The sequence below is a fragment of the Anthonomus grandis genome, unplaced genomic scaffold (assembly GCF_022605725.1).
Source record: "Anthonomus grandis grandis unplaced genomic scaffold, icAntGran1.3 ctg00000289.1, whole genome shotgun sequence".
Taxonomy (NCBI): Eukaryota; Metazoa; Arthropoda; class Insecta; order Coleoptera; family Curculionidae; genus Anthonomus; species Anthonomus grandis.
Genome location: NW_026088446.1, coordinates 248,197 through 320,285, shown reverse-complemented (window position 1 = coordinate 320,285; position 72,089 = coordinate 248,197). Strand labels below are relative to the sequence as shown.

The following is a 72,089-nucleotide window of genomic DNA, read 5'->3' as shown; positions in this document are numbered from 1 at the left end:
GTTAAGGGTTCCAGAACTTTCAAGGCAACATAAAATTGACCGTTTAAATTGGTGTTTGGAGTATGAAAATTGGAAAAATGTCTTATGTTCGGATGAAACCAGAATAGGACTACGATCCGATGACCGGCGGATTCGCATTTTAAGAGGTAGAGGGATACAAGCTAGACTTCGTGCTGCCAAACCTATCCCGAAATACGAAGGAGGTACTGTAATGTTTTGGGGTGGAATTATGATTGGTAAAAGAACTCCTTTAATTCCAATTCGACAAACCCTAACAGGTCAAAGGTATGTAGATTTGGTATTGCAACCTGTAGTTAGGCTCTGGCGAGGTGGTTTTGGCAATTTGTTGTAATGCCCCTCCACATACCAGCAGAGTTGCAAAATGTTTCTTAGAAACGGAAGGTATTGCCGTTTTAGAGTGGCCTTCTTGCTCACCGGATCTTAATCCTATAGAGCACTTATGGGATAAGATAAAAAGAAAGATTAGAGCTCGCCAGAATGCTCCTGGTAACACTGAGCAACTTATTCAAGCGGTTTTAGAGGAATGGACAAATGTTCCCCAAGAAGACATTGACAATTTGATAAATAGCATGCCTCGTCGAATTCGTGCTTGCATTGATGCTAGAGGTGGCAATACTGATTATTAACATTTAATTTTAAATTAACTTTCTTGTTAAATTGTCATATTCAGAAAAATCATTTTTATAGAAATCTACACTTTTTGTTTTTTGTTCTATTATTGTGAAAATTGTAATCAGTTTTATTATTTTTTTTAATAAACTTGGTTTTGAAAAAGTGCCCTTTAATCCTCAATGACTATTTTTTTAAATAAATTCCATTTTGCGAAATTACTGGGTGATTCCATATAAGTTTGGTTGGACAGTATCATAAATACAGAATATATATATTCATACGAGTATAGTCATTCAGATTCGAAGATAACTATATTATATTCAGACACCAACAATATGCCAGAGAACAGAGATACAAATATGCTATCTTTGATAAAATATACTCATTGACACAAGAAACGTTACACCAGGAACTATATATATATATTAAATATATATATAATAATTTCTTCAACCTAATTTTTTGACATTTCTTTTTGGTTTTGTCTTTTATTTGACGATTCACAATATATGACGGCATAAATTATTATTTTTAGTTTCCTGCCTTTTCTTACATTGCGGATCAGGCGAGAACGAGCAGATCAGTTCGACTGGGTGGTGTTTTGTCTTTTAGCGAGGTAATAAAGAAAATTAACATTTATTGCATTATATCTAAAAAATATGAAACTCCTAGTTTTTGTTCGTGTAAATATAAAATATGAAATATTTTAATGCTATTTTTCTTAAAATGTAGTAGACTTTCAAATACCAATGAAAACTGTTGACGCGAGTACGAATAGATTCGTTAATAACATTATTAAACAGTTACGTTTAAGGTGTTCTGGAAAAAGGCAGTAAATAAAACGATTTCCTTTTCAAAATAAGTTACAAATTTTTTAAATGATAAATTAAGTTTTATTTGAATTAAAATATAATAAAGAAATATGTAAATTGTTTTAATAATTTGCTATGACACCATATCTTATGTATGGATATTGTAGATGCTTTTACATCAAGAAAAATATTAGTTGAAATAATATAAATACTAAAAATAGTAAAAAAACTTCCTGTAAGTATAGGGCGGAAAATGCATATTAAGGGAGCTACAGTCACTAAAAGTAAATCCAAAAAACGGCTTTTTTTTTAAATTGTAGGCTTAAAAACGACATAAAATTTCGGAAAAAAATCCTCTGCCATAAATGTTGACCCTAAATCAAATGGTAATATTGAAAAATTCTTTGGAAAAGAGGTAAGGTAGTTTTTGCAAGGATATGGGGTTGTTTCATTAATAATTTTTTTGATGTTATTTTTTTTTGCAACATCGATTCATTTTTCTAAGCTACATACTTTTTCCTATAAAAAAAGTACTCTTGTTGCACATTGCCTAGAGCGATGGCTGGCAAAGAGTTTGCTCTGATGGCTTGATGTCAAATTAGATATACAGGGGGACGTTTAATTATGCATTTACTGAAGTTCTGTCAATCACCTCCTCACCTCCAGCTAACCTCACTTTAATATGTCAAATGGGAACCCCCATCGTGTGATACATTATTTTAAAGGGCATTCATTATGCTATCAATGGTTGTAAAAAAAAATAAAATTGATTGACCAAGAAGCAATTAAAGTGTAAATCGGTAGGGTAGAAAAACAAATTTAATTAGTTTAACAAATTTATTTTATTAAATGTTCAAAATGCGCGCCGTTATTAGCAAGACAATAAAAAAGCCTATTTTCAAACTCCTTACGAACATTGGCAAGGGTCTGCCCGCTAATTTCTCTGCATTCTTGAAATATTCTATTTTTTAAATTCTCAATACTTTCAGGTGGGGTTTTATAAATTTGCTTTTTAAGTAGCCCCAAAGAAAAAAGTTTAGTGGGGTTAGGTCCGGAGACCGCGCAGGCCATTCGATTGCACCACGTCTGTCAATCCACTTTTTTCGAAAATTTTCATCAAGCCACTCTCGAACTACCAAAGTGTAGTGCGCGGGAGCTCCATCCTGCTGAAAATGTATATTATTTTCATTCAATAATATAGCACCATGTTGATCTACTTCACTTCCCGAAAAACATGCGGATTTTCATTATCCCAGTATCTAGAGTTGTCTGTTCACCAGGCCATTTAAAAAAAGGTCGATTCGTCACTGAAGCAAAATAATGTTCTCCAATAAATGGGGATCGTCGTCAATTCGCTGGCACATCACTTCACAAAATTGAATTCTCCTATCAAAATCATCTTCTCCGAGTTCATGAAGAATATGAATTTTATAAGGAAAGAACTTATTTTTACGGAACCAGTGGAAATATTTGTTAGTTTTGCGGCCTTTGGTATAGACAAAGTTGGATCCGTAGCAAATTGTCGTAGTACTTCAACTTGGTATGCTTCATCGACAACTCTATTTTCATATTTTTTCTCATTGCAAATCGATCCCGTCGTATTTATGGCTCACGTTTTTATCTTACCTTTCATTAAACGCTCCCGCGGCTCTGCGAGCACACCGATCTTGAGCTCCATAAAGGAAAATTATTTCTATTCTTTCGACTAGCGGATACACCATTTTATTAACTCACTGTTTTAACTAAAATTGAAAAATTGCACGCGTCAAACTGACAATTTTAATAATAATAAATCGCCTGCTTTTTAAACGCCCTCAAAATGTATTGCAGTGTTTTCTTGTACCTATTAGGTAGGTTTCGCAAAAAATATAAGTGAAATAAATACACATACAAAGTTATCAGACTGCAATATTTTTGCAAAAAATTTGAAGACACTCTTTTTTCTCGCAAATAACGGTACACATTCTTTACTTAAAAAAATAAATAATTTGCTTGAACTAAATGTACTGTTTGTTACCACATATTTTAACTTCTAAATTGCTTGTTTTTTTTTTGATGATCTGTTATAAAAAATTTAAGAATTTTAAAATGATATAGGTACCACACTAAAAGTATTCATTTAAAATACCAAAGTTTGGCGTAAATAAAATATTAATTATTTCTAGACATTTTCGCTAACTATTCGCTTACACATTTACCGATTTCATTTTTTTGGTACCGTTGAATAGAGAATTTTATGCTGCTTACTATGATGTATCACACGATGGGGGTTCCCATTTGACAAATTAAAGTGAGGTTAGCTGGAGGTGAGGGGGTGATTGACAGAACTTCAGTAAATGCATAATTAAACGACCCCCTGTATATCTAATTTGACGTGTTTTTTTTTTTTTTTTTTTTTTTTTTTTTTTTTTTTTTTTTGTAATAAAGTTAAGGGTGGATCGTTTTGAAATGAAAGCACTGTATATATGTTTTATATACAGGGTAAGTGGACAACAGGTAAGTGACAAAGAGCAAGTGTGACTGGTAAGTGGACGTATTCCTTTAAGATAATAAAAGTACATAATGACTTTCGAGATATTTCGTTTTTTTCTCTTATTTTTCACAATTTCTTTGCTTCGCAGGCCAAATATTTAAAATGAGAAAAAGAATAAGAATAAGCACACAAATATTAATAGTGAAAATTAAGTTTAATATTATTGTTAACCAAAAATTATTCCAACTTTAAACTTACTTTTCTTATCAAGCATCTAACTAATGTTCCAATTATGCTCAAAAATATCGAATATTTCATAGTACATAAAACGTACAAATGATTGTAAAAAGTTCTTCATTCTGTTGTCTTTAAAACAAGGTAGAACACTTTTTTAAACTACAACAGCATTTATTAAATTAAACGTTTAATTTATTCCCAAATATTCGAGAGCAGTCTCTTTAAAATTTGTACCTTATTTTTTCGTTTCGATTAAAAAAAAACAATAATTACCATTAAAAAAGAATGCTTATTTCTCAGCTTATAATAAAATAAATAGCATTCTTACAGTTAAATAAAAAAAAACTTGTAAATAGATCATGTAAGATTAGTTAACGTATTCATTTTCAAAATGGCTACGTCCGTTCCTTATACAAGCACGAGCTCGTTTTCTTAATTCTGTCTTAGTAATTTGATTAGAAAACTTCTATCGCAATATATCGGATCCGTTTTGTATCCTCCCAATTAGTTCTTCGCACGTATTTACTTCCATTGCATATACAATTCACATACGTAAAAATCTAACGGTGTTAAATCAGGACTACTACTACACAGTATTGGCCCACCCCGTCCAATCCACCTGTTTGGTCTAAGAATTTCCTCATTTAAGAATATACAGGGTGACTGGTAGACGATAGTGTGCGGGACAGCAGACGTACTGGAAGATCATTTGTTGTCTGTTAGCTAAAGGGACCTTTTCTAGTAACTCTTGTAGGCTGTTACGTAAAAGTGCTTCATAATTTTCGCCGTTAAGGTTATCTGGTAAAATCTTAGGACCAATTAAATTTTTTCCATACGTTCTATCCATACGTTTACACTAAATTTTCTTTGGAAATTCACTTGTTTTTTTTCTGATGAGGATTATCTTCGTGCAAATTGTAAAAATTTGAAATTTCTTCACTAGAAAATTTTGATTCCATAAAATTCTTATTAAAAATGCATTATCAATATCCGCATTCAAAATTATTCTACAGAATTCAACTCTGCGCACCGGATCACCCTCATCCAGACCTTGCACGGGCGTGTAATGGAACAGGCGAAGACCATTTTGGTGAACCACTCACCAAACTTTCTACTGTGACACACCCACCTGTTGGGAAATTTTTCTCGTACTTGTGGTTGGATCTTCTTCGACTAGTCACCTAGACATCTTAAAATTTCACCATCAATATTGGCGTTTGCAGGAGATGCTCCTACACGTTCTATGTGCTTAACGCTGCCAAATTTAGCAATGCGGCGGTAGGTTGTACCAAACATGTGGAATGCGTCTTGGAAAGCGTCGTACATATTCACGTTGAGCTTCAGCTGCATTCCCATCCCATTGCAAAAACCATAAATAAAAAATAAAATATCATATATTCACCATTAGTAAACGTTGCCATTATTACAAATAAACTAAATATTTTGCTAATAGTAAAATATTAGAACGTCAGATTCATATTTTATTGCTTACATAATTTATATATATTAATTGAGGCTACATTTTCTTGATACTTAAATTGAACTACCTACATTTTTTTCTCGACCTGCCTTTGTATTCCATTACCTATTTTTTACTTCGAAGTTCTTTAATTTCGAAGTAAAGCTTGTTAAAGTTGTTAGCAGGTTGAAATGAACAGCCAGCAGTTGAAATTTGAATTGAACTCTGATAGTCAGTCCTCTTGCCAAAACATCTACTATAGGTATGCTCCTTAATGATCACGAAGTTTTACTCTCTATAGCTTTACTTAAAATTAAAGATTCTTTTAACAACTGGCACACTGTAAAAGCCATTTTTGACAATGGAGCACAGTCTTCTTTTATTACTAAATCTTGTGCTAATAAGTTATGTTTACTCAAATTCAAAATGTCTGTGTCTCTTCAAGATTTGGACTCAATGTGTGCAACTGCCAATTTAGGGATTCACTGTGTAATAGCACCTACCAATAATTTGAATAATACATTTAGTTTGAATGCTTTGATATTAAATAAAATCTGTAAAGATGTACCAGCTGTATCATTTTCAACAGAAAGGTTTTCATTTGTTTCTAACTTATCTTTAGCTGATCCGAATTTTGCAGAGAGGTCCAAAATATATCTTTTACTAGGAAAGGATGTATTTTGTTATATATTACGACATGGTAGATTGTTTAACAGTCCAGACATGCCTGTTTGTATAAATACTATATTTGGCTGGACTTTAATGGGTAAAACTAACTATAATCCAACATGCAAACAAATTAAATAATTTTTTACTACATTTTCAAATTTTCGTTTTGCTTACGTAAAATGTATGAGCTGTTAATTTGTTTAAAAATTTAAAAAATAAATCAAGTCTAAATTATTCTCAAAATTTGACAATTTTAAAATTAACCCATGCATAACTACATAACTACTCTTATACAAGCAGTATACTTTTCTAATGAAATGTTTTTAATAAAAACGAGAGACGACTTCCTAGATACTTACAAAATAACTGGATATACATGTTACATCTAATACTTGGATATACCTGTTTCTAATTTACATTGTGGAATTCAAACAACTCATTCTATATCTGCTAAAAGACTGAATACGTTTTTCTCCGTCAAATAAGATAGGGGATAAGCAATGTTTCGGTTTATAATTCTCTTCTAATTCGGAGACTGCGGAGATGTCGTCACTATCGAAGAACCGAGTCGGTGCGTGAAATTATATTTGAAAAGAGAGGAATTCCGTGAATTTCATCATATTATGGAAGTTATCTAATGACCAATTACTGTATCATGGTTATAGACGTATGAAGAAAGAAACTTTTGAATATATTCTGAACATTATCAGACCTAAGGTGACTAAATACAGTAACTTTCGCGACACAATATCACCTGAAGAACGATTGATTGTAACTTTGAGGTAAGGAAGTAAAATATAGTTCTTTTATTCATACTTCTTTATTCAAAACATAACTTACATATTATATTAATTACTGGTGTTTGGATTCAATTTCATACTGAGGGAGAGCACCTGTTGAGAATTGTAGACAAATATATTCTTGCGATAGTCCTTGCTGAATTATTTTGTGATATACTGAGATCAACATTAAACTGGGTCAAGTCACTAGATTGATCAAGCATTACCACATGAGGTACAGCATTTTGTTCGTCTATAAGAACTTGTTGCAATTTTGATCTTACCTTTAATTTGCGATGATTGGGGATATCTTTTAAAAACGGCAGAAGGCTCATTAGAAATTGGGCATCAGGATCATTTGCAGTCTCTTGAAAGCACTTTAACTTTTCCTCTTCAATCTGTAATAGTCTTGTATCGATTTCATCTGCCTGACTGTTTTAATTTTTTTTCTAATTGGAGATTTAAAAGTCTGCTTTGTAATTTGTTCGCTACTTGGTTCCGAAGATTGACCGGGGGACTGCGAAAGCATATAACTGCTACTTGTATTTGAACTATTTTCTCCCTCAGAACTGTTACAAGTCTCTGGCACGCTACTTTTAAGCTCCCTTTTACACATTGTACTCCGAAGAAATAGCAGAAGCTGAAATTATGGCCATTTGGATTCGGGATGCTGTTGCTGACTTTTTTTGAGGTTCTTCCCAAAAGTATCTCATAGACCTCTGGATATTCTATTCTATATACTGGATATTCATTTAGAATTTCAGACAATACTGTTGGTTGTGTTGTACATGAAACTTAACGTTATTTGGGAAAATCTTTCCGAAATTCATATGAAGTTTACATCAAATAAAAATATGATTAATATATCTAATGATTTTTGGACAAAAAGGAGGTTTCCTAATTGTTCTGGGAGCATTGACGGCATATACAGATAAACGCTCCAGCGCACTCTGGCAGCATGTTTCGTAATTATAAATCATTTTTCTCAATTGTATTGCAAGCTGTTGTAGATGCAAACTACAGATTTATTACTATAGATGTGGGAGCCTATGGCAAAGAGAGTGACGGTGGAATATTCTCTCATTCAAATCTCTCAAGACAATTGGAAAATGGTGCTCTCAACGCAAGCCAGGAAAAAGTATTACCAGGCACTAACATAGCTTTGCCTCACTTCTTAGTTGGTGATGAAGCTTACCCGTTAAAGACATATCTCATGCGTCCCTATCCCCAAAGAAATTTGGGACCGGAAAAAGAAATATTTAACAAATACAAGGCAAGTTGTTGAGTGTGCCTTTGGTATTCTGAGCAGCAAATGGAGATTATTATTAAAAGCAATTGAAGTAAATCCCGATCGTGCTGATGTCATAATAAAATGTATATGTTTACTTCATAACGTTATAATTGATAAGGAAGGTTTTTATGATTTGCCTATGGAAACACCACTGCCACAAAATAAAATTAAAAACAGATTCATGACTGCAGGAGAGAATAGAACCACAACGAGAGCCCACAACATCAGGGATACACATAAAAATTATTTTGCTCGTAGCACTTAAAGAAATAATTATAATATAAATAACTAAACTAATATAATTAACTTAATCATTAAAACTGTTAATTATTAATAGCCGTATTAATAAATTTACTTACCACATATTTTCATTTTTGTGGATATTTCTAGCCATGCCTTGCGCTGAAGATCTCGTAAGTGATAACTTGAATCTTTCTGATCCCACAGACATTTGTAAACCAAGTTAATTAGTTTTTCTACATCCATGTCTATATTTTTTATTTAATTAATGTAATAAACGCACGAAAAATCCCAACAAGTTTGGATTGACTTCGGACGTCGGAATTAGACGTACGGATACGTACGATCAATTCGGATCTAGTCTGCGCGCTGTCATAATACTTGAAAGGTTGGGATCGTTCGGGCGTGTACGTACGTATTCGCACGAGTAAACTTCGTGCGAAAACGCGTGCAGTGTGGTTATACGGAAAATCATACATAATTGCCCTACCTGGTGGAAGATTAATCCTAAACCTTATCAACCCCCTATGGAAGATTTGCCGAAATTCAGAGTCTCTGAAGTGCCTAAAGCCTTTACAAATTCCGGTCTTGATATATGTGGATCATTTCCTATCACTATAGGTAAAATAAGAGGTGCGAGGGTACACAAATCCTACATACACCTTGAGTTGGACATGTTTTAAATCTTTATTCGGATTGTGGTGTAACTAATTTTATCGGCGGCGATAATTACTTACGGGAAATTTTTGAGAAATCTGTGGAAATTGCAGCCGTTATTTGGCATTTTAATCCTCCATCTGCACCTCATATGGGAGGTTAATATTAAATCCGTGAAGTCCCATTTAGTAAGAGTAATTAGAAATCTTGACCTATGAAAAGCTTAATACAGTTATTATAAAAATAGATCATCTATGTTAAATTCACGTCCTTTATGTCCTATCAGTACCGATCCATCCGATTTAAATGCTTTGACTCCAGCTCATTTTTTAACGATCAAACCTCTTCCTGCTTTACCAGATTTTGATATTAAAAATGAAAATATTAATCGCCTCACTAGATGGCAACTTTTACAAAAAAATACACCAAGATTTTTGGGCCCGGTGGCACGCCGGAGTATTTCCATACCCTACAGCAGAGGGCCAAATAGCATTAATCTCTCGATACTATTTTACCGAATGCTCTAATACTAATCAAGGAAGATAATGATCTACCATTAAATTGGACTTTAGGTAGGATAGTGGAGTTGATCGGCGGTCATGATCAAGTTCCGAGAGTAGCTGTAGTAAAGGCATCCAAAGGTATTAGATTTAATTGAATAATTCAAGATTCGCTAATTAAAATTTTTTGAAACTTTGCACGACGGTTTGCCAGATTGGTCTCTTCAAAAAGTTATCTTACATTTTTTCTGTAATATGTAGAGGGAACCAATAATTGACCCCCTTAAAATTTACATGGGATTTGCTATGCTCCGCTCGGCGACGCACCGCCCGGTATATATTATATGAACTGGAGCAGATGCTGAATCTTACCATGTGCATTTTCTTGTATATATTTCTGTGTGCCTGACCTTTGTTTGGTACTTCGTTAGGTTCAATTATGGCTTTCACACATTTTCTGCGTTCCCTGTAGAGTATTGGTATTTCAGGTATGGTCTTAAATAAATAAAGTCTTAAAATAAATTTTAATCCCTTATAGGGGATAAAAATGATCCAATTTTATCTGAAATTTCGGTAAAGTTTACTTACAAACTACTTTTGGAAACCGTAGTTTCGCCTGAAAGAGGAATTTATAACAGGTGTTTAGTTAAAATCAACTGTTATATTCCTTAGTGGCACGTTTTTGGTTACCCTTGGTTTGCGACCTAAGACTTATGATTTCTACTTGATTTTTTAATTTTTCTTGTCTTGGTTTTGGATTTATCCTGGACTCCGATTTACCCTTTGAGTAAACCGTTTGCCTTTTCGAATTCCGCGGTACCTGGTTTGACTGGTGGTTGAGTTGACCCAATACAATGAGGGCTGTTCGTTATTTACTAAGACTAAGAGTAGTACTCCCTGTCCAGAAATCTTTAAAAAATATAAAATATTAACTGTTTCATACTCCCTTTTTCCACTTAGGAACGGAAAGTATGATCTTTATCATCCAACTCACGTCAGAGTTAGTCAAAACCACTATAATGTACAAAGCCAAGAAAAATGCTTAATTCGCCATCACTTCTATTTTATGTTTGTATGTGTTATTTCTTAGGCTATAATCATGAATCTTTCTATTAAACACTATTGTAGAATTGATCTTTTATTATTTATTTTATAAATTAAATCTGATTGTTCTAATTTTAGGATTCGATCTCTCGGCATAAGATTAAGTCTCTCATAATGTGTTTCTGCGCGAGTTAGTTAAAAATGATAGTTGAAATTAAAATATTTTTTAGAGCTTTCTCGTCGACAATTCTTATTTTTTTAAATTTGCACTATGCGAACACTAAACTGGTATTAGATATACTGGTACTCTTACATACTCTGCTTGGCGCTTGAATAGTTCCATTTAAGCACATTATGAGATTGTTCGTTTCTTTTTTAATCAGTAAACGTTTTAAACCTTGGATGAACCGAAAACGCTTCAGCTCAAGAACATGTGATAAAAATAAATAAAATAGATTGCAAATATTAAAAATCCGAAGGTGTTTTATTTTTTTCTTTTTTGACTAAATATCTACATATTCTTAGACCTAACAAAATAATGTTTAAATACGATACGAGGCGCGAGTCGTCAAATCGATCAAACAAGATACGTTGTTAAGTATTTTAAGTAACACTCTAATAACTTATACTGTACACTGACAGCACTGTTTATTACGCCATAAACTCCCTGCTACACCAATTGATAGCCAGTGGGGGTGCGCGAGGGCTGGCTGAAAATTATGGGCTCTAAGTCACCGATTTAAAAATATCACTCCTCATTGACATGCACACCAAAATAATATGGAGTATTACAGGAAATCTCTTAGTAGTTAGACAAAATTTACAAAATTGGATAAGTGCCCCTTCAACGTACCTATCACGTACTATAAATGCGCCTACATTTAAATACAAGGCTTTTATTCCGCAAAACTAATGAACCTTTTGTTGTTAATAAAGCATGGACGTACTTTGTCAATATTTGAGACTACCAGAAAATCTAAAAAAACTACCAGAATCTAAAACGTTTATTGTTCACACGTTTTCACCATCTTTGTGTTTTTGCTATTCGTTTGAATGAATGCGTTTCCACCAGTTCAAAGTGGTAGAAAATACCAAATAGTGCAAAAAAACCTTAAACGTCAGAAAATGTTGTTTACATATACATACCTGAAAGTTTTCGGGATCGATGAATTGGAAAATGTTAATTTTAAAAAATGAAATGGCTTCCGACTTTTGTAAAAAATCGTGTTTTGTGTAAATTGAACTCTGAAACATTTTCAGATTCTCCAAATTTGAAAATGATGTTCATTTAAAAAAATTCAAAATGGCTAATTAATTTTGTATGTAAGTCATGTTTTGAGGTAAACTAATATTGTTCTAAATAACAAGGTGGCAGAATACGGCAGCTGATCTCAACGCTATTTTATTCTAGACACTTTTCCGCTTACAAAACACTAACGTCCCGTCCTACGTGAGCGGTAGAAGCGTGCAGTGAGGGCGACGCGATCGAAGAGTATTTATCAAAACACTAGCTAATGAAACTGTCCTACGTCAGCGACTTCGAGTGGAGCGCGCGACTGATAAGGATTTTGAGGCGGCGGGCGAGATCAAATTATTTGATTTTGTACGCGTTAGTCGCGCGAACGTTGCCAACGACTTGGGATTCTTTTGTGTATCATTTTAAGACAACGCACTCCTCCACTGATATAGGATGTTGAAAATTAGTTACAGAATGTCTTATTACTAGTCAATAGCTTCTGCAATGTAATCAAAAGTACTGGGCAACATTCTTTCATATCCATAGAATAAAGAATTATTCCTGGTTGCCTGAGCTCACTGTACATGTAATGAAATTCGCCCAATCCGTGCTCTTTCTAAATAAATTAGATTCACTGGCTTCGTCTTCCTTTTAGCCTTCGAATAGTGGATAATTTCAAAAAGATATCATCCAACAATAGTATTTACACTAATTAGTACACAACATATTGTTCTCGTTTGCACCATCAACTGGCAACTGACCAAACTGGACTGATAAAACGCTCTCTTTCAACGCTTTCTTTGCTTATGCCTACGCAGGACAAGCAAACGCTCTGACCGTGCGCATCGTCCGAACCGCGGTTGCCGGCCGCATGTCACGCTTCTTTTGATCGCTCACCTAGGACGGAGCGTAAGTCTCTAGGCGGTACACGTCAACTAGTTCTCCACTGAATAATAAAATTTTCAAAATCACAAAAGGAAAAAAGAACGCTTTTGACACCTCTGATGAACGCAAATATTAATATAATCAGTTCAAATTTATACAGAAGTAATCTACATACTATGCCGATGAAAATCCATCGGGCCCGGTATCCTTAGAAACATTTCACTCTCTTTACAACTAGTACTTGCACGCGAAAGAAAATATTGCAGCGTCGAGCGCATTCGGCGAAACGTTAGTCATTGAGCGGCTACCTGCTAGAAAATAATGAATAGAAACATCCGCCCTTTTGAATTTCTTGAGAGTAACGCACCCTGACCACGATACAACGAATTTTATTCCGATAGATAACTACGAAATTTATATGTTTTGATGCGATATTTGGGATATTCGACCACTGTGCAGTTTTCACATCGCTTAAGTTGAGTACTTCCTCTAACTAATTTTCAGGCTATCGAAGGAGACAAACTGAGCTAAAAAGTTGATTGTTGACATGTTTGCGATTCAAGGGCTCATTATCCAGGCCTATATTTTAACGTCCGACCGCATACTGCAGCGGTTGTATTAGCTTCTTCAAGAAATCAATATTTTCTGACGGCCAGCATGCGGCGAAACATATTTGGGATTTGATGGGTAGGAATGCTGCTGTACCCTCCAATAAGCTTAAAACAAGTTTATGATGGTCTACTGTTTGCCTAGTTATTTACTAACACACAAATAACATAAAAGTACCAATACACCAATATTTTATTTTATGCAAATTATAATACCTCACGGATGTTTTCCGTAAAGGGAGTAAAAAAAGAAAAATATTAAAAACGCTTTTACATTATTAATATTAATTTATTTTTTTTAATTGAAAATTAAATTGAAAAAAATGAATTAACCAATTAAATCTAAATAGTTCAATCATCGATTGAAATAAATACAGGCATTTAAAAAAAATCCCCCGATAATGTTTCTAACTGTATAGGTCATCCTCCGGATCGTCAAAGTTAGCCTGATCGCCGGGAGCTACTGGAGGTGGGGCTTGACCTCCTTGGGCTGGCTGACCTTGACTTGAAGGGAATCTATAAAAAATTGTAGTATGACAATTTTATACGCGGGGCGAAATGTTATTGCTATTAAATACATCGCTCTTATGCAACGTATCCAAGATAAGGAGCAACCGTAACCATGAGAGATAGAATGTTGGTTAAATGGGAAGAATTTAGCGGCTTTGAGTGTTCAATAATATACCGTATTAAAATCTAAAAGATTCCGAATACTTCCGAAAAAAAAAAACAATTTTCCGAGAAAAATATAATATTTTCTGCTGAGTTTATTACAAAGGATTTTTGAAAATAAATGACACTCTCTTACAGCCACTTTTTTCCTCATTAAGATGCCATTATTAAATTTTAGATCCGACGTTTTGACTTCGGGTTAGCATGATCAACTTTTTTTTTTCTCAAATACGGACTCGGTTTTTTGATATCAAAAGTGCTTTTAACTCCGAATTCAATGATATATCACAAGTTGTAGTTCAATCATGTTTAAGACTTTTTAAGTATTACCAAATATTTTTGATGCCTTGAAAAAGCAGAGAGGCGTCGAACATTTTACGAGTCATACACGAGAAAATGTCAAGGTAATAAAGATGAGACCATGGTAACGAAAAATAGTATTTTTAATTGAAAAAATCACCATTATGGGGCCACAGAAAATCCTAATTTGAAGTACGACATCAGGTGCGTTTTGACATGTGGGCTGCTGGTTTTGTGGGAAGAATTCATTTCATTTACCACCAAAATTTGAATTCTGAGCGTTATCTTGAATTACTGCCAAACAATTGAGAGGAAACTTTCGATTTTCTTAAAATTTTCCTCTCGCAGAAACCATCGGTTTCAACAAGATGGAGCACCGGAGCAGCCAGAGTACTTAGGGAATATCTATCAACTAGATTTCCAAGAAGACCTATCAGCACATATTTCAGAACGCCATGGCCAGCACGTTTCTCCGACATTACTACCTTAGATTTTTTTCTTTCATTTACGTTTCTTTCAAAACAAATTTGACACTGAAGAAGAACTTCGAGGCTTTTGAAAGTATGATACCAATGGTGCTCAATAATGTGTTGGAATCCACGATAAAGAGATGCTTTATCGGCTTAGAAAACTTCTTTATCGACGTAGATTCTTGTATTTTGTAATTTTTTAATAGCTTTTTATTGGTAATTTATTGTATGGAGTGTTAGTGTTTGTTAACATTGTTGAATTGATTATTATTCAATTAAATTAGTTGTATTGAATAGATTGATTTTTTTCCAATATTATTCTAAATATTTTAGGCACGAAAACATGAATAGGCATGTCTCTATGACGATCATTTTATTTCCAAAGCCTACTTTCTTCTGAGGCATCGAAGATCAGCAGAAAATATTAAATTATTTCGTATATTCGATATTTTCGGATATCTACGGAACTACTAGGAATTTTTTAGATTTCAAAGCGGAATGTTATTGAGCACCCAAAGCCGCTAAATTCTTCTCATTTAAACAACTTTCTATCTCTCATGTTTACGGAGATCCTAGTACGAGCCCTCCCTATTTTGAGCACGTTGTATCTCACTTTCGACGTCACTTGTGTTTAAAACTTGCGTCACAAATGCGATTTTTTTTCACTCAATTTAGTATTGCATTTTTGGATTATATGATCAATTATGGAGATTTTCAAATCCTGCAAGCTAGATATATGATTGGCTAGCATACCCGGTAGCCCCGAATAAAGGGAACAGTATAAATTCTTTGCTTTTTAAGCAAAATAAGTGAAATAAGATATGTAGCTTTGGTACGTAAACGCGCATCCTTTAATATATTAAATGGTTTTCTGTAAGTTCCGGTCTGTCCAAAAACTACCTTAATATTCTAATTTTAAATAGATAATGATATTCTATAAACAATGATATAGTGTTCATTGTATCAAAAAACCCTCTAAAACTTGTTTTTCATTATGGAAAAACAACTAGTTGAGTGTTTTCCTTATTCTGGGCCACCTGGTATATTTTAAAGTTAAAAATATTTTCATACATTTTATATAATTATCAAGACCAAGAACATTAAAATGTAAATATCCTAAAATTAAAAATTTTGTACCTGAAGTTAGTTCCAAATCCTCTAGATTGCTGCAAAGTTTGTGCAAACATTTCGTATTTTCGAATATCATTGTCGGAGACTGAACGACGGGCGAAACGCATTGCTTCCTCAAAGTGTGCTCTAGTGATTTCAGGAACTGGATCATCTTCATCCAGCTAAAAAAAAATATGTAGAATCCACATTTTTAGAACGAATACATGTTGAGTTATCTTTATACAGCGCGGCTCATTATTGCCCCCCCCCCATCTCTTATATTTTGAATGCGTTTATATAAAAATTGGACTAAAAGTTTGAATATACCACTCTGGGTTTTGCAAAACTGCAAAATAGCGGCGGGATGATATTTTGACAAATAAAATTAAATAGAAATGCTAATGATGTGTGCCAAATTTCAAACTTTTTATATAAACGCATTCAAAAGATAGAGAGGGCAAGACAATTAAGAGCCGCACTGTCAAATCAAATCAAATCAAACTTCTTTATTTGTCCAATATATACACAATCAATTTTACAACTATAGTCAAAATCGCTCTTATCGTGCGGGTGTATCGGATTATCAACGACAAACTTTTGTAGTTATGTTTCATTTCAATTTGCGCAACGACGTTTTTTAACTATAACGCGTCAGATAAACGAAACAGATATATGCAGCGTTAATGTATCAAAAGAAGATAAAATGATAAATGTCAGTGGTTCTAAAACAATTACTTTCATAATAAACATGCCTGTCTCGTTTCTATTGACGGATGACATTATTTGTCACAAGATAATTTAAATTTCAAATTATGGAAAAGAAAAAGCCTTTTTGTGGATTTCTAAATGCTCAAGCCAAAAAAATGGTACTTAATGTTATTAATTACTTCGAGAACGAAAAGAAAATAAAGGGTTGCCTAAGAATGTACAAGAAGAAGTAGCTAAAGCGCTTGGAATTAGTTTAAGAATGGTGCAAAAGGTTGTATATGAAAACAAGAACAATCTTATTCCCAAGAGGGAAAAAAAGTGTAAAAGGAAGAAGCCGAAGACTGAAGATTTAAGTGAATGTGTAAAAATTGAAGTAAGGGATAGGATTTATGAACTATATAGGCTAAAAACAAATATAACGCTGCCATTTCTGAGGGATGTTTTAAAGCAACGCAACACTTTGGAAATTGAACTTTCTGCTTTATCAAAATTAATTAAAAGCATAGGTTTTCGCTATAAAAAAGACTGCAATATAAGATATTTGTGTGAACTATCAAATATTGTGAGCCAACGAATAAGATTTTTAAGACAATATACACAAAATGAAAAATCAAAGTTAAGGAAAGTGGTATTCTTGGATATTTTCAAACGGGAGTGGAACAAAATTTTGGCAAGATGAATCTGTGAAAAGCATCAAAAGAAAAAAAGGATGTGGTCAGGGAAAACGATTTATTATTTTACATGCCGGGTCTTCAACGGGATTCGTTCCAGGTGCAAGTTTAATTTTTTCTTCTAAGTCTAAAAGTATGGATTATCATGACAATATAAATTGCGAAATGTTTGAAAAATGGTTAAAGGAACAGTTAATACCGAACTTGCAAGAACCTTCCTTAATAGTATTAGACAATGCGTCATATCATTCAAGAATTTTGAATAAACAACCAAATGGAAGTTGGAGAAAAAGCGAAATTTATGAATGGTTAGTAAAAGAAAATCAGAATCCCTTGCCATATATGCTAAAATCCGAACTTCTTTCAATTGCAAAATCGCTGAAAAGACCAAAAATATATGCTGTTGACGAAATAGTACGTGAATATGGCCATGAAGTTTTAAGATTGCCACCATACCATTGTCAGTTAAATGCCATTGAGCTTTTGTGGTATGGGCAGGGTCAAAATCTTATTATGAGAAGTATGTGGGTGCTAGGCTTAGATCTGACCAGGTTGAAGCTGTTTGGAATGAGGCATTGAATCACATCACAAAGGAGTATTGGCGGAAATCAGTGGATCACACAGAAAACATTATTAGAACCTGGTGGAAGAAGAGAGAAAAAGTATTAGATATCCAAGTTGAACCATTGATCATTGCTCCATTTGCAGAAGATTAGGAAAATGACGAAGAGTTTTCTGACTCTGTTAGTGATAATGATAGTCATTATTAGTTTCTTTTTTTAGTCAAATTTCTTCATTTTTACACATTCACTTAAATCTTCAGTCTTCGGCTTCTTCCTTTTACACTTTGTTTCCTGCTTGGAAATAAGATTGTTCTTGTTTTCATATACAACCTTTTGCACCATTCTTAAACTAATTCCAAGCGCTTTAGCTACTTCTTCTTGTACATTTGAAGCAATCCCTTATTTTCTTTTTCGTTAATAAAATAATTAGTTTTCTTTTTGCATTTCGTTTATTATTTAGGTATGATTAAAAAGTACAAAATTTTTTTATTTAAACAAAGCTAAGTAAATAAATTGATGAATGCTCTGGGAGATAGATACGCCCGGCGCATTCTCCATTTTTTTAATAGTTAGTATCAATCTTTTTTTGCATTGTAATGTGTAAATAAATAAATATTCATAAGAAAACGACATTTTAAAGAACTGTCGTAGCTCGCCTCGTATTCATCTTTTTAAACAAAGTTAAATAAATGAATTGATGAATGCGCTGGGAGATAGAAATGCCCGCCGCATTCACTAGTTTTTTTTTTAGTTATTTTTTATCTTTTTTTGACTTTTAACTGATGTAAAAGAAAAGATAACACAACTTTTTTAATTTTCTGTGCATCAACGTATAGATTGGGTCGAACGACAAATCATAAAACTAAAATGTCATTTTAAAAGTGAGATTGTAACATGAACTTTAAACAAAGAAAGTAGTTTTCTGGTCTCTGACTGCACTGCATCACACACAATACAAATTAATTGTTTGTCATTATACCAAAATGTATAGTTTCCCAATAATTATTACAAAAAAACACAATCACACATAAACAAAGAAGAAGACAAGATCAAATAATCGTTAAAAATTAGACGATGTGCCCTGAAAAATTAGTATGTTATGCACATACATAGGGTCATGCTAAATCGTATACTAATTTCTCAAAAATGTAGGTAACAACCATTTTTAAATGAAATATGTACAATTTTAATGAAAAGCTAGTGAGGCATTTTTGTTCTCATAAAAAAATTTAAAATGCTTAGATTTAGATATTATTGCGTAAAGAAAAATTGTTATTGAGAATTCCGTCTATTTCGGACAATTTTTCAAAAAAAAAAAGTAAATATTATGTCTGGCAACTTAGCAGAATATCGGGGATTCTAGGCATATAACGATGAGGCGTATACCCAACGGGATTTATACTTATGGGCTTTTTCACGTCATAAAAGGAAATAACCAACGTATGTTTTACATGTCGAATCTCGGATACGTAGTATTCCGCAGACATTTTTACGGCGTTAAAGGCATCACGTCAGTTAATAATTATGATCTAACGTGTATATGCGGCTTTAATATGTCACATGACGGCGTTCAATGTATTGTCAAACTCTCAAGGAAATAACATTTTGGCAGCCACTGATTTTTCAATTTGATTCATATTACGTGGTGACCTTTGAACCCGCACGATAAGAGCGAAGGCGACTATATATACTATATAACCCGAGGACAAAAAGGACTACAGCGCGACCATAGTGGCCGATAACACAAAATACACAAATCATGTGAATTTGTGCGCGGAACCCTGTATTACCTAAACTATACATAAATAAATACATAAATAAGTAAATAAGTCAATAAGATTTTCAATGGAATAGCAAATGGCAGAAAAAAAAGAACTGTATATATATTCTATACATATTTCGTTATGTACCGTATGGATTGATTTTACGCATTTTTTTCTTCTTTTTTTCATAATTAAGTTTGTATTAAGCATAAGATAGATTAAAAAACAAAGTATAAATTTTAAACGCAAGGGCTATTCGAAAAAAATTATTAATGAAATTGAGATTATTTTACCCACACTCTTAATGTTGTAACACGGTTAGCAGATATCGAACACCAGTACTATAACATAACAAATTTGAAAGATTTTTACGTCAGTCGAAAACAACGTGGTGACGAGTATACAGGAACAAGTATTGACAATCCACGGAGTACCAGAGATATCTTAAATGGTCTTGTCCGATTGCTCGAGGGAGCACGAGTTATGAAACGCGTCCAGTATTTTTCTTGGGTGATCTAAATGACTTACTTGGAGACAGTTCCAAGATACTGCTTTATAAAGAAGCATGCTTTTCCTAAATGGCTTGAAGTTTTTAATTCTATGATTCTTACTAGGACGTTAATTAGCCATGTTTTAACAAACTCAAATTTAAATTTTAAACTCGATATTATTAGCAATTCTATAAGTGGTCGTGACATTCGAGTTTACAGCCTAACACTAAAATCTAAAGCTAAGAGTTTTAGCAAAAAGTTCTTACACTTCAATGCGGTTAAGTTATCGCTTTAACGGAGGATTTTTGGATTCCCAAATCATAGACGACAATTATAACAATTTACTGGACTATTTTCAAGAAGAAAACAACTAATACTGAAACGAAAAGTGATATGGGAAACTATGATAAGCCGTTGTTTAATAATATCAATGAGAATAACAGACCTTTTGTTTAAGCGACGTAAGATATGTCCTGAAAGTGTATCACTCTGGCAACTTACAAGAAAGAAAACTTTCTGTAAAAAATCTTATTACACCAGCTAAAAAGCAATATTATCATGAAATCATGTTTTCTAATGCCGATGGTAACCCTGAACAGATATGCATGACTGAATAGATTAATTCATATTTTAATATGGGAAAAACATCTCAGTTCTCTTTGGTATTCTAAAGTGGTGAGCTACACTGCCCCTAAATTGTTGTTAAAACTCTAAAGGAGGTAAAAATGTATTAAAAAAAAATTACTAGATATGTAAAAAATCTGCATGGATATATTAAATTTAAGTGTGAATGATTATCATGACCCAAAGCGTTAATAGGTAATAAAGCGCATGAACTAGTATATATGAACACGAATACATTGTGCTAACTTTGAACAACTATTGTGGATTTAGATGATGGATCCATAAATAATGTTTTGTAACGTCTCTAGACTAATTTTTAAATAAATCATTTTCTTTCTTATTGTTATTACTATGTTTTCATCATTTTGCAATTTCAGATTCGGATACAAACTAGACTTTTTTAATTCGTTTACAATTCATAATAATTTTTTAATAACTTTAAATGTAGATAAGTAAACAATCCTTAAGCGGTTAGGAAATGGATACTTTATCTCATTTTATACCATACAAAACTTGGATAGACCATATGCTATGTTATAAATTCATATTTAAATGTTTAAAAAAATTTAATTACATTTTTTCCCTAATTTTCCATTAACGAAACCGGTTTGATGAAAAAAGTTCTACTATCAAATCTTTTTTCTTGTCATTCATATCCAAAACGATCTTCTGTTTTTTAAATACATTGAGGATCAAAAGTAAAACTGAGCTAAAATGCAAGGCCAATGCAAAAAAAACAAACTTACATCCATAGCAGCATTCGGATTTGAAGCACGTTCTCTTTCCCTCCTAATTTCGGCTTCGATCGATTGTCTGATCGCCAATTTGCAAGCTCGCTGACAAATTTCAGTTAAATCAGCGCCAGAAAACCCATGAGTAACCTTGGCGATATAAGTGAGATCAACGTCTTGGGCGACCGGCGATTTCCGCAGGTTTGCTTTGAATATTTGTTCCCTTGATTTTTCATCGGGCAACGGGATATAAATGAGCTGGTCGAGACGGCCCGGACGTAAAATGGCAGGATCGATGATGTCTATAAATAATAAAATATATTTTCAGTTTCGTGTTTGTGACCCAATATCTTCAATATTGCGGAGGGTTGTTGGGAGGGGTCAGAAATAAAACAGAAACCTGTTTACCTAAATGTCGACGTTTCGACTTATATTAAGTCATCCTAAATCAATTTCGACTTATATTAAGTCATCCTAAATCAATTTCGACTTATATTAAGTCATCCTCAGGATACTGAAATGGATTCAATTTCAAATGACTTCAATCATTTCAAGTACATAAAAAACACTATTAAAATAACACCTACAATTTAACCCATGTTAAAAATAATTCTACGCTCCTTTTATAAATGTGTTTTAAACAACAAAAAACAAAAACCACGACACAGTTAAAATTACATTCAGGTACAATCAGTTAAAAAAAAAAAATTTATAAAAAAAAAACAATATAAAATTAATTTTTTATACATTACATCTCTTACCTAAGTCTAGGTTTCTTTAGTTATAATTAAAACACATTTATAAAAGGAGCGTAGAATTATTTTTAACATGTTTCACATATTTTCTACTAATACTAAATGCTCTAGCAGAACACTCCTTTAATCAACAACACCAATTTGATTTTAACAGCACTCGGATCATTGGCAGAGAATCAAATTATAAAAAAAGAATTTTACTAGAAATGTAAAAAATATAAAAAAGTACAAAGAAAGTATTAACAAAAAACAAGACAACGATGATCTGAGTGCAAGTTACTATAATTTAATTAATTTATTACCAAAAAAATAAAATTAAAACACAAAAATTTTTTATTTTTGTCAAAGAGTGTATGTCCCAAATTTAGATCTCACAGTGTATTACAAAAATTAAGTTTCTGGTTTTGAACGTATAGGTACATACATCTCTTCCTTATCTACTAATCCTTAACTTATCAACATAACATTGAATCATAAAAATTAAATAAATAAACGCTCGGAAGAATAAAAACATTTGTTTCTTGGCTTATTGTTGATTCTAGTTTGCCCACAATAACACCTACAATTTAACCCATGTTAAAAATAATTCTACGCTCCTTTTATAAATGTGTTTTAATTATAACTAAAGAAACCTAGACTTAGGTAAGAGATGTAATGTATAAAAAATTAATTTTATATGGTATTTTTTATAATTTTTTTTTTTAACGGATTGTACCTGAATGTAATTTTAACTGTGTCGTGGTTTTTGTTTTTTGTTTTAATTTTTGTACACGTAAAGAACATTTATTTTAATAGTGTTTTTTATGTACTTGAAATGATTGAAGTCATTGAATCCATTTCAGTGTCCTGAGGATGACTTAATATAAGTCGAAACGTCGACATTTAGGTAAATAGGTTTCTGTTTTATTTCTGACCCCACCCAACAACCCTCCGCAATAATAAAATATATCTTTACCACCCAAAAAAATTGTATATTCTCAGTATAATATATTCTGTAACAGTTTGTTCCTATAAACCTATTTAACTTATACATCATAGATGACCAAAGTCTGGAAAAATGTCTCGCAGGGATGCCTTATTGCTGATGAAAAATTTTAAAAAGTGGTAGTACGAGAAAATGTGCAGACTCATAATTCATTTAAAACTGAGAGGCCAGATGAACACAAATGTAAAAACTCTCTGTGCTGCAGGCCCGGTCATAATTTAAACCTGCGTTGAACAATTAGAAGAGGTGCGGGTGGTGAAGCTATATAACCAACAGGGATACGGAACGAAAGTGAGCAGTGTGAAAGTTGTAAAAAATTAGATGCCGACAAATCTTGGATATTTTGGTTTTTATTTTGTGGTCGTAGGTTAATTTTATTTTACCCGAAAAGTAAATTGTAGATAGATAATTAAAGAGTAAATTTAATTATATGTTTTGTACTATACTATTTGTTTTGTATTATAGTTGTTTTGTAATTTTTGATATTGGCAAATAAACGTTTTGAATTTGAATTATTCTCGTTTTTTGTTTTATGATTTTTCTGTATTTCTTACTGCTTATCAAGTTAAAAATCGACGAGTAGATTTTTAAAACTTTCTTCATATACCACTAAGGAAAAAAGGCTGCATGATTATTTAAACTTATATACCTTTTTGGATGACTGTACTATAACATATGAATCTCCGTGTGGTTAATGTATATCGCTTGCCTGTATTGCGATGCTTTTTCTATATCTATTGTTTTAATTCGTTATTTTAAACGCTGTCGCATTTTAAAATAAAACCGAATTCTAAATGTTTTTAGCCTTAACGCTAAAATAAATTATTGAATATATATTTTATTCAGGTCATTCAAAGGGCATTTAAAGAATAAATTGTTGAATTAATCTAACACATCAAATACTTGGAAATATTTCTCATGTTTTTCGCAAGAGTTTCAATCAATAGATATTACTGGGCATTTATGCCCTTCGCCATTTATGCCACTAAAGGGCCTCTTTAACTAACAAAGAATCCTTGTGGTTTTTTAGAAAAGAGAAAAATTTAATACCCATTATTTTTTTCACGATATATTGCAAAATGATATACTCATTAGTTTACTATAACCTATAATAGTTCAGATATTTGAAATGGCTCCAACTGATACAAGCCGTGCAAGAATGCGTTAACTTGATAATGCGGCAAACCTCCCTGACTCTTAAAGAACAGGAATCGTAATCTGAACTGCACCCTAATTGCTTTTTAAATGTCCATATAGTTGCCGTTTTTATTTATATGAAGACAGTGGAATTGTAAATGTAAAAAGTAATAAAAATTAAATTACTATCAGTCTAGTAGTCAGTTTTAAATTGAAAGTTGACATTTGAAGTTTGTCTACTAAATTCGTTAAAAGCCTACATAAATGAAATTTATATAGGATATAATGTAATCATACCAATATCGGCTAAAGGCTTAAAAAGGTTTCCTTAAAAAGTAAATTATTAATAATTCTCACCTGGTCTGTTAGTAGCCCCGATAATAAAAACATTCTTCTTGGCACCCATGCCATCCATTTCAGTCAAAATTTGATTAATAACCCGATCTGCGGCGCCTCCAGCATCGCCAACGTTCCCACCTCTCGATTTTGCAATAGAATCCAATTCGTCGAAGAAAAGCACACACGGTGCAGCAGACCTTGCCTAAAAATGCAATGACTAGAATTTAACACTAGTGTTCTTATAGCAAGATCATAACAATCTACATAATTTAATTTCAGTGTTATCGTTTACTTGTTGTCCTTTCCTTAACTATATCGACCTCTTTCTAACTTTCTAGGTGGTAAGAAAGCCTATTTAGACCTATAATCGTCCCCAATGATACAACAAACCAAGAACATAATAACATGTTAATTATTTCATCAGGAAAGCCTTTTTTATATTTTTTAAACCACATTCGTTCTTATATTAACTCTTGCTCTTTGTCACTTTACTAGCAAAAAATCTAAACGTTAAAAAATTATCGCTAGTTCTTCTTAGGAACCAGTTTTTTGCTTGAGATTGTAAATAGAACCACTTTTTCAACATAATATTTGAGTGATAAGTGCAGGTTTAAAACTTTATTTCTAGAAACATCTTTTATGAGTTTTTATTTTAAAAACCTATTAAGAAGGCTCTTGTTTAAAAGGTATTTTTCTTGTTTGAAAGTAAACTGACAATTTGTTAATAAAATAATGACACAATTAGTTTAACAATTTTAATTTTTTTTCAATAATACTTTTGATTGATTAATCTTATTATTTTGATTTTAAACAATATGTTACTTGCTTTTTATATACGGGCTTATTTACAATTACTTAGGTTACCGTTTCATGAAATAAAAAAATTTTTAAATATAAATATTTGCTTTAATTAGCCAGTTTAATGTTTTTTGGAAAATTTGTTTTATCTTGTGAGTTTTGTCAAATCTTAAATCTAAAAGAAAAATAAAAATTCATTTGTATAAAATGTATGAAAAAAGAATACTTTATGTGCTTATTAGGTGCCAAAAAGCTTTTTTTGTCCCAAATTACTACTAACTTTAATATTCGATGAAATTAGCGGAAATTAGAACAATGTAAAATAGGAATGTAATAATTGATCCTCACCTTATCAAATATATCTCTGACATTAGCTTCAGATTCACCAAACCACATAGTTAACAATTCAGGTCCCTTGACAGAAATGAAATTAGCTTGACATTCATTAGCAATGGCTTTGGCCAATAATGTTTTACCGCAACCGGGTGGGCCATAAAAGAGGACGCCTCTCGATGGCTGCATGCCTGTCAAAAATAATAATACATTTACACTAACGCATTAAAAATTAATGGATATAGCTTTATACCAAACTTAAGAAATTTATCAGGATGTTCGACGGGGTATTGCACCAATTCTTGTAGTTCATTCTTGACGTTAGCAAGACCACCAATATCTTGCCAGGTGACATTTGGCACTTCAACAACCTTTAAAAAAAAAGATAGTTGTATGTATGCTAGTAAGAAGCTTTTAATTTAAATTAAACGAAATTTAATTAAAACGAAATTATTTCTTTAACATAAAGAAACGTACATTTAAAAAAATACACCATAAATATCTCAATCGAATTATTCAATATTTTAATAATAAATACTTACAGTTTCCCTAAGAGCACTGGGGCTGCTCTTTGTCATGGCATAACGGAAGTTCTCCATGGTGACCGCTAAACTATTCAGCACCTCTGCATCGATTTGATCATCCTCCAGATCAATCAAATCCATTTTTTCTCTAATTTGCTGCAAAGCTGCTTCGGAACATAGCGAAGCCAAATCGGCTCCTACATGGCCGTGAGTCTCTGCAGCTATTTGTTCCAAATCCACATCATCAGCCAGTTTCATATTTTTAGTGTGAATTCTCAATATTTCCAATCTGCCGGTGGCGTCAGGTATTCCGATATCGATTTCTCTATCAAATCGACCGAATCTACGTAAAGCGGGATCGATAGAGTTGGGCCTGTTTGTAGCGGCCATTACGATCACGTGTGAGGATTTTTTCATGCCGTCCATCAGAGTAAGCAATTGAGATACTATGCGTCTTTCTACTTCGCCGTGGGTTTTTTCTCTTTTTGGCGCGATTGCGTCCAATTCATCGATGAAAATTATAGCGGGGGAATTTTTGTCTGCTTCTTCAAACGCCTAGTAAAACAAGAATTTTTTTAAGCCCCGTTTCATAAAAATTAACAGGAGAAAAAGATTAGTCATAAACTGAACATGTTATACAGGGTATGGCAGAGGAATGTGACGTTTTTCGCTACACTATAGTGATTAGAAATTTTGTTATAAAAAGAAGTAAAAATCTGAAAAATAACATTTATTAAATGCAGTTTTTAATAGTTTATTATTTTTTAAAAATTACAAATTTTAAATGTCGATTATTAAACTCTATACATTTTTCAATATTTTCTCGCACGTGGATTTTCTGGACTGCGCCTCAAAGTCTTTTATCAATTCTTATCTTCTCAGTTATGTTATTCTTTAGCTCGTCCAGTATGCGAAGCTTGTTTAGAAGTTACGTGAACGTGTTGCCCATTCCGGAAAACTCCCAGGAAACTTATTCCTTAAAAACTGCATAACGATTCTAACGGTAAAGTAAGTTGCCCTATCCTATTGAAACCATCTTTCGTGATATTCAAGTCTCAATCGTAATTCGACAGTAAGAAATGTTTGTAGCAACATCACTCCGGGGTAACGGTTACAGTTCGATTGTTCTCTTCTCAAAAAAATACGGCCCAATAATCCTAAAGGTTGCAATGCTAAACATTTCTCATGCAACTTCATGGTTCTTCTGCACACCAATATCAAAAGTTTTGTTTATTAACAAAACCCGATAGATGCAAATAAGCTTCATAATTAAATTATCCATCACATCTGCTCTTTCAATCAAAAAACTGACAAATTCCCTGCAAAATGCTAGTCTGTTAGGTGGATCTTGTGGAGATAATTGATGCACACTCTGCGTACAATAACAAACACATCTTCCATAGAAATCCCCCATCCTTTCATGTATCATGCAGTTACATGTAAAAATGTGTCACATTTCAATGCCGTACACTGTACTATCAAAATATAATCTAGAACAGGAACAGTAAATGTATGTTACAATTACAAATTTACGATAGTCTTGAACCTATCGTAAAAAAATATTATAAGAGAGAAATTTAAAAAAAAAAACTGAAATAAGAAACTTGCTTTTGTCAGTTTTACTTAATTTTTTGATCTTATTATTAGTAGTTTGAATAATATTTTTCATATAAAAAAAATGTTACGAGCAATAACATGTTTACGTTGGATGCTCAAGAAAAAATAAATAGCCTGCGTAGACATAGGTATGTAGATGGTCTTGTTATCGAGCTAGACCCAGAGGACCCAAATACTAAAATTAGTGTTGTAAAAATCCGGATTAATTCAATATTCGGACAGTATTGATTCGGATGAATTGAAAATTCAGTTTTTTCATCCGGATTAAGGCATCCGCTCGATGTCTCGCCCGTTCGGCAAATTATGCCATGTTTCGGCCTTCGGGCTTGATGCTCGACCGTCCGATAAACGTTTTTTATAGCTGTTTTTCGAATATAAGGTATGCATTATGCAACCCATTAGACATAGTTTAGCCATAGACATTCGTTTTTACGGATTTCTACATGATGTTAAAACTAAAATAGCTAATTATCATTGTCGGTCGAACGGACGACGGGCGGCGTGTATCCGGACGATGTAGATATCCGGATTGATTCGAAATAATTTGATATTCGGATTGAACAGACGATTAATTCGGACTCTTCGCATCACTATCACCAACTGATTGAATGACCTCAAATTTTTAGAATTAATTTGGCTTTGATTAAATGGGCTTATTGTCAAAATGTTACTAATTGAGTTCCTGTAATATAAAGAGATAAATATTTTGGTACTTCTGTTTTTTTCAGCATTTTTTTTGGTTTATCAAAAAATATAATTTCGAATTCCACTTATTTTGAGGAAGTAAACTTTTAAGCTTGATAGATATTTACTTAGAAAATGCTAACACTTGTCATATATAGCTTATACCTAATGCTGACAATTTATTTGGTATAAACTATAGCAAAAAAGTACTAATATTATTATTTAGTTGACAATAAATTTGTTGCCCGGCCATCTGATTATATGAATTTTAATTCCTTCTCATTCCGGTGGTAAAAAATAATACAGAATGTTACAAAATTTTAAGAGCGTATTGTTGGAGTCAAAATAAGACTTTTTTTTCTGTAAACATGTTTCCAAAGATGCCTCAGAGCTACAGCCCACGCAAATTGCTTGAAGAAAATAGATTATTTGGAACATTAACATAACTATAGTTATGCATTAAATCTTTTGAAAATTTGCAAGTCTCAGTTTTTTTGGATTCTCTTGACATCTCAAAAATGGTGCATACTCAGATTCAGGGAGCTTACCCTTATGATGGCCTATATTTTACATTTCCGATAAGAATTTTGAAAATCTGGGATACCGTATAGTTAGCTATAAAATTATCGTTTCTTGCATTTTTTCGATACAATTAAGTTGATTTGACCAAAATTAGCAGTTACGGGCCCCTACTTCGTTTTTTCTAATTTGATAGTTTATTCGGGTTTAATAATGCTCTCCTTTCTTTTATCAGAGATTTTCTGAAAAACGGTTAATTGATCGAAAAAATCCATAGGAAAAAAATTTGAGACTTTTTAATGGTTAACGAGAGGATGTTGGTAGATTTTTAAATTTATAGGGGCCATCAGAAGGGTAAGCGCCCCTGAAATTAGATTTACACCATTTTTATTGAAACTTGCAAATTCAGGACATTTGACGCATAACTGTAGTAGTAGTTCGAAATAATATACAGTAATGGCGAATAATATAATAAAGATATTTAAGTATTTTATGGGCAACATAAACATGCATAAAAACAATCACCTAATTTGGTAAATAATAAGAAATAACTAAATATATGCTGGATAAAAGTAGATAGACAAATTTAAAAAATTAACAATACTCTTTTTTTTTGAAGTATTTTTTTTTTATTACAAACTAAACCATCTACAATATTAGTATTTTGTAAAATACCCATTATTGTCTATTACAGCCTGACATCTACGTGGCATTGATTCAATAAGATTGTCTATGAGTTTAAAACCAATATTTTTCCATTTCTGTTGCAACCGTTCGAATAATTCACCTTTATTTGAATAGTTTGTATCCCTAATATCACGATCTACAATTTCCCATAAATTTTCGATGGGATTAAGATCGGGTGACTGGGATGGCCATTTTAAAACTGGTATTTTTTCTTCTTCGAAAAATTGCTTCATAATTTTGGAGGAATGCTTCGGGTCATTATATTGCTTGAATTGGAATCTCAATGGTAAATTCTCTTCGACATAGGTCAACATAACATCTATGAGAATATCCCTGTACATAAACCTGTCCATTATGCCCTCTATGCGATGTAAGGGGCCCATTCCATAACCTGAGAAGCAACCTCAAACCATCATTGATCCACCTCCATGCTTAACTGTGGGTTTTGTGTACTTGGGATTCAAATGCTGGCCAGAAGGACGTCTAACATATTGAATTCCATCGGAATTAAACAAATTAAACTTCAATTCGTCGCTCCAGCAAACACGTTTCCATTCATGCTTTGTTCAGTGTATATGCTGACAGGCAAATTCCAATCGGGCTAAGTGATTCTTTTTTGAAAGCAATGGTTTTTTTTGCTGGCCTACGTGCAAATAGATTCTCTTCTACCAACCTTCGTCTTACAGTCCTTGAGGACACATTACAATTACAAATCCTTAGAGCCTGTAATTATATCTGAATTTGACGAGAAGTCATGAAAAGGTTATTCTGGCTAATTTGTTTCAATTTGCGTACAGCTCTAATGTCCATTTTTTTTGGTCGACCAGATTTATTTTTTGGCTCTTATGATCCTGTCCTTTCATATCTTTTGATAATTGCCCAAACAGCTTTTCTTTTAACATCAAATCTACGAGCAATATCAATTTGACGATCACCCGCGCGATATGCATTAATAATGCGTTGTCTTAAATCAAGAAAGAATCTAATTCCGCGTGGCACCTTGAGTTAAAGAGAAGTAATACTATACTAATTTTATTTTATAAATATCTAGACAAAAAAAAAATTCCAAAATTGTTTTTGTCTATCTACTTTTGACCAGTTATATTTATATTATTGCCACAGATTTACAGAATACAGATGCGAAACTGATCGAAAATACGCGTGCGAGCGCCAGACTTCAGACACGCCTCCTGGGTGATGGATTTCCATCACCCACCTAGTACGGTGGCAAGGGGTTTAATTTGCTGCAAGCCTCCGCGCCGCGTGCTTCTAATTTTCTTTGCGTAGTACGCGTGTTAATGACTAATAATTAAATTGAATTAATATATTTGTATTTTTTTTAAATATTTTTTTAGTATTATTTTTGTTGAAATGGGGGGGAGGGGGTATAAGTGTGTATATCTTTATTGTTCCAGCCACAGTAGATTTGCAAAAGATGAGTTAATAAGTTAATATTTCGAGATAATGAAAAGCATTAATTTTACTCACCCATGTGATAACTTTCCTTTCCAGTATTTAATAAAATTATTTATAAGACTTAAAATATTTTATACTTTAAAATTCGCCAACAGAGATTTATCATCTTCCAAAAAATCAGATAAAACTAAAAGAAAATTAAAAATTTAGTTTCATCTTTAATGTTTTATTAAATAAGAACCTTAAATCTGTTAAATGAAATAAAAATGTACTCAAGAACCCTTACATTCTGTTTTATTTAAGCCTATTTCTATTTTGACATTATAAATGCATTATAATATCCCAGCGAAATTATAGTGCAGAACATCTATCCCTAAAAAAAACTTAAAAATGCATTGGTGCGGCCAGTCCAAACCATCCTTTTCAAGGGCATCGAATATCGGGAGCTTATATCCGCGATCTTTCGCATCTGGTATTCTGTAAATCTGTGTTATTGCTTTATCTGATAGCAAGCAAAATATTTAACTGAAATTTATTGGTATCTTTTTATAGACCGCCTTACAAATAACAATAATTTAAAATATAGGGGACCTGTGGGTAAATCTTTAAACAATTATATGAAAATAATACTTTGTCTATCTACTTTTGGCCACTACTGTATGTAGTTCTGAGAGGGTGCATTTTAGAATACATGTTTATAGCACAAAAAAGGCTTATTTTGACTCTAACAATACACTCTTAAAATATTTGCATGCAACGAATTTTGTAACACCCTGTATAATCTCTCTGTGTGCCAAGTTCAAGAAATAATTCTTTATTTGCGTTTCGTCGTTTAAGTAGCTTTTGAAATTTCTGAAGCTTTAAACGTAACTTGCAATCGAAAATTTTTTTTTTGTTAAAATTTTTTTACCTTAATATGTTTTTAAGTATAGTTGCCTCCAGCAATATTTTTTTTATTTGTCAAAGAAGCCGCTGAAAGGCTCCGCCAATGGCACCTTTGATGGCAAAAGAAACCGCAAAATAGATTATTGATAAATGAAACTATAACTAAGTTAAATATGTAAAATCTGACAATCTTTGTAGGTATGTTACGTTTGGAGACGTGCATCGAAATTTATTTGACATAAACTATAAAGCAACAGGGTACATGGATTTATTGGTTTTAACCACCTTTAACGATAGACCCAATGTGCAAAAACCATATGTTATAATGTTATAGCGAATTTTGATAAATGTTTCTGTCTCAATCACTGCAATAAATGCCACAATATACAAGAAGGGTCTGTAAGAAAGGTTCAAAAAAAAAGAATGGCAGGAATGGTTTGTAATGCCCTAGAATTGGATCAAACACGATCCAGCAGAAGTTTGGACAGAAATTAGGTAATTCAAATTTAGCCATTTCTAAAATTTGGAAAAAACACGGTTACAAATGTATTAAATACTCCAAAATTCAGGAGATATTTCCTGATAATCAATGGCGGCGAATTTTGTAAAATCTTTATGGAAAAAGCTAGCCAATAAATCCAGAATCCTCATGCGGTTCAAATTCTCCACGACGTACAGTTAAGTTGATTATTTGCTATACATGAACTGAAATTTTTGTATAGCATATAATATGCCTAAAATCAGCAGTTCGTCAAATTTGGCATGCTACGACATTAGAAAATAAAAATTTATGCATTATTTATAGCAATTGATGTTCAATTGTGGTCCATTTACTTTAATGCATTTTTGAAGTCAGTAAATAACTTCCAATTATACATTTTTAAACCAATTTTCATAATGCAAGTTTAAGAAAACTCACCCATGAAGATTTTAAGATCATGTATGTTAAACCTACAAGGAAAATACTAAAAAACGAGACCGAGGAACAGTAGTAACCGCTGCTCTATATTGGTTGTCAAGCGTATTATAGGTCCGCTATAAGTAATTCGGAAACGAACAATCTGCATGTACTTTTACATAAGCGCACAATAATAAAGTGTGGTACAAAAGTCGCACAATAATAAAATGTGGTAAAAAAGTATGATCTTACCTTACGCAAATTACTTTCCGATTCTCCAGCTAACTTGCTCATAATTTCTGGTCCGTTAATTAAAAAGAAGAAGGCCCCAGTTTCATTAGCGACAGCTCTAGCAATCAAAGTCTTTCCAGTTCCTGGTGGCCCATACAACAGTATTCCTCTGGGAGGTTTAACTCCAATGGCCTTAAACAATGAAGGATGCCTCAAAGGCAGCTCGACCATCTCTTTAATCTGGGCCAATTGCTTTCTGCACCCTCCGATATCGTCGTAGCCGACTGCGTTAAGAGCTTCCTCTTCCTCCTCTCTTTTAATAGGATCCCCTTCACAGTGGATAACCGTATCTGGGGCTACTATGCAGAACGGCGAAGGATCAGTCTCTACAACCTTAAACTCCACAGCTCGCATTCCTCCTCTCACGATGAATACATCGTCTTTGTGGATTGGACGATACGCTTCCAGAAAATAGGGTTTGAGGTAAACTTCAAAGAGGTTACTAGAAAAACAATGAAAAAAATTTAAATGACTAATAAGTTTCCTTCTCTTTAGTAGCAACGAGTACTAAGTAGTGCTTCTCTTTACTGTGCAGTGTGTCCCATTTTCATGCGTTTTATGGGGTATCTCGCTTATGCGTGGAGATAGAAACTTGCGGTTTTCGCAACAGTTTGTTACTTTTTTGTGAAACTTAATATGCCGTTGTTAAACCTTTGACAGCTGTCATACATTTTAGATTTTCGAACACTCCTTGTATCTTTGTTTACCGGGTGGTGCGTCACCGAGCGGAACATAGGAAAACCCATGTAAATTTTAAGGGAGTCAATTATTGGCTTCCCTGTACATTTTATAGAAAAAAGATAACTTATTTTTAAGATAACTTTTTGAAGAGACCAATCTAGCAAACCCTTGTGCAAAGTTTCAAAAAATTTTAATAAGCGAATCTTGAATTATTCAATTAAATTTAATTGCAAAATTAGCAAATTTTCGGTTCAGGTAAAACCAAACGGGCACCAGTAAAATGAATATTGTCACTGACGTGAGGAAAAGTGTCAATAAATCAGTGACATCAGTCGATATAATCGACATAATCAGTCGATATTTGAAAACAAGTATGAATTATTCAATCGACGAACAAATAGATAAATATTTAATATAACTTCATCGTTATATTAAATAAAAGTTTAGATAAAAAAGTAATGTTAACGTGTCTTACTTTGAATGTATGGTTGTGAGATTGATAAAACGAAAAAAAAAACATTTCTTGTATTCGGCTCTACGTCAGATTTGACAAAGCCTTATAACAAATTGTTTACTGGTGGCTGGTGTCTGGTTTTACCTGAACCGAAAATTTGGTAATTTTGCAATTACATTTAATTGAATAAATCAAGATTCGCTTATTAAAATTTTTGGAAACTTTGCATGATGGTTTGCCAGATTGGTCTCTTCAAAAAGTTATCTTACATTTTTTCTGTAAAATGTACAGGGAAGCCAATAATTGAACCTCTTAAAATTTACATGGGATTTCCTATGTTCTGCTCGGCGACGCAACACCCGGTACATATTGAAAAAGTAAAAAACGGTTTTGATAGGATTTTTTCCGTAGAATTTGATTCCGGCATCCATTTTATTGTAAGGTTTTTTATTTTTGAGAGAAAAAATAAAATATAGTTTTCTTAAATGGAACACGCTGTGTATTTATAGACCCTTAAGTTGGTCGTATTTTACGCTTTCCAAAAATATATAACACTATGCACTTTTTTTTCAAAAATAAACAAAAGTACAATTAAATACAAATTTTGATATTGTAGGCCATGAATTATTAATAAAATTTAGGAGTGCTACTACTAGTTGAGGAGGTGGCGTCATCTTAGCATTACAGAAGAATATATGCAGCATTCAAAAATAGGGCCATTAATCCCTTAGTGGCTGAGGATTTGCATCATGTTGTTGCATTACTGTTGAATTTCATATCCCTCTGAAAGACTGGAGCGAGACCGAAGAGCCATTATAGAGGGAGTACTTATATCACTACCAAAAAGGTAATTTTGACCTGCTGTACCATCTAGTAAAAAACTCATTGGTCGGACTTGTTTGAGTGCGATATACCTAATAGCTATACTACAAGCTATACCTAAATATGTAGTCAGAGGTACTACCAATAAGTCAAAGTTTCCTTCCCGGTACTCTTTAAATCTAATAAAAAACATTAAACAAAAAATCAACTGCATAAAATAATACAAAAAAAATCAAACAAACTCTGTCCAGATAAATTAATACAAGAAAATTATTAAGAAAAAACATAAAACTACAAATGAATACAGACTTCACAAATAAAATATAGAAGCAAATATAAATCAAGATCCAAGTTAGTTTTGGCAGTTTATGTGCTCCAAATCTAAAACAGGTGGAATCCCTGGAGAAATTAAGTTCAATGACTCTACCTATAGTACTTTTCAAGACATTGCCGATTGCTTTGCACAGTTCTTTGGTTCTGTATTTCAGGTATACCGGCCAGGTAGTTTTAGGGCGGCCCCTGATAAACCCAAATTTAATTTCCCTGCCATAGCTGAGCTTGTGAGTCTTGAGTGGTATAAAAAAATTAAAACCCAAAAAGTCAAAGTTATTAATGTCATAGAAAAACTTTTCGAACTAATTTTATGTGAAAATCTAACGAATCATTTCAAACCAAGTATTTCTAAATTTCAACATGGCTTTGTCACTGACAAAACAACTGTCACCAACCTTTGTATACTGTCTGAATATGCCTCACATCAACATCAAGCAAAGCTCAGTTAGATGTAATGTATACAGATTGTGAGAAGACGTTCGACCGGGTTGATCATGGGCTGTTCTTGGATCGGCTGGTTGCACTGGGTATTTCATACTCAGTTTTTTGGTATTTCATACTCTTGTTTTCTGCAGTCTTATCTGCGAAATTGGATCTTAATGGTAAAGATTGGCAAAAGCACTTCAAATAGATATAGGGCTACCTCAGGTTGACTTCTTTTGGTAGATGACTTTAAACTTTTTAAAATAATAACCAACCTTCAAGATTGCATTTGACTTCAGACAATATCATTCTATGGTTTCGCAAGAATAAAATGTCACTAAATGTTACTAAGCGTTTTGTTATAAGTTTTTATAGGAGTAAAATTAAGGATTTAGGAGTCAATGGTCAATAAGTCTTTGGGGTTTGTGCTTAGAAATAGCAGGAAAGCTAGAAACTATTGTTAGGCTTTATAATGCCCTGGTTAGACCACAGTTAGAATATGCTGCACAAATTTGAATCCCATCTGCCCACATTCACATAGATTACATAGAAAAAATGCAAAAGAGATTCCTAAGATACTAGAAATGTTAGAAAAAATAATGCTTATATATGCATAATGCTTATGTCTCATATAGAAGCATGCTGACCAGCTTCCAATTTACAAGCTTATTGGACGGAAGAAACAAACAGGCTGTGATTTTTATACACTCTATCCTAAACAAAAAAAAAATTGATACTGTGATTTAGCTAAGTACATATATTTCAATGTTCCTAAGATTAATTTGAGAATTCTAGATTACAATTAATTTAAAATCGACCTAGTGAGCCCTTCACCCACCAATAGAATGCTAGTGATATGTAACCACAAACTTAAAAAGAATCACATACATATTTTTAATAGAGCTCAACCACAATAGCAAATTACTCTTGCTTATGTTTATTAGGCATTAGGTTGAAAGTCAATTGTGTTATTTTATGTCTTGTTTCCTTAGATGTAACTTTGTATGTGTTTTCCCTTTTCAATTTTATGTATGTTTCTTTTTTCCGTGTTGTTTTCTAGTTTAGTTACTGAATTATTTATATTTGTATGTCATTACTTGTAATTACTAGTTCACTGGTGTTTGTAATGTGTGCCAAATGAGGCGCTCTGGCTTGAAAGACTTAATTCTGTTGGGTAAACTGTATGTGTTACCCAGATATTTGAACATAATGCGCGTGAGTGTTGGGTACGCCACGATCACGGATTCTGCAGTTTCATCCTCCTCCCGATACCATTCCGTGTTGTCCAAAATACCTATGGTGTGCGAAGGGTGTCTTTAATGGTAGTCCAGTCAAAATACCTGTCACTAGCCGTAAGACAGGCCTTTAATTCGCGTCTCTTTAAGTTGTATGTCAAATACTCAATTTATTTTCCCATTTTTTTTGCCGCAAAGCGAAATAAAACTGGTATTCTGTCACATAGAATGAACATAAAACATTCTGCATGAAGTATTTTATTTATTTTAGAATTTATTAATGAAAAAATAAAATAAATAAAAATAAAAATGCCGGCAAGTTTTCTATTTTAAAAGCTACTCAAAAAGGCTGCCTGATTGAGACAAACAATATCCTAGTTTATTGTAAAACTCTGTTCTAGAGTTTTCCAACATTTTGAATGGGATTTGTGGCATGAACTATTTTTGCATGAAGCTCTTCCAAAGTATTAGCACATGGTCTCTTTGAGGTATCCCCAAAGAAAAGAAATCATTAAGGAAAAAAAATGAGATCTAGGAGGCCATTGAATAAACCCTCGCTTTATCCTAGACTATTTTGGTGATTCAATTCCAACATTCTTTCTGATTGGTGCTGGCAAGCTTCAGTGGAGCCTCTAAGAATCTCATAGAAAGTTGGCAATAGTGCTATCAATGGTTCAACTCGTTTTACGATTTACCTAATTGGCAACTTGATCATCAATCTTTTTCAATAAAACCTTCAACAAGGAAACTTAACAAAAACAAGAGGACATTTAAATTGTCATTTTTAGTAAGAAAATTTTTGAAGGTAATCCTAATCACTAGGTAAATTAATGGACCCTTATTAACTGATTTAGTATTTAAAGCACTGAATTAGTTTAATTAATTGCATGATTTGTTAAGTTACATATTTTTTATGTCCTGGGACTGTTAGTTATTCTAATTTAATCATATTTAACTGAATGGCCGTAAAATTTTCCAATACATATTTTTGATAGATAATACATATATTTTGCCGTTTTATTTTTTTGAGAAATTGCCTTTTTAAATTTTATAGATTGTGCAGCATGCGCTTGGCACAATATTTTCTTATTTATAATAATAGTATAGTATAGAATAATAAAATATTTTTTCTACGACCGTGCGTAAAATACTTACTTTACACACTTCCCAGGGTGTGTAAAGTGTTGTATGTTACACGTCTGTAAAATCTCTATTTTTTTATTCAAAGGAAATTGTAGATAAGTTTCCCATTTATAAAAAAAAAGATCATTTTACACACTTACATAAATAACTATTTTAGGTTTTATTGTACTAAAATCTTATTAATTAATTATGAGCAAGCTAATTTACAGTTAATAAAACAGTTCCAATGATTTTCTTAAGATTTTTCATTTAGTCTTTTTAAATCTCAAGTTAATTAACTTATAATTTCTCTTAATTAATTAAATACTAGCAAATTTGTCATAAAACAAAAGAACATAATGTCATAATGAAATTTAACGGGGAATTTAATTAATTAATACACACTAACTTGATGTGAAATGATATAAAGTTTTAAGAGAGTGATAAAGTTATAATAATATTTACAAAACTGGCTTACCAACCCTTGTAAGGGCTAGTCAGGCTTGGTGATCCGTAAATTTTTTATGTATTTTTTTCTTTCAAATCATATTTAAAATATATAATTTTTTTAATAGCAAGCAACCCTTAAGAGGGTAAACATATTTTTTTCCAACATTTTAAGTAAAACCCGATTTTTTTTTCTTCAAGTGATTTAATCATTATTAAGGTCATCAGTGTGCGCAGCAAATGTCTATAAGCACTTTTTTAAAGAGTATTGAATACTATACCTAGATGTATCTTAGGCTCGAATAACTTAGTAAGAAGTTGCAAGTTATGGGTGTTAAATAATTAATTGAGGAGCCATTGAAAATGCACTTAAACTTACCTACTTATTTGATTGTTAGTGCACAGTCAAAGTATAAAGAAAAATATATTGAGAACTGTACGCGGCACGAGACTCAACTATGAAAGTGTTGTCGCCTTGCGTAACTTCTGCCGAAAGACTTCCTATTAAATCTCAATTGTGGATGTGCGACTTGAAAATGTTTTATAATTTATAGTTAGTTTGAATAAACGCCTTGTACTTGTTTAATAAACGTGCACCTGGGATCTTTTCCAAAAAAACTAACAAGCAAATTTAGAGCAGGGCTAGTCTTTCTTACCCCGTAAGGCCCTCAACAGAATCGTCAATTGGTAACACATGTATTCTTTTTCCATACTTCACATCTGGACAGGGTTGGATCGATATAACGTCAGACAGCCGGACCCGTAGGTTGTTTCTTACAATCCTATTCATCCTAATCTTTTCATCGCTGCATGTGTCATCTGATAAAACTATACATACAGTCTCTTTGCGTCGTTTACCTACAAAAAATTTCGATTTTACAAAATATGTCAAAACTAATTAGCAGCTTTTTATTATATTTTATAATTATGTGATTCAAAAGCAAATTGTGTTTCATAGCCCATTAGAGATCTCAACAATAAGTAGAATAAACCATAGATTAAAAAAAAGTGTAATAGTCAATGTTGATAGCCAAATTTTACAACGTAGTTGATATTTGCTTACCAAAATATGCATTATTGAAAAAGTATTTTCTATTTATTTATGTATAGAACCACACTATAGAATAAAAAGGATCAAAAGAATTTAAAGAGTGTGTAAGTATATGATTATAAAATCAGATCGTAAATATGAAAGCTTCATATAATATCAGGAAAATTAATATATGCTATGTTATGTTGTTATGTTACCTATCTATTGATGGTTATTAATTCTTTAATAAAATTTTAAACAAGTGCTAGATTTTATTTTCACCTGCCCATCCTTATAATTTTTTTGCTTCAATATCTTCTGTTATTAAACCATATATCGAGTTGATTCCAGGGATATGAGTTAATTAATCATTAGAATAGGCTCGTTCAGCATATTTTTTTTTATTGCATATTCTAGAAGAGTGTGTTGAGTTTAATAGTTGTGAAAAAATTTCATAATTTTCTGAGCCCGATTTCATATTTAAATAAATTATTTAAATACCGCAAATTTAAAAAACTCCGCGATATCGAGTATGCGGCGATGACGTCACTGCATCTCTTGCCGCATCGCGTCGGTCCGCCGTTCGCTATGACTCGTGTCGCGGTGCTGGCTATAATAAACGGATTGTTTTAACAAGTTTAGTTTTGTTTCGTATTTGTATCGGTTTAAATTGGATGCTTGTCTACTGAATATTATAATTGATTGTTTGTTTGGCGTTCAATTTTTACGCAGATTGAAAAATAATAATGGAAGTAGAACACAAAAAGAAAAATTATAAATATTGTATAGTACCGCAATGTAAAAACACTAGTGTGACCAGCCCTGATAAAATTTTTATTATTTTGCCAAAAGACATAAAAACAAGGAAGTTGTGGCAGGAAGCTATGCGTAGAACTGAGCAATAATTCAACAAATAAGTATTGCTGTGAGGATCATTTTGATGCAAGTGTTTTTAGAATTACTAAATTATATTATCATTAATGTCGTATATTTAATTTTAGTTTGAAAATGATGTGGAAAATTACATGCGTTACAAGATAATGAATAATGTAAGAATTAAGATTAAGCCAGGAGTGGTTCCACACATTTTTGATTGCCAAAAACAACGAAAATCTGCACATACCAGAGATATTCGAAGTGTTTTTCTTAAGAGACAGCGACAAAGATGTTTAGAAGAAGGAAGCATGTACAAGTACAAAGAAAACTCGATTTTCATCGTCAAGCAGCGAATCTAGTATAAGTATTTCGCAAATCGTACTTTCGACTAGAAAGTAGTTCTGAAAATGCCCAGGCGGAAGATCGACAGGTAAATAAGAGTGTTCAAGTTAATATTAAGACCACAATGAGATCAAAATATGTTAAGTGTAACATATTAAAAGTAACAACTAAGGGAAAACAGAAGCAAATAACACCAAAAGATATAACGAAAACAAGCTATTCGCCCAGCAGTAGTTCGAGTTCAGAATATTCGACGTCCTACAAACCAACATCTGATGACTGCACTTCAACGGAAGAAGCTGAAAAAGAATTTAATAATAAGAAAAATGTAGAAAAGCGCATTATTTTTCTTATAGAGAAAAATCCGAAAATGTATATTGGGATACCTAGTCACTCAATTTTTATTGTTGACATGCTTTCCACAAGATGTCAGCTAACAAAACTTGAAATATTTGTAACTTTAAAAAAAAAATAAACTTAACCTTCCTTATAAAATATTAGCAGATGATTTTTGTATAACGGCTGCAACAGTTTGCGCAATAATTAAAAAAAACAGTGCCAAAAATAGCTGAACATTTAAATTCATTTATCCAGTGGAAGTCGCTTTCAGAAACCCAAAAATGTTTGCCAATACTTTTTCGAAGAAGATTCAATAATGTGTCGTGCATAATCGATTGCTTTGAAATTTCCATCCAGAAACCGGGAAACCCCATCCTGCAGTCCTTGCAGTCCTTCTTGGTCAGAATATAAAAAAAGCAATACTATGAAATATCTTATAGCTTGTACTCCTGATTGGCTAATTTCTTATGTATCTAGAGGTTTTGGTGGCAGGACTGCCGACAAAATGATCGTGGAAGAGTCAGGATTTTTGGATATGTTAGAAATTAAAGCGCATATTATGGCAGATCGTGGATTTAAACACATTGATAAACTTTTAATGACAGAAAATTACATGCTAGTTAGACCACTATCGGTTTCGGCAAAAATTAAAAGAAAGAAGAGTCATATCAAGAATACGGGAATATGCTATTTTAGAGCCTCATGCTTGTGTTTACTCGAGCCTAATAAAATATTTAGATAACATTGTAATAATAGCAAGTGCTTTAATAAATAATTTATTTAATAAACAAGATATATAAGTTATTTAAATTTTATTGTAAAAAGCATTATGGGTTGCATTGAAATCTGCCATTTGGTAAAGTACTGAGTATTTCTGATTGGATTTAAAATATCTATATTTTCCTCCATTTCTTGCTCCTAAGTTTTCGCTTCGGAAACGAAAACCCAAGCTGGAGTTCCGTTTGGAATCTACTTCAACGGATTTCTGTTTATTATAGAATTTTCTTATCTCTTCGTTCTTTGCGTTCTGCTAGCACTGATTTCTAAAAATCCTAATATATTCTTGATTGAGGATATAATGTTTTAACTAAGTTTCTATTAAAGCAATAATATAACTATCAATTATTAACAATGGCATTTTTAAATAATGATAATAATAATAATAATAATCTTAATAAGAAATTAGAAAATTACCTATGTTAGATCTATACATTTCATGCTTACCAGAAAAGTTGAATGATCATTAGCACTAGAGTTAACAAATTGCAACAAACACAAAGAGCTTTTCTATTAAGCCTGAATTTACCATATAAAACATTATTACAAAAAATTCTTATTAAAGCTCTTAGTGAATTAAGAAATTGTGAGATGAGTGATAAGTATTGATGGATAGGTACTTTAAAGGTGAATTGAATTTATATGATTACAATGTCTATAGAAAATATTGATCAGCTACATATAGTATTGAGGCACTGTTTGTTTACATTGGATCACGAATCCACCATTTGTTCTTTGCTACCACATATTTTCCACCATGAAGCCCCTTTTATACATATGCTGTTATTTAGGAATGACTTTGAGAGGATAGTAGATGAATTACTCTCAATGTATACCATTCATCTTGGGGAGATTTTCATCTCTCACAGTCACACCCAGTGGATTGATAGACAGCTTGGATAAAGCACTGTTGCCCTACCATCAGCCGCATCCAATAAGGTCCAATCAATTCAGTCTGTGTCTGCTTTTTTTTCTTTGTGCAAACTATTCCAGGTTGGCTCAGTACTGGACTTTGTTCACCCCCTCCTCGGATGTAACTGGTGATAAATGAACCATTACTGGAACCAGATAGTATGTAAGTAGAGAAGGATGCTTTATTTTTTTTGTGCAGACTGTAGTTTAAATGGAAATTCAAATAGGCTGTGATTTTCATAAAAAATTTAGATCTTCAAAGGATGCAAAGCTCATTTTTAGAGTACATAGAAGAGTGATTATTGTCACATTGTGTTCTGTGCCTTAGATACAGTGTCTTGATATAGACCACACTTGTGGTCTCATATTTATTTTGAATATTCCTTCAGTAATGTCACTATATTTTGTATCCTTAGTCCCACACAATCTAAACAACATAATATAAAATTTAATACCTACTAATAAACATTTGTCTTCCTATATTTACAAAATAGAAATGTACATTCTTAATTTTTTTTCCTAGTGTTTCATAAATTCAAGTTTGTGATGCCATAATTAGGGTTAAAAAAAACTCAGGAAGTTGATATTTACAACTTGGCTGTTATTAAACTTAAAAGAATTAAAGATTTACCTATAAGGCCTCCGAAAATGTGTTATTTAAAACCAAAGTTCTGACCATCTCTTATTTTGTGATTTTTACTATGATTTAATATGCAAACTATGTTGGTCGTAACAATTTTTTGGGCGGCATTCGCTGGGAACAGGACCTCTCTTTTAGTGATATTGAGTCTAATTTGAATTGTTTTTATGAGATATTGGGAATTGCTCTCTTGTCCCTCTCAAGAAATTTCGCAGTTGCACATATACTAATTGGTTTTCTTCTGAATTGAGATATTTGTCTTCCAAAAAGAGAAGGTTGCATAAAAAATACATTAGATCTGGGTCACATTTAGATTATCTGGAGTTTTGTAATTTGAGATCCGAGTGTAAAAGAAAAAGAGAGGTTGCTGGTCCTAATTTATACTCAAAGTTGATTTAGAGTTTAAATAAAATCCAAAATTTTTAATCCTCTCTAATATATTTGGAATTATGTCTGAGACCTAAAATTTACTCACAATCTTCCTTACTCCTTGTTTTACAATGGATTTAAGAAATGAATAAGAATGAACTTTTCAAATAAGTTCATATTTTGAGCATAATGATCTTTTCATAAGAAGCCAATTTAGGTATAGGTAAAGTAACAGTATAGGTAACAAGCTGTAGTTTTTATATATAAATATATAAATGATATTATATATATGTATATTATATATATATACATATATATATTTTTATATTTTATTATATATTTTTATTTATATATATATTTATCATTTATTTAGTCGAAAACTAATACAAGTTATACAACAAGGTTACTTAATAATTATTATCATATTACATTTTTAAAAAAGAATTGAATAACTAACAAACACTTTACAAACAAAAAAACGGCACACAAACCAGACAAAACATGAAAATTTCTTTGGAAATAAGTGGTTTATTATACTAAATCTATGATTAAATGATGTTTACTAGCCCTGTTAACAAACTTTATAGTTTCAATTGCTTTGATTTCTCTTGGCAACATATTGTATTTGTTTGGACCACTAAAAAATAATGAATTTTGAGCACATTCACACATTGAGAAACTCTAGGTATATAACAATTACTTCTCGATCGCGTATTATCATCATGTATTTCGGCAGAGAATGTGACTTTACACAACAGATACTGTGTAGCATGACCTATTTTAATCTTAATCTTATGGACAAATGTCAGTGTATTGAGTAGAAGATGCTCTCTGACTGGTAACTATTCTAAGGCCTGTAACATATCTTTTATTGGAGTCAATCTTGGTTTACCTAATATTATATTGCAGCATTTTTAAATGACTTAAATGTATATGTTTTAGCAATATATAGGTCTCCATCAGGAAATTTCCAACAATTCCTAAATTCAATTGAATCAACTATAAATAAAATTGGTATACATGGATTTTAATTTCCACTTCAATACTGATCAGCAGAAATTCCTTGACCTTTCTGACATCATGGGGAGCAATGGTTTTAAACAAACTATAACAGACCGTACAAGGGCTGGAGCTTGTCTCGACAACATTTTTATAAATTTCAGTACCGATTCCTTTAAATCCAGTGTGTTCGATATTGGGGTGTCAGATCATCTTGGACAGGAGCTCGAAGTGATCGTTGAGAGTATTATTGGTGGGACTCTGCACCACCACAAGGTATGTAGGCCTGTGACCCAAGGAGGTATGTTGTCTTTCTTTGAACTGGTTTCCCCATATAACTGGAATTTTTGTGACAGGAGAGTATAGCTGTCAATGACTGTTTCAAAATATTTCTATCTTCTATAAAAAAAGCATATACTCAATCTTTTCCCCTGAAAACCTATAGAGTGAGGACCGATCAGAGAAGTACAATAACTTGGTTTGACAATAACCTAAGGGCCATGCGGGATCATCTACAGTTGCTGAGTGGAGCGTCTCAGACAGTACAAAACAGAAGTTTTGGGGAGAGTTTAAGGACTTTCAAAAAGTTTATAGAGCTGCTATACAGGAGGCAAAAATAAAAGCCAAAGATAAATTCATCTCATCAGCTTCTAATTCAACTAAGGCCGTATGGCAAGTTGTTAATGGTAGTGTAGGTACGTCAAAAACGAAAAAATCTCATGAAAGTACTTTAACGGCTGACGATTTCAATAATTTCTTTTCATGTATTGCCCATGATACTGCTAGAGACATTCCACTGTCGCAGGGTGACCCAATCCAAAGTCATTCTGTTGTGGGTATGCCAGAGAATGTGTTCTCTTTCACTCCTGTATCATTCAAAAAAGTAAGAGAGATTATTGATGGCTTAAAAAATAAGACTAGTCAAGACATCTATGGGCTAAATGTCAAATTAATTAAGTCTGTTAAAAACATTATCATAGCTCCAGTAACAAAACTAATAAACAGATGCTTCAGGGAGAACATTTTTCCAGGTGTGCTTGGATCAACCAAGGTAATACCTATTTTTAAAAAGAGTGATCTTGATAGGCCCGAGAACTACCGTCCTATCTTCTTGCTGCCCATAATCTCAAAACTCTTTGAAAAATGTATTGCTGCTCAACTTTTTTCAACAAAATTTTTTGAGGGTAACAATCTTTTTACATCCAGCCAGTTTGGTTTCAGGAAGGGTAAAAGTACCACTATGTCCATTTTAGACTTAGTTGATTACTTGTTAAATGCTTTTAATAGCTTGCAATATGGCAGTATCTTGTTCTGCGATCTGAGCAAGGCATTCAACTGCGTTCCCCATAACATATTGCTGCTAAAACTTTCTAAATATGGATTCAGTCCCAACAGTGTTAAACTTCTTGCTTCCTATCTGGCCAATAGGGATCAGATGGTAAGTGTTGGTGGGGTGTCATCAGCAAAAAGTGGGATAAGTGGATAAAAAGTGGATAGGTGTTCCCCAAGGATCTGTTTTGGGGCCTATCCTCTTTTTGATCTATATAAATGACCTACCATTAACTGAACCATCTGGTAAATTTACCATTTTTGCTGATGACACAACAGTGGCATGTGCCGAAGATACTCTTGAGACCATAGAGAGGAAATTGAGAGTATTGCAGGGGGAATTCAGGAATGGTTTAAGATGAACCGATTGCATCTCAATGCAGACAAGACCAACAAAGTTATTTTTACTCTGAGACCAGCTGACATATCAAAGGATTTTTCTGTTAAGTTCCATCCCTTAGCCACATATGCCATTCTAGCGTGGGGTCATGCCCCACAAACAAAAAGGTTGTTTTCACCACAGAGAAGGGCAATCAGAATTTTCGGTAGGCTGGGTTGCAAGGAGGATTGTCGATCTGTTTTCTCTATGAAGGGAATACTTACCCTACCTTCCGTATATATATTGGAAAATCTTTTGTGGCTACACAGGAATAGGGATTGGTATAAAGTACATGGTGATATACACAACTATGGTACTAGAAACATAAATAGGCTAGTTCCAATTTACCAACGCTTAACAAGGTGTGCCACCCTGTTTTTTAACTTTTAACTTTAACTTTGTAATTCTTGACTTGTGTGAATACTATTTTGTATATTGACATCAATAAATTGAATGATTGATTGATTGATATGCATGACCATATTTTACAACTTTTGAAGTCCAGACAACTAATTTTGTTTTAATAAAAATAATACACCAGAACAAAAATTAAAGTGAGGCAGGATAAGTACATTGTAAATAGTTTTTTTGTCCATAAGCTTTAACCATAACTTTTTGACACTGAGGAGTTTTGTGAAGTGTGATGTGACTTCTTCCTACTATTTTTTTTTTCTTCCTTTACTTTTTTAGTTGTGTTTCGTGTGTTATATATTCTATGTAGGTAAGAATTGTTCAAATTTTTATATTTTTGTAAAAGATTATGTTGTCAACTATCTTTAAGGGTTTATATAATGCTTTATTAACAACATACTATGTTATGTAACAATAAAGCTATTTTTGACTTTGACATCTTCTTAATGACCTCAACTGCATGACTTTTAAAATTTAAGTCCTGATTTATCCATATGCCTAAGTATTTAATTTTTGTTACACATTCTATCAAATGTTCCCCTATTTTTATATTTAACTGTGCTGGTAAGTCTCTATAAAAACATTCTTTTGCTATTATCATATATTTTGTTTTAGAGAAGTTAACCTTTAAATCATTTAAATAACACGACTCATAGACCGATTTTAAAATATTATTTAATTTAACTTGAAGCTCATGTGTGTTTAATAAAGTAAAATAAAATAAAGCATTATCTGCAAAAAGACAAGTTGTGCATTCTTTAACATAATCTATTAAATCATTAATATACAGGGTGCCTCCGATTAAGTCGGCACTATTGGTATCTTATCTAAAAAGTTCAAGGCCAACTTGCCTAAATTTGTCAAAATTATTAATATCGCTATAACTTTGTTATATTTAGGTTTAGGCTATTAGTGTAAATAAACTTTTTTATTAAGAAAATTACTATCTTTTGATTTATGTAAAAAAATACAGGGGATTCCATTTAACAAAAGTACATTTTTTACATTTTCTCGAAAACGCGATGTTCAATTTTTTTTTCTGTTTTCACCATTTAAATCAACAGAAAAAATCCTACTAGTTTGCTAATTTAAACGACCCTGTATCTTAAATATTAACAAAGATACCAATAGTGCCGACTTAATCCGAGGCACCCTGTATATTACAGGTAGCAATGGTCCTAATATACTACCCTGTGGAATCCCATATTTATTTATTAACTGTTCTAATAAAACATTAATACCTGTTTTCTATCTTTTATCTAAACCACTTCAAAACAACCCCCTCTAAAACTATACTTTTTAATTTTGTTATTAATCTCTTTCTATTGATGGATTCAAATGCTCTTCTTAAATCCAGAAAAATGGCACCAGTAGTTAAATTACAGTCTAGATATTTTTTCCAATCTCCCTACACACCCTGAATAGCAGTTTCGCAGTTAAACTTTTCTCTAAAGCCACATTGAAAGTCACTGATTATGCAGTTATCAATAAGATAGTTAAAGAGTGTATACACCACTTTTTCCAGTATTTTGTCTAACGCACATAAAATATTTATCAGCCTTAGGTCATTAACTAAACTAGATTTATTTACTTTTGGTATCAGAATATCTGTTGATAATTTTAGTAGTTCAGGGATTTCACCAGTTTCAAGAGAACAATTTACTAAATTAAGCAGTGGTTGTTTAATATTCTCAAAAGTATTCTTAAGTAGGTTGATATTAATTTCATCAGGATGCCATGTTAAACAAAATTTCTTTAAGTTCTGTGTAATTAATTAAATTAAAATGATAAAATCTACTGTCCAAATTATGATCCTGGTTTACTAAGTCCTCTGCAATATTTCTTCTGTCTACATCTAATAGAATTTCATTTATACTGTCTATAAAATTTCCCCTATTTTCCATATATTTTATCTTCATAATACTTTCTCTTTTCTGGTGTCAAATTTTTACTCCTTCAATTATTTTTACTGCCAAATTTCTCTTTTCTCTGTAACCATTGAAGTTTTCAGAAGTTTTATTTTTTTTATATAACTTACATCCCTATTTCTAGTAATAGCTTCCACAACTTCATTCCACCAAACTTTATATCTAGGATGAATTTCTGTTCTTATAGGAGCTATGACATCTAATGCATTTATTTATACTTTTCATTCATATCAGCATGACCAAAATTAAAATTCTGCTGTTCCAGTAGATTGTTTAAACTGATAAAATCAATATATCTTCCTTTACTTTGCAAGATTTTGGGCTCTCTTGAATATACATTATTGTGCAAAATGTCAATTATGTAGTGATCAGTGATTCTTGGACTTTCTAATAATCTGGCTTGAAACATATTCTAATGGTAACAAACCATTAGAATATGTTTCAATTCACACTAGATCAATAATTAAATCCTTATCTCTACCTGACCTGGTTGTGTCATGTACAATATTAAATAAACTCACATCAATTAAAATATTTTTAAAATTTTCTGATTCCTGAATTCTAAAATCGATATTAAAGTCACCAATGACAGAAGATTGATTATCAAGAATGCTTTTTTTGAAAGAAGAAAGAGTCTTTTTAGTTTACAATAATCTTTCTGGTTTTGAGGCATCAGAGATTCAATTCTAGGCCCAGTAAACTTTATTTGCTATTCAATGTAGGGCTGTCAGAGTTCTCACTAGTCTTGGATATAAAATAGGATGTGAGGTCTGCATTTAGAGATTGGGGAATTTTGACAATATTTGATTATACACTTACTTAGAAGCATATTAAGTTTAAAGGACAACCTAGATAGTCACACATTGCAAAATAAAGTTCATGGGTATCACACAAGGACTAATGAACATATAGCAAATAACTATACATACATAAATTTACAGTTTTCTCTCAATCATTATTGTTCAAGGATTTATAACAGGCTACCTGTGGAAATTACGTCACTCAGCCTAATACAATTTAAATGCAAAATGTGGATTTTTTTTTGTTTTTTTTGTGAATAATCTCAAGACCTATTTCATTTTTCTCATCTTTTGTCATGTTTGTATTTTTAATATTTGTCAACATTTTTTGAAAATTTGGTGTGTAAGTTTTATATCAATTGTATTATTTTCTTGTGTAAAATGTTTTGATAGCTCTTATAAGCTCATTACTCACCAAGACTACCTCTGTCTGTTAGAAGAAGTTTCAATTCAATCATTCTATTTCAAAGAATAAGATTACAGATTTAACGTTCATATCCTGATAGAATCCATTCATATTGTAAAACACCCCATACAAAAGTAGTTTCTTTAATAGGCATCAAAAAGTCTTAATAGAGTGAGGTGCTGTCAAACTTGTTGGCTAATGATTAAAAAAATTTTAACCCTCACAAAATTAGTGATTTCTTTACTAATGAAAATTTGGAAATTAGTGCAGAGAGAAAGTGAGCTCGACATGTCTCATATTAAGGAATAGGCCCTCGGAGCCCATCACAGGATTTAAAGGTAAGAGAAGAAGTCTGCAGTAAAATGAGCTATGAATGACCTTGAGAATGTTTTTGACGATGAATTTGAGGTGTCAAAGTCGAAATTTTAAATGAGACCATATTTTTGACTGCAAATTCGGGAAGCGGAGAAAATATCACGTTAGTTAGACCTAATGTGCATTATGTTCTGTGAAACTCACAAAGAGTTTGAAACAAAGTCCGGTCATGTAATTAGTGTGCGAGTATCATTTGGCATGGCAATTTTGTACTGAAAATTTTAGCAAAATTGGTTAAAAACTGTAAATTCGGAACCCAGTTGAAGTTGAAATTACTTGAAGGTGTCTGGTGTAAAATTGATCCAATGTGTAAAAAGTTTCACTTTGCAAAAATTTCTTTAATTTTCTCCTCCTTTTTAACTTAAGGTTACTTCAGTATTTCTTAAATAAAGAGGTAAATGATGTAAAATAAATAAAGTAAATGTAAAAAGCTTCCTGCCTCTGTATTTAAGAAAAACCTCAGTTCTTGGAAAAATAATTGCAGGTATTCTTGACCTAAACTTGAAGATAAACCTCTAAAAAAAAAGATGCATTTATTTCCAACAGGTTTGTTACCCAATCACAGTTACCCAATCATATTTTGTTACCAAAATATGTATAAAAATGAAAAATCAAAATGCTTAACATTCTATGTACTTAAACAGACTATCTATATACATACTAGAAAGACTCTGCATCACCTATTTATTTTATACTTTCTATAATGGACCTTAAACTGTCAACAAAAATATCAAACCGTTCATGTAAATTATTATTAATATAATTCTGGAAAAAAAGTTAATATCCTAGTAAAATTACTCTAAAAATTATAAAATGACAAAAGAAACAATATTAAATGTAACCAAAAGAATAATCTCTTACATTCTTTATAATTTGTGTTATTGTAGTTTTCTAGGTCCATACCATACCCTCCTAGCCATTAGACTCCCCAGGTCAAATGGCCAAGTTTCACACACTTTACAATAGGTCATTATTGCAGTACAGACATTTATAATGACTTTCTTATATCTATGGCATGATTATACTAGATTTTCTTTCCTCTCACTTTTGTTACAAAAACTTGCAATTTAGGTTTTTAATAAACCAATTAAATCCACTATAAAGATAAAATGTTGTCATTGTTACCACAGCATGCTTTAATTATAGTTACTATGTTGCTGAAAAATCAAGTTGAAGAAATTATTCCTTCTATGTGTTAGACCTCTTATGTCAGTGAGTAAAGTATATTGGATTTAATTCGCATAATTCAGTATCAGTCAAACTTAAAAGTTATATACAGGGTGTCTCACGCCAAATAGACGCGACCAATATTTCAGAAACTAATTATTCAAAAATTTTGAAAATTTGGTACATGGCATAGTCGATGGGGGCCACACAACTAAAATATTTTGACAGTTGTGACGTTTCCGGTTATACCGGAAGTAGGTGTCAACTTCGTTATTTTAAATTGAACACCCAGTATATTTTTACATTTTTAGCTTCCACGTAAAATTCTAGGTATATTTTGTGTATAATGTCCTATAGCCGTTTTTGACATATTTTTAATTGTGAAAACCTATGTTTATAAGCCCTAACATAATTACCGATTACTGCCTTTTAGTAGCCTTTATTTATTGGTTAGTTTTGGTTTTATTTGAGAGGAAGGACCACTTTAAAAGACTATTTTAATATTTAACTAAAAAAACGATACAGGGGGATCAAAAACTAGCAATAAAAATTAAAATGAAAAAATCATTAAAAGTCAATTTTTTTAAATAAAAATCTCCTATTTTTATCATTTTTTCATAAAGATAATTAAAAATAAGGTTAACTTTATATAAGGTTATCTAGTCGAAAAATTCATAGTTTCCAAACTATTGGTAGTTTAAATTTGGCCTAATATTAAAAGCCGTATAGTAACACGACTCAAGAATTGTTGATTAGATAATCATCAATCACTGTACAGTTTGACCATCGGATCTGTGTCTACGAAAAGAATGCGGGCGAAATTTTGAAGCGTTGTCACGTCTTACTGCAAAAATGCAATAGTATTGAATAAAAAGTAAATATAATGGTAAAATTAAGCTATTTAATCATAAAAAAGATAATAAATAATGTAATGCAGTTTAAACCATATTTTTTAGTTCTATTTGCTAATGTTTTGCGTATTATAAAATCCAATATTGACTAACATTTATCGGAAATTCCTACTAAAACTTACAAAGCCGGCAACGTCGTGCTTTCGCGGAAGCATCTCGCTGTTTGGGGACAGGTGATTGGTTGATGACATCGCGGCCATTAATTTATTATTTTTATGCAACTCTCTGTCTTTCTCTATCTTATTGGATCGCATCCTACCAGGTTTTGTGTAATTTTCGGAATAATATCGATTTCTTGCGGATTCAGTGGCGGCGGCGTATGTTAATACTTTTGAGCTATTAAACTGTTTTTATTGTTGTATTTTTAGGTACCTACTTAATTTCTGACCTATGACTTTTGAGTAGTGTAGCATAGTTTAGTTTATTTGCTATTATTGTTGTTGCTGTTTTGTTGTTGTTTTGTGTTATTTGTTTCTTTGTTGTTAAAGTTCATAATTTTTAACAGTTTTTGTGTTATTTACGTTAAAATGAATAACTTTATTCATAGCCAGGCAAGGGAAGTGATTGCGAATGTTTATAGGTAAGTAAAATGATAATAAGAGAATTATAAAGCCTAAGCACAGTTATGAAAAAAAAAACATTAAAATAAAATCATAATTTATGCGACACTAAATTTCAAAAATTATGTACCTAATGTTGTAATAAATAAAAATCATATTCAATGAAATAAAACCAAGCTCGATTACTTTACAAACAAAAAAGATTTAAAGTTAATGTTGGTTATTTTGAATATAAAATGTCTATAAATATAAGTAATATGAATTGGAACGACGACTAAAAAAAATCGAATATCAGGATTATATACTTCTTGTACAAATTCTTAGGGTTTGCAATGAAGAAGCTACTAATAACTTCGTTAATCTACCAGTAAAGCGCAAACTTTAAACACCTAATAAATCGAATTTATATGGGTTTAAAGTTGTGCCTACTAGCAGAAAGCTGTTGCAAAAATTGCCAGAAGAAGAAAATTTTCCAAAAATAACATCTTTAAGGTATAAATACCTAAGAGAAATAAAAAAACACCGAGCCGAAGGTCGCAATATTGTCTATTTAGATGAAACTTAAATAGACAATGACCTAACGTTTAAAAAATGCTGGCAGAGTGAGACTGTTACTGGAGTGGTTAGCAATATATCTTCAACAGGTACAAATTGATTATACTTATTTAAATAATAATTTAAATTATACATATTATGTAGTAAATTCAATGTTTAAACAGCATAATTCGGATTATCTGCCGTGCTCTTTCCCTCGCGATATCCAGGCATCGAGTACGGCACTCTTATTTTAAGTGAATAAACTAAGTAGGTGTATTACAAATTTTGTGTTTTTTTTTACTTTACTTTTATCTCAAACTTCCCTAATCTTGTCTGTCATTTTTTTATTACATATTTACAAATAAAATATTTTAGAAGACCTTAATTTCCAAATTAATATCTTACCTACAAATACCTATTTTAAAATTAAAACCAAACCATATTTTTTAATATTTAATACATTCAAATCTGTGTAATCGGTTTATAAAATTTCGCACGTCACTGGCCATTTCATGAATGAAATGAGGCGGGTCTAGTCTACAACCACGTTCCCCGCACCGATACCGCTTAGCTACAGATTGGTTGGGCAGACTTTATGTTCCTAGTATACGTCAAAGTTGACAGCGTTAACAAGTTTTTCTTTTTCGATTTTATTCATCGGGAAGTGATTCATTCGCCTTTTTCCGTTCAATTCGGGTCTCTCGTGTCTAGTTTTGGGTCACCAGCTGTTATTCCAGTTGTATGCGCTTGAATTAGGGCTGAAGTATTAAGGTGTTCTGTTTTTACCGGGCGCACTTATCCATATCAGCTGTTGGCTGCCGTATTACATGTTTGCTCTTATCCACATCATCTGTCAATCTTCAAGCGGAGCTGGGCTGGTAATATCGATAATTCAAGTTTATTAAAAATGTCTGGTAGTGGAGTTTGTTATATGTGCAGTAAGAATTGCTCATTCAGGGAAATTAAAAATGAACTTTTTGGATATCCGTGCGATTTTTGCAAGAAAGTTATTTGCAGAGAATGTGGTAGCATATCCTCCAGTGAAATTAGAGTTATTGTCATGGTTTCGAGAATGATGCCATTTGCTTGTCCCCTCTGCAGGGAAGGTTTATTTAATATTCCGAAGTTAATAAAAAGAATAAATGATTTGGAAACCACTATGCACAACTACAACTCAGAATCCATCGAGAGAACTGTCACATTGGAGCAACGTATTGTTGTACTTGAAGAAACCCTGCATAACTTGCCTGCTCTCTCAGCAGATTACAGCTGTCGGGCATCTACTGCGCCTATTTCCGCTCCTAGCACGAGTGTCACGCCCGCGCCAATCGACGAAGCCATCCTAAGTGAGCTGCATGAGCGCCAGAAAAGGGCCAACAACATTATACTTTTTAACTTTGATTTGAAAGATGTTGTCCAGACTAAGAAGCTGCTGACTGACTTGTGCGAAACTACCGTCAATGTGCTGGCTGTTAGTAAATTTGGGAAGCCGAATCGTAATGGGCGGCAGGCTGTTAGGGTGACCCTTGGTGGTACAGACGATGTTAGGCTTGTTTTGAAGAACAAATTGAAGACTGTCGGTAAATTCTTCATCGAGACAGACATGACGCCTCGGCAGCGCAATGAGCTTATGGCGGCCAGATCGGAGTTAAAGCGGCGCAAGGAGGAAGGAGAAAATAATCTTTATATAAGATACATCAATGGTTCCCCCAGAATTGTAGCAAAAAACTAGATTCGCCTTTATTTTCACATGCTAGTGATGCCCACTTAACTTGTTTTTATCAAAATGTTCGTGGTCTTAACACTAAAACTGAGACTTTTTTTCTTGCCGCCATTGCTCAGGATTTTCACACCATATGCATCACCGAGACATGGTTGAGGCCAGAGATATCTAGTGGTGAAATATTTCCAAAGACTTATGATGTTTACCGGTCGGACCGAAAATTTGAATCCGTAATTGCCACACGAGGTGGCGGAGTTCTGTGTGGAGTTTCTAAAAACATTGTGTCTGAAAAAATTAGTTTGTCTGATTTTTGCAACAGTATTGCGCCCTCTATCGATGTTGTTGGCTGTAAATTTACTATTAGGTTACAGATATTTTACATGATTGTTTTGTACATCCCACCATCTATCACATCTGTAATTTTCGAGCAATTTCTGGATCAGTTTACACTTTTAATATCAAAGCTAAACCATAATGTAATAATAGTGGGCGATTTTAACGTGTCTGATTTCTCTATTAACTCACCTACAGGTAATCATGTTAGTCAGAAGTCTATTGCTGTGAATAATTTTGCTAACACTTTTAATCTTGTTCAATGTAATCACATCCTAAACTATAATAACAGACTATTGGATCTTGTTTTATCTAACTTCACCTGTACTGTTTCGCGTAGTGACGTGCCTTTTGTCTTGGAGGATTTGCATCACCCTGCACTGGAAATTGATTTTACCGTCTCAGGTCAACGTGTCCATAATTTTCAGCTTAATAAAAACTTATCTCATTCTTTTAATTTTAGAAAGGCCAACTTCCATCTCCTTTATGACTCGATCCTTGAAGCTGACTGGTCTACTGTGTATTTATCCTCTAACGTTAATGATGCATGTGGAGCCTTATATGATATATTGAATGGCATATTTGCCGCACACATTTCTCTTAAGCAGCAACGTAAAAGAAGATTTCCAAATTATTATTCTCAAGAATTGATTAGGAACATTTATAGGAAAGAAAAGGCTTTCAAGGACTTTAAAATGTACAATTCTCCATTCTTTCAAAATAAATTCCATTCTCTTAGACGCCTTATCAAACTACAAATACGCAATGAATATAAGTTGTATATATCAAACACCGAAAGGAATATTTCTTTGGACCCATCTAGCTTTTGGAATTTTATTGGTTCTAAGAAGGCTAGCACCAGGATTCCTGGTATGATCAGGCTACCCGATGACGTGGTAATTAAAGACCCACAAGACATAGTTGATGCTTTTGCACTGTTCTTTGGTGAGGCATTTATACAATCAAATTTCATTAACCATTCGTCGACGTCTGATAATGTGCCCCACTTTGACATTGCCAACGTTGATGCTTCCCAGATTATTTTGGCCAGTAAAAAACTCAAAAATAAGTTAACATCTGGTGTAGACGGTGTGCCTAGCTTCTTGGTTAAAGATTGCATTGATGTCCTGGCAGATCCGCTGACCTACATTTTCAACTTAATACTGTCAACAGAACAAATCCCTGAAATTTGGAAGACTGCCAAAATAATACCTATTTTAAAAGCTGGGGACTCTGATTTAATCGTGAACTACAGGCCAATCTCATTACTCTGTAACTTCTCAAAACTTTTCGAAATTATCCTGAATCGGTCGCTATTTAGTCACGCAAAAGAACTCATCTCTGTAGACCAGCATGGATTTTTTAGCGGGCGATCTTGTGTTACTAACTTATCCTGTCTGTCTAGTCACATCTGTGAATCACTTGATGTTAATACTCAAGTCGATGTTATTTATACCGACTTCCAAAAAGCCTTTGATCGGATAGATCACTATATTTTGCTGCATAAATTAACTCAGTATGGTTTTTCAGGGAGATTATTTAATTTATTTCATTCCTACTTGATTGGTAGATCTCAATATGTCGAATATGAGGGCTTTAAATCGAAACTTTTTAACGTAACGTCGGGTGTGCCACAGGGCTCGAACCTGGGTCCGCTCCTGTTTAGTTTTTTTATAAATGACTTGATTGAGTCACTCACTTGTCATAGGCTGGCTTTTGCCGATGATTTGAAGCTATATTTAAATGTATATGGCTTGGAGGATTGTGTTTTTCTTCAGAACTGTCTAAATACATTGGAGGTATGGTGCGCTGTTAACAGGTTAGGCTTGAATGCGGCAAGGCTTGAAAGTGTAGTGTGGTCAGTTACTCTAGATCAAAAACACCCTTAAATTTTAATTACTTTATTAATGATACTATTTTGAGTAGATTAGAGCAAATTACTGATCTTGGTATAACCTTTGACTCTGAATTTACATTCGTTCCACATTTCAATAACATAGTCAAGTCAGCCCTGAGAAGGCTTGGGTTCATAATTAGAAGTTCTCAGAGTTTTACTTTGGAGTCTACATTAAAACTGCTTTTCTGTTGCTTTGTGAGATCAAAACTGAAGTTTGGCTGCGTTATATGGAGCCCGCTCTATCAGAATCATGTTGGTCTCCTTGAATCTGTTCAGCGTAGATTTGCTAAGTTTTTGGCCTTCAGGCAGGATGGCATATATCCGGTAAGAGGGTTTGATCATCGGCAACTATTGGAACGCTTCAATCTACATCCATTACAACTCAGAAGAATGATCTTCTCTGTAAAATTCCTGCATGGGTTACTGAATGGATTCATTGATAGTCCTGTACTTCTTTCCGGTGTACGTTTCATGGTGCCTAGGCTTAATGCTAGACATCCCCTAACATTCTTTCTGCCAAGGCCTCATACTAACATCCTGTTGAAATCGCCACTATATACAATATGCGCTATATTTAATCGGATCTGTCACATGTGCGATATAAATTTCTCTCTGGTTCATGTGATTGTCGATATCTTGGTGGATCATTACTCTTGGGATTAAGACCCATGTGTTTAAGTTATAGTTAGTAGGTATATTGCAGTTAATTTAATTTAATTTAATTTTGTTGAATATGTGATTATCTTGTTAAACTTTTATAATTGGGTTTTTATATCATATTAATAGTTATTTGTTCTAATTCTTTGGATAACTTTTGAGAATGTGACTTTACTTTACTCTTTTTCTTTTCTTTTCATTCTTTTAGGTTTGTTTGTGTGTGTGTTTTTTTTTTAAACTATATTTTTCATTGTTTTGCAACTGTTTCCTGTTATTGGGCAAGTTGCCTGTTGGAAATAAAGGCTTGTTATCATGACGGTTGTCATAGTAACTGCTAGAAGCGGCAGTAAGACAATGGATTATATGCATTAAATTTATAAGTGACTTGCTATTTAAGTTTTCTTTGTAAAAGTGTAATTTAATGAGTAATTTAACTAAAAAGTGTGCATTTGTGTTATAATCCATTATCTTACTGTTGCTTGTAGCGGTTGCTAGGACAGCCGTCATGGTCAACTAATCAACAATCCTTGAGCTGTGTACAACTATACGGCTTTTTTCAATACTAAGCCAAATTTAAAGTGTCAATATTTCAAAAACGATCAATTTTTGGATTAGATAACCTTGTATAAAATTAACCTTATTTTTAATTATCTTTATGAAAAAATTATAAAAATAAGAGGTTTCTATTTAAAAAAATTGACTTTTGATGATTTTTTCATTTTAATTTTTAATGCTAGTTTTTGACCCCCCTAAATCTTTTTTTTAGCCAAATATTAAAATAGTCTTTTAAAGTGGTCCTTCCTTTAAAATAAAACTGAAACTAACCAATAAATAAAGGCTACTAAAAGGGAGTAATCGATAATTATGTTAGGGCTTATAAACATAGTTTTTCACATGAAATTAAAAATATGTCATAAACGGTTACACTTAGATATAGGACATTATATACAAAATATACCTAGAATTTTACGTGGAAGCCAAAAATGTAAAAATATACAGGGTGTTCCATTTGAAATAACGAAGTTGACATCTACTTCCGGTATAACCGGAAACGTCACAACTGTCAAAATATTTTAGTTGTGTGGCCCCCATCGACTGTGCCAAATTTTCAAAATGTTTAAAAAATTAGTTTCTGAGATATCGATTGCGTCTATTCGTCGTGAGACACCCTGTATATGAATTATATTTTCCAAGAGTAAGGATATTTAGTCGAGCTTATTATTTAATATGTTTGTTGTTTTTGAATATATTCTTTTATTTTTCAACTGTCTATATTCAGAATGACCTTTTCCATAATGGTCTGATTAGTTACCATAATTTACATGCCACCTAGTAGTAGCAGTGTCTCTATCTGCATGATCACATGATCAGTGACATAAAATGGCTGCACATTTGTACAGAGTATATTGCCATTTCTGTTTCTGCAAAGAAGATTAGATGGAAGTCCAATGCTCACCCTTATGTTACTAGAATGATAATCCTACTTTAACAATTATCTCTGAGCCTCTAAAACTACTTGAAGAATACTTAATTAATATGCTTAACCTATTCGCTAATGACACAACAATTTGATGGTGTTATGTCAAGGAGGATGATTGGTGTAATTATTTTAAATAAATCACTGTAATAGGTTTCTTGGAATATTTGATGATAGGCTAAAAGCTAATGACCAGAATGATGTTATGCAGTTAGAGTTGGATTAATTGAACTAGGCTTGGAAGTTGCAAAGTCTGTATATTTTTCACTTGCTTATTGAGATTGTTTTAGTCAGCACCTCTTTAGGTCTATTTTTGGGTTGCAAAAGAGCAATTACATGTGTGTCAGGCAAAGCCAAAAAAAAGCTTTTAATCAGGAATTTAACATTTTTATTTATACGTTAGTTGAAACAAACTGTGCTATATATCATGTATATAAATGATGAAGTTAAAAAGCACCGCAGCTAAAACTAGTACATTTTAAAAAATCAGTTAGAAAAGTTTAAAAACATAATAAGCAGGTCCTTAATAAAACACATATTTTTCTGTTTCTTGTATTTTAGTGAAAATCTTTGTCTTGAAATATTAATTAACAAATACCTTGTATTTTTGATAATAAACTTGTCCTTGAATTTGAAATAAGACCTTTTACTATTGCTGTTATTTTTGATATCGAAAATTGAAATGCTTTTAACATATATTACATTATTGTTTGACAACCCTTAATAAATAATAACTTTTCTGATATTTATTACAGCAAAATCAGTTACACTGTTAATAAAGTTCTCAAAATCATACATAAGTAACCTTTTGGTGATTTACTGGTTTATAAATTCCTATACAATTAATTATCTGAAATTAGTAATATGTAAGATTTCAAAAAAATTAAGTGTAAAAGTATGACAACTAATTAATGCATAGCACTTGATTTTCATATAATTCTTAGCATTTATTAATTTCCTGGTTTTAAATCAATTATGAAGACTACAGGGAATTAGGGGTCTTGTTGACTTTAAGTATCTCCGATTTTGCAATATTTTAAAATTTGAGCATAAAGAGTACTTTGAAAAGAAGATTAAGAGAAAAAAATTTGCGGATTATTCACATAGGATGCTAAAAAATAATATTAAATTATGTCAAAAAAGAGATCTACATTACTCTATTTGATGATTGAAACTCGTTGCTATTGATAATTACATTGTCAATCTTTTGACATATGATCTCGCAGTTGCCAAATTGTGTATATACAGGGTGATTCATTAATATTGCACGAAAATGAAATGCCGGTTTTTTTGGGTTAAATTATGACGAAAAGTTTCTATAAACATATGTCCGAAAGTGCTTCGTTTCCGAGATACAGGGTGTTTAAATTTTCTTAAAAAATCGATTTTTTATTAATATCTAAGAAATGCCTTTGCTGTTTGCAATGTCATTCACACCATTTCTGGATATCTTAATGATGTATCTTTTTGACATATGACAGTTGATTTGTTATTCCAGGGACGTGCCCACGGGGTAAGCGGGTTAGGTTTTTTGTACAAAAAATAGCACCTAGTAGATTTTTTGAACCTCCTGTACATTTTTTGGATGACGCAACTAAAGATGGAATTGTTTCAACTCTTGGGTGTTTTTCGTATCTCCCTCCGTTTTCGATAAAAAAATTAGTTTAATGCAAACGTTTGAAAAAACTTGAATAAACATAATAAAATGCCTACTTATCGATTTACAGGGTGAAGAATAGTAAATACGGTAATTTGGAATTTTGACATGGCATTAACTGTACTACCTGTTGAAAAATAGTTTTAATTAAACTTAGGTACATTAATTAAATTCTTAGACTAAACATTAGTAAATTGATGAAGGTAATGAAAAGCTATGGACTAAGAAACGTACGCTATAAGAGTTGTTCAAAATGAGTTCCTCCAACTGCAATGCATGCGTCTGTCCTGCGACGCATTGACTGGCGAACACGTTCAAAGATCCCTGGCGTGTTTCGAATAATATCGCAATTTGCAATAATACGATTTCTTAATTCTTCAACATTTTCGATGGGGGTGGTATAAACTAATTGCTTGAGGTGGCCCCAGAGGAAAAAGTCTATTGGATTTAGATCGGGAGATCGCGCAGGCCAGGGTTGTATACCTCCACGACCTATCCAACGATTGGGATATACTCTATCTAAATACTGTCGAGCAATTAAGCTGAAATGCGCCGGAGCGCCATCATGCATGAAAAACATTTGGTACCTTAAGTCAAGCGGGACGTTTTCTAATAATGTTGGCAACTCCTCTTGAAGAAAACGCCGATACACTTCTCCACTTAACCTTTGTTGCAAAAAGAAAGGACCAATTAAGTGGTCTTCAATGATTCCAACCCAAACATTCAGTGAAAATTGGTGTTGATGGCGACTTTCACTTATTCCATGTGGATTTTCATCTGCCCAAATGTGATTATTATGGAAATTCATTATCGAATTCCTGGAGAAATTAGCTTCGTCCGTGAAAAGTATTTTTGATAAAAAAGGAGGATTTTCTACAATGTTTTGTTGTAACCATCGACAGAAAGCCACTCTATGAGGATAGTCGTCTGGCAAAAGTGCTTGTACCCGCTGGATGTGATACGGGTACAAAAGCTGATTTTTCAGTATTCTAAACACTGTTGGCTGACTAATGTTTAAAGTGGCAGCAATCTGTCTTGTACTCGTTGAAGGATTATCCTCGATTTCGTGGAGCACTGCTTCTTCAGCTTCTGCGGTTGCAACTGTGCGGGGTCGTCCATTGTCGACTGTAAGTTTTTTAAAACTTCCACTTTCTCTGAGACGTTGATGGAGGCGAGTAAACATTTGACTATGAGGAAGTACTCGGTTAGGGTATTTGTCCGCGTAAATACGCCTCGCTGCTTGTGAATTACCATTAGCAAGACCATACACAAAGTGCATATCGCACATTTCACTATAAGTGTACTCCATTTTAGACAAAAATGAGGAAATTGTCTACTTGACAGGAAAAAAACAACACCTTATCACTGAGCCACACCTAGTAATGTTAAATGAACTGGTATTTTATTTATTGCATTTTCAAAGCAACGAAAAGAATGCGACAAAAACTAAAACGATAATAGTATTTACTAAATTTTGTTTAATACGTATTTACAATTTCAATATTCCGCAGTATTTTTTAGATCAGCAGTTGTTAATGCTGTACTTGATATTCGACACTATGAATAGGTAAGTATTACATTTTAGGAAGAAAATTATTTCTTTGCTTTCGCGTGATTTAAAAGCATTTACTTGTATTTTTACAGAGGGATGCAAAAAAACAATTCTTAATTTTTTTATCGAAAACGGAGGGAGATACGAAAAACACCCAAGAGTTGAAACAATTCCATCTTTAGTTGCGTCATCCAAAAAATGTACAGGAGGTTCAAAAAATCTACTAGGTGCTATTTTTTGTACAAAAAACCTAACCCGCTTACCCCGTGGGCACGTCCCTGGAATAACAAATCAACTGTCATATGTCAAAAAGATACATCATTAAGATATCCAGAAATGGTGTGAATGACATTGCAAACAGCAAAGGCATTTCTTAGATATTAATAAAAAATCGATTTTTTAAGAAAATTTGAACACCCTGTATCTCGGAAACGAAGCACTTTCGGACATATGTTTATAGGAACTTTTCGTCATAATTTAACCCAAAAAAACCGGCATTTCATTTTCGTGCAATATTAATGAATCACCCTGTATATGTAATAAGAACCAAGCATATCTTATATAAGAGAAAACATGAAAGACATCTAAATCTATCTGCCAAAATGATAGCAGTGTTTTTACACTATAATAGTGAATGGGTTTCGCTTTTACACACATTTGTACATAAGCAAAAAATTCATTCTCTTATGCAAATGTTCGAAGCCTCCATATTTTCTAACATTTTGAGATTCTATTCATATGAAAAAATATAGAGAGGACTCGTAAATGTCGAGCACATGGGGGGCTTACGCCCCCCATGTGCTAACGCACCCCAAAATCAACCCAATGCAATTCAACCGAGCCCAAAACACTAAAAACATTCATATAGAAGAAATAAAAAAATCTTAAATCAAAGAACATGTATGGCAACGCTGTCTCCTCGCGGTGTTATGTCAAACGTCAATAAAAAAGAATAATGAAGGAAGGTGGAAGGGAATTTTGTTTTTGTTATTCATATGAAAAATAATTAATATTCTTTAGACTTAATTTTAAATAGAATATGCCTATATTACATATTATTTTTAATTAGGATCGAAATCTAAAAAGTACCAAAACAATAAATGATACATTATGGGTGTCTTTGGTAAGTTTTTTTACACGAAAATAAAGGGACTTAATTACAAGAAAAGGTAAAATCATTTTTTTTTATGTTATATAAACAATTTCGTCTTTTTAGTCATGTTTTATGTATAATTTCATTTAAATTAAATACTTTTTCCAAAACTACAAAATTCTTAGGGGCAAAAAAATTAAAAAAAGTAATACTGGCACAGTTGAAATCTGAACCCAGGCCGACCAGCTCATAGTTCACTCTCATTACCACTAAACCATGAAGCGCTTGCGGCGAATGTTGGAAAACAAGTTTATATCATACGTAGGTACACATTGTCATAATTTTTTTTTGTTTTTATTATTTTATTAAAGAAAATGTCATTCATCCTCCAATTTTTTGTCCTTAAAATAGTCCAAAGAAGATTAGCTTACTATTTCATATTTAAAAAAGTTAAAATTTGGAGATACCTAAAGTCGACTAGAACCGGGAATTAGTATTTATTTAAATTTTTTAGAAAAATTAATATATAAAATATAATAAAATAACTAATATAATAAATAAAATAATATAATTATTTTATTTATTATAAAAATAACATTAAATCGATGCTCATTTACTTTTCTAAAAAATGCCACAATAATAATAGTAGAAACATTTTTAAAGAGGAAGCAAAAAGATTATTAAAGTCAGTATTAAAATTCTGGAAAAGTTTACCTATTGTATATCCAGAATATAATAGTAATTCTGTTTAATGCGGTTTATCATTACTTGTATCTACAGTTGTTTTAACTGATATATTACAATAAATAATAACATATTATGTTCTTACCTTTAAGTAGTACAGTATCTCCTCTGAAGAGCTGAAGCTCATCCATTTTAGCCTGTGATAGAGCAACAACAGAGTTGTCATCATTGACAGCTTCTTCGACAATGAGCCTATTGGGCCTATCTTTTTTGCGGAGGATGGCAGTTGCCAGATCTTCACTAATAAGAAAATAATTAAGTTGTAATTTTTTAAACTTTTAAATATAATCTTAAACATAAAAATTCATTTAGTAGAGTATTGAGCAAACATTAACAGTTTCTATAGCCTATAATTTCCATGACAAAATGGCTGATAGCTTATCAAGCAAATATGTAGTAATACTTTCCAGTAATGAACTATTCAAAAAGTTTATTAATAACTCTGGATACAAAGTTACCCATCCACCATAATGACAGATCAAAAAATTTGATAAAAATTAAAAAAAGATTGTGCCCATGAACCAGAACAAAGACATCTACTTACTTTTGCTGATCAGCCATTTGTACCTCAATTTACGAACTTCGCAATTATCTAATAATAACTTTATGATACTCTGGGGGCGAATTAGATCTTTTTTAACTAACTTTCCCTATAGAACGAAGTAGAATCTCGTTACTTTATACGATTTTACCACAGCTTAAACGACGAATGACGTAGCTTTTTTAATCTGCTGACAGTAATGACAGTCTTATTCTGTCACGAAAATGAATCGGCATTATTTGGCCGGGAAAACAGGGAACTGCTTGAATATTATTTCTAAATGCAGTTATACACGTTGCTTGAATTCGACATTAATCGTAGAATAAATTCGATGACATTGATAACTTGGTAGGAAAGTCTATTAATAAAAGAATGTATAATAGTAATAGCAGGTTTTAGCTCAACAGAATTTGATAAACAATATCTCGTTTAACAAAAGAAGATTTGGTAGTTGAAAGGAAAAAATCGCTAAGTCAGATCGATATACCTGGTCTTCGCTAATCGAAAAACCTTTTTTTCGAAATTTAAATTGAATGGCATAATTATTATATTATAACTAAAGCGCGGATTTATAATCATAAAAATATTAAAAATAAGCAATTAAAAAAGCATGAAAAATTCCTAAAAAACGGCATAAAAACTGAAAAATGCACTATAGGAATACAATATGAAATACTTCTAAAACTGAAATATGTACTATGCAAAAAATAAGGCAATAAAAATGTTCGGTAGTTTTTATTTAACTTTGATAATATAAACTAACGCATCATTAATAATGATCTTTTTTACAAAAGAAACATCAGCTCATTAATTTCCAATTATTTCCATAGATTCGACTAGAGCAAGACCCTTTTCTTCAAGTTGCGTGATGGCCTTGCTTACAAAGTTATAGTTTGTGTTAATAAACCCCAAATTCTGCTTAAGTTCTTGATTTTTGACTATCTTTTGGCTCCTTAAAATTGATTCGAAGGAGGATTCAGAAATATTTAATACGATTTCCTTGAAAGATTCAAAATGGTTAGCATAATAGTAAGCAGCGTCCAGCCAAGTACCCCACCTTGTAATAATGGGTTCAGAGGGTAGTGGTATACCTGGCATCCTTTCTCGAAATAATTGAGCTCTTAATGGTGCTTTTACAAACTTTTTTTTTCCTGTATTTACCAAACTATTTACCAAAGGGAACTGGGTACGAATAGTTTTAGCTACCCGATTCAATCCATGTGCTAGACATGTACAATGGACTAGATGTTGATACAAAACTTTTAAATTAAAATATCCCTTTACCATGTATGCAGCTGCATCAGAGAGCATTAGTAATATTTTTTCACTAGGAACAGGGTCTGGCAAAAAGAATTTTGTTAGCTCATCTTGAACAAATCTAGTAATGGTATTATTATTTGTTTTGTCCAGCTGCTTTGAGCTAATTAAAAAAGCATTACTTGAGCTACCTTCGCTTAATATTCCAATCATTAAATGAGCCATGTATCGACCACATGAATCCGTCGTTTCATCTACGTAAAACCATATGTAGTTGCATCCTATTTTTGTTTTAATTTCTTGTATCATATTATTGTAAACTAGATCAATATAGTTTTTGCGCAAAGTTGATTCGGCTGGAATATTCTACCAGTGTATTTCTGCAGAAAGGAACTGAATATTTGAGTATTTAATTTATATAGTGGAATATTGCAGGAAACCAGAACTTTACACAAATCAAAATAAAATTGTTTTTGCTCATCCTGTGTAGATGAGCTGGCTATTGATTCCAATAAAGTTTGTTGTTGAGTTAATTTATCTTTCATTTTTTTTCAAATTTTCCACATGTCCTGTAATTTTTAAATGCTGCTGTATATTATATTTTTTTTCGCAATTTATCTGCAAAAACAATCTTTTATGAGCTGTTTTTTAAAACCACAAAATAAGTAAAAAACTTACCGTTTTTATACAAGCTCTGCAAAACAATTTATTTTTTTCATACTTTAATTCCGAATGGCCTGTTATCCATTCCTTCAGAGTTAGTTTTACTTTTGGCATTATTTTTGTTAAATGTTAATAAATAACTCACTTTAAAAGCGAATTCTGCGATTTAATATCTTACGTCGGCAAGTAAATTCGCAATACGAACGAAACTCCTACACGATAAATAATATTTACACGCACTGACCTGACTAACAAACTATGAATTTCTCGATTGGCCTCTCCTTCAGGGATTCCCGAACTGATCGAAATAGAACGTGCGATACGATGCGACGTAATGGCCGCAGAAGGATAGCAGGTTCTACTAGATATTTGCGTGCGTCGGCCATTTATTAAGGAAGGAAAATAAGCTTTGTGATGGGGATTTGTTGCTTAATATTTCCCTGTTATTAAAATAAGATATCAGATTATTTATCAGGAAAAAAATGTTGGCACATAAAATGTAAAATATGCATCATATATATCACTTCTGCTCCAAATATGCATGAAAATAAGCACAAATAAAAAATATGTATAAAAACTAAAAAAAGGCAAAATGGCACGAAAAAAAGTTACCAAAGGGCTTCATTTCTTGTAATTCATATGTATGTATGTTCAAATTAGCTTAGTCATCAGAAATTACCGATGGCATCATTTCTATAAATCCGCGCTTTAATTATAACTTAAAGAAAATTGTAAATGTTAAATACTAATAATAAAATAATCTTCATTAGTAACCCCTATAATATAATATGGTTCTGAATGACACTCCACAGATGTTTTGTGTTATAGAGAACCCATACACAAACGTCAGTTGTAGTCGTGCATCTCAACATGCCGTCTAATGACGCAGCCTGTTTAGCTAGAATAATTAGTGTAGCTTCTGATGTTGGTGTTAAAAAAAAACTTAAGTATAGAGAGTTTAGATGAAAGAGTGGTTAAAAGAAAGAATCAATGAAGAAGAACAAATTTCCTTAAAGAAGTTCAAGTGAGTTTCATCTTAAGCAATAAAAATGATTTATGAATGGATGTGTCTACTTTCGGCGAATGATTGGCCTTAGTATATACACAAAGAAAAGGCACAATATTAAGAGAGGCTTAGAACATTGAAAGGCCTTTCAATGTTCTAAGAAGAGAGGCGATATCTTCAAAGCTAAGGTTGCTTGCGGGTCTTGGCAATATTTTAAAATTTAAGCAAAAAAAAGTACTTTCAAAAGAATAGATTAAGAAAAAAAACTCTGCTAATTATTCACATAGAACGCTAAAAAATAATATTTAATTGACCCTTGGGCAAAAAATCGTAGTGCAGTGAAAATTCTACTAACTATTGTAATTTTAGTGCTTTGTTGACCCTTATTCATATGTGGAGTAAGTTCTTTAATTAAGTTTATAGCTAAATCCTTGCTAAGACGAAAATGTTTCCGAAATTCCCTTTCAGGTAATTCAAAAACATTGCTTGTGTTCCGTAATCGTCTTTTTTCAATTCTTAATTCAATCCTTAATTCTTCCTCTTCCATTTCTAAGGCAAAATCTAAGAAATTTGGATTCATCATAAACTCGTCGCCTTATTGAAATCCTTTGTAAGAAAGTCTTCCTCAAAAACCAATAATAAAACTACAAGAAATTTTTTTCCTTCGTAAAATGTGGATACCGGATAAAAACAAAAACAATGGGTACGTTCAGCCGATGTCAGCTGAGTTGTTTTATGGAAAATGGATTTAGGAATATACCAGCTAATATTAAATGTCACAAATCAATGCATTCAGCCGAATCTCCGCATCGATACTCTAAAGTCACCCAGCAGATTAGCGCTTAGGCTCAGCCGCTAACGTTGGCTGAACGTACCCAATAACAAATTGATAATGTTGGCTGGTGAAAAATCCCGTTAGCCATAAAAATAGGCTAATGTTTGTAGATTGGGTAGTATAAGAATGTCTAAAGCCGAACGACGGCGAATGACATAGAGAAAAGCTTAGCGAGTGCTTATCGTGCACAGAAAGGAATACTCTTTCTATATTTTTTCTTATCCATTTCTATGTCTATGGAGTTCCACTGCAGGTTTTTTTTTAGTATATCAAGAAGCTTTCTTAAACACAACAACTAATAGATCTAATTCGACCATATTTTCCACAACCTTCTGTTAATAATAGAGGAGAAGGAAGTCAAATTACCATTGAATGAGCAGTTTTACTATGTCAAGATTTTAAGATATGCAAGTCGTTGGATCCATAAAATTACTGACAATCACTTTGCTGACCGATTCATAAATTTTCCAAATATAAGAGATGATAAATAAATTAATAAATTAACATTTATGAAGAAATCCAATTTCCCTGGTGTTATAGGTCCTATTGATTGCACCCATGTTTCCATATTAAAACCAAAAGTGGATGAACACAACAAGTTTTTGTGATTATCCAAAATAAATTAAAATTCTTAATGTTTGTCAGTAGAAAAGACAATTGATGTTTCCATCTATCAAATATTAGGGAAAATAAATCAAATCAAATCGTTTATTTCCATCGACATCATAACAATGTACAGGAATAGTCAATAAAAAACTACAATGCTAATAAAAATAGTATAAAATTACAAGATATGAAAGAAAATAAATTAACTAAATTTAGTTAATAAATCTACAGTTAAAGAACTCTATCAATGAGTAAAAAGGACAGTCAGCTAACATGGTCCTAAGAGCTTTCTTAAAAGTTAGAAAAGTCTTAGCTCTCTTTATTCTACACGGGATATGATTAAAAATTTTGAGAGATGTAATTTTCGGACCATCCTGTACCTGCGACAACCGGGTAAAAGGGATGTATAATTTATCCGCATTGTGAGTCTTATAAAAATTAAGATCTCCAGATCTCATATGGTTGGAAAGATTTTTATGTACTACTTGACATGCGCACTCCAAGATATAGATGTTAATTTTAGTTAGGATTTTTTCTTTTTTAACAGTACCACGGCTTTTTAAATGTTTCTCTAAGGGAAAGTCTAAGCATCGTACGTACAATGCGCTTTTGATTTATTAGCACTCTCCCAATACTGGAGGAATTACCCCAAGATAATAAGGCATAGGATAGAGTGGAATGCACTGAGGCATAATAAAAGCTTTTAAGTGTATATGCATCCACATAGTCTCGAATCCGAGTGAAAACAGTGAAGTTATTGGTTTTCAAACTATTCAAACAAAGACCATTTTTCTGGCACCAACCCGCAATATTAGCTATACACTAAAAATTATTAAAGGTATTAGCAATATTGAGGTTGCCAGTAACTTTCTTTCCATTATCAGTAACCAAATTAGGAATACACTTTGTTCTTGAGAAGTTCGTGATTGAGTTAATAATTTCCCATGACGCTCGAGTTATATTGTTAGAAGTAAGCAACTTTGTTGAATTATAGGCTTTTATAGCATTTACGATATTTTCTTTATGTACTTTCAATCTCCTTCTATAGGATGTCAGTAACTCATGGTCATGAACGGTCTTTAGTTAAGTATGAAGTAGTCTCAACTGTTTGCCCTTATTAATTATCAATGGTATTATCCATTGATGAGACTTTCTGTGAAATGGCTTCGATTTGTTTACATAAGGAAAGCCTATATTAATTAAACTGGAGAATGTGTCAAAGAAGTAAGAAAATTTACTTTCGAAATCCAGAGTCTCAATAATTGACATACAATGTTCTTTGGACAACAAGTTGTTAAAATAGTGTATGTTTTCATCAGAAAAGGATCTAGAACTTATAGAAAATTTACTTAAATCGTGACTGATTGGGTTTTCCAAGTCAAAACTCATTATCTGAGCACAATGATCAGAAAATGCTACTTTAAAGGTTTCAGTTGAAAACCGTGCAGCGTTAGTGAATATATTATCAATCAAGGTACAGGATGATCCCTTAGTTCTAGAAGGTTCAGAAAAAACTACGGAGAAGAGCAGCAGCACATTCAAAGTTACCAGACAATGAAACGTCTTTATTCTCTACATGGTTATTAATACTGAAATCAGATCTGACAAATAAATATTGCCACACCACCACAGTGGAGTCTCTACAGTAGTATAACGCGACCTCATAGTGATTAAGTTTAAAACATGTGATCTCTATATCCGACAACCAAGTTTCTGTGATGCAGACAATTTCAGGATAGGCATTTAATTGTAAGAACAGTTCCAAGTCAGCAGATTTAAGTCAAATGCTTCTTGCGTTTAGATTAACAATCTTCACTCCGTTTGTGATTTACCAAATACCCGGTTTTTCTATAACTGGACGTAGGCCTTTGATTTTGGGGACGAAAAAATGTGAATTTCTTGGCAACTATTGCTTCCGGCCAGTTTTGAGGCTGTAGCAGATTTTCTTC

At 32.4% G+C, this 72,089-nt stretch overlaps 1 protein-coding gene across 1 annotated transcript; it reads right to left on the bottom strand.

Moving 5' to 3' along the window:
• Positions 1-13,792: 13,792 nt before the first annotated feature.
• On the bottom strand, positions 13,793-65,959 carry LOC126749539 (transitional endoplasmic reticulum ATPase TER94). Its single transcript, XM_050459257.1, has 11 exons — positions 65,777-65,959; positions 65,318-65,472; positions 39,669-39,870; positions 33,457-33,937; positions 26,517-27,053; positions 26,228-26,345; positions 25,990-26,165; positions 24,862-25,045; positions 21,643-21,929; positions 16,104-16,258; positions 13,793-14,040 (listed from the first exon to the last, which is right to left on the bottom strand). The coding sequence occupies exons 1-11, from the start codon at positions 65,791-65,793 to the stop codon at positions 13,932-13,934; spliced, it is 2,421 nt and encodes an 806-aa protein (XP_050315214.1). The 5' UTR covers positions 65,794-65,959; the 3' UTR covers positions 13,793-13,931.
• Positions 65,960-72,089: the final 6,130 nt, after the last annotated feature.

Bases quoted from the DNA above. Each gene is read 5' to 3' on its own strand.
- LOC126749539 (XM_050459257.1), bottom strand. The intron at 33,938-39,668 runs GTAAGAAAGACT...TTGTTTTTCTAG, and splicing joins TCTGTTGAGGGCCTTACGGG to TAACCTCTTTGAAGTTTACC. The intron at 26,166-26,227 runs GTATAAAGCTAT...TATTTTTGACAG, and splicing joins TGATAAATTTCTTAAGTTTG to GCATGCAGCCATCGAGAGGC.